A 60948-nucleotide genomic window follows, 5' to 3' on the forward strand; every position below is an offset into this window, starting at 1 on the left:
CTTCGGGAGGCCCCAAGGCAGGCAGATCACCTGAGATCAGGAGTTTGAGACCAGCCTGGCCAACAGGTGAAACCCCGTCTCTACTAAAAATACAAAAATTAGCCAGGTGTGGTGGCACGTGCTGTAGTCCCAGCTACTCAGGAGGCTGAAGCAGGAGAATTGCTTGAACCTGGGAAGCAGAGGTTGCAGTGAGCCGAGATTATGCCACTGCACTGCAGCGTGGGAGGCAGAGGTAGACTGTCTCAAAAAAAGAAAGTCACTTTCTCTGCCAGTCATATGTTCTCCAACCCTGAGGAGCCACGCAGGACGACTCCTTTAACCTCTGAATCAATTGGTCTGTATCAGGGCCTGGCAGAGGGAGGGGAAGTTGGCCCCTCTGATTTAATGGATGAATCAAGAAAATGTGTGACTGAGCCATGGATTCACGGGGATGGGGTCCTGGAGCAGAGGCTTGCTGTGCACCTACTAGGCGCTGTGTACCTCCCAAGCCACTGGGGACATCAGACCACCAGAATAAGGCCACTTTCCCCAAGGAAAGTGGTCAAATGTGGGAGCCAGGTGTGCAAATCCCCACCCCAGGGTGATAACAGCCCCAATAAAGGCACATGCAAGGGGGAACTTCGGAGCCGATGACACTGTACAGGCATCTAAGAGGCTGGTGACAGGGTCACCAAGCAAAGGTCTAGAGCAGGGCTGAGTGGGGTAGGGGGGGTTCTTCCAGGCAAAAGGCAAAAACTCTCTTGGTACCGTGTAGGTCTTCCACAGCACATGCCACATTAAAAGAAACATTTGCCTGGCGAGTGGCTGAAGTCCATAATTCCAGCACTTTGGGAGGCTGAGGCAGGTGGATCGCTTGAGCCAAAGAGTTTGAGATCAGCCTGGGCAACATGGCAAAACCCCGTCTCTACGAAGAATACAAAAATTAGCCAGGTGTGGTAACCCATGCCTGTGGTCCCAGCTACTCGGGAGGCTGAGGTGGGAGGACTGCTTAAGCCTAGGAGGTCAAGGCTGCAATAAGCCATGATTGTGCCACCACACTCCAGCCTCAGTGACAGTGAGACCCCTGTCTCAAAAAAAAAAAAAAAAAAAAGAGAGAGAGGGAAAGGAAAAATTTTATTTTCCATTTATGTATTGGGGGCAGGGACCATGCCTGCTGGGCTGCTCACCACTGCTGAGCAGGATTCCTGGTGTGGCATCCCAACACAATAAATATTTACTGAATGTGTACTCAGGAAGCTGCAAAGGGTTCAGGGCTGGCCTGAGAGTAAAGTGAAAGAAGGAAGTGGTACAAGAGCCCAGAGGTCTGTGGCCCCAGAACCTGGAGGGCACCTGTGGCCTGGGTCTTTCTCCTGCAGGCACTGGGGAAAAGTCGGAGGGTTTAATTAACTTATTTATTAATCAATTAATTTATTTTTTGAGATGGAGTCTCACTCTGTCACCCAAGCTGGAGTGCAGTGATGCCATCTCGGCTCACTGCAACCCTTTGCCCACTGGGTTCAAGCAATTCTCCTGCCTCCCGAGTAGCTGGGATTACAGGCATTCGCCACCACGCCCGACTAATTTTTGTATTTTTAGTAGAGACGGTGTTTCACCAGGTTGGCCAAGCTGGTCTCGAACTCCTGACCTCAAGTGATCCGCCTGCCTTGGCCTCCCAAAGTCCTGGGATTACAGGTGTGAGCCACCGCGCCAGGCCGGTAGGAGGGTTTAAACAGGAAAGAGACAAGCGGTCAGATTCATAGTTTAGAAAATCCTCAGGTTCTGGTGTTCGGGTGGATGCCTGGGGTGGGCATCTGGAAATCAGGGGCAGGGGTTAGTAATAACCCAGGCGAGGAGACTTGAGTCTAGAGGCAGCCAAGCGGGGCCCTATGGAGGAGTTCACGTGCTGCAGGTGTGCGCCGCTGAGGCGGAGCCAGGCTCTGGAGCTGCCGGGGGCTCAGAAGCCTCCCTCTCAGATCTCTCCCCTTTTGGCCACAGATGGGAAGGAGAGAGGCACTCACCCGACCCAGCGTGGCTGTACAGTAGTGTCCAACCTGTCACTGTTGGGCGTGTACCTGTAGTCCCAGCTACTGAGGAGGCTGAGATGGCAGCAGCACTTGAGCCCAGGAGTTGGAGGCTGCAGTGAGCTGACAGCGCCACCGAACTCTAGCCTGAGTGACAGAGCGAGACCCTGTCTCTAAAAAAAGAAAAAACAAATTACAGGTCGGGCGCAGTGGCTCACGCCTGTAATCCCAGCACTTTGGGAGGCCGAGGAGGGTGTATCACGAGGTCAGGAGTTCGAGACCAGCCTGGCCAATATGGCGAAACCCCGTCTCTACTAAAAATACAAAAATCAGCCAGGCGTGGTGGTGTGCGCCTGTAGTCCAGCTACTTGGGAGGCTGAGGCAGGAGAAGAGCTTGAACCCGGGAGGCGGAGGTTGCAGTGAGCCGAGATCACGCCACTGCACTCCAGCCTGGCAAGAGAGCGAGACTCCGTCTCAAAAAAAAAAAAAAAAGAAAAGAAAAAAGAAAGAAGGAAGAATTACATAACAGTAAGCAACCTAGCTAGATTTGAACCAGGCCCTGCAGCTCTAAAACACTGGCTTTTGCGGAGCGGCACTCACTCCGCATCGTGGCATAGGTAGATTTCTTTTCTAAAGGTGAGTTCAGTGCTGGGCACTTAGCAGGCGCCCGGTGGGCTGCGCCGTCCTGGAGGAAGGCTGATTCCTCCCACCCCGACTCCTGGCTCGTGGGTGGGTAATCCAGCACATTCTCCTCACCCCGGCAACCAAACTTTGTGGCCGAACAAGCCCTCCCCGGCTTGTTCCGCTGGTCCCAGGCTCCTGCGCATCCTGACGCGATGAGGAGCAGGTGCGCGGGGCCGGGGTGTGTTCGAGGGGGTCGTGCGCGCCTGGGCTGCCTCCCCGCGGAAGGCGGACTGGGCCTAGGCGGCACTTCCTGAGGCGCTGAGGGGCGTGGCTTTGGAGAGGTGCCCCTGGCGGGCTGGCGGGCTGGCGGGCTGGCTGCGGTGAAAGGCTGGCGGACGCAGGTGACGACAACCGCTCCGTAAAGGGCGAGGCGGCGCGACGCTCGCCTTATATGGGCAGGCTCGGCGCGGGAGGGGCGGGGCAGGCTCGGCGCGGGAGGGGCGGGGCAGGCTCGGCGCGGGAGGGGCGGGGCAGGCTCGGCGCGGGAGGGGCGGGGCAGGCTCGGCGCGGGAGGGGCGGGGCAGGCTCGGCGCGGGAGGGGCGGGGCAGGCTCGGCGCGGGAGGGGCGGGGCAGGCTCGGCGCGGGAGGGGCGGGGCAGGCTCGGCGCGGGAGGGGCGGGGCAGGCTCGGCGCGGGAGGGGCGGGGCGTTCCGCCCAGCTGGCTCTGCACCGTGGCCCGGCCGAACCCCCGCGGGGGGAAACTTCTCTGCGAGGGTGGAGCCTCCCCAGCGGCGTCCCCAGGTCCCAAGAGGGGGTCCCTACCCAGGCTAAGACCCACGACGGGCTCCACCCTGCAGAGGCTCAACTTGCAGAAACCCTGGAGCCTGCCTTCCCCAGGGGTCTGCCTTCCTCAGGCCCTGCTAGGGCACTGACTCGGCTTGTGCTGTGGGGCGTTTTTTCCTTCATCCCACCTGGGCCGCAGGTCCTCGCTAGGTAGCTGAGGGAGGGTCCTTTAAGTGAGCTCACCTTGAAGCCCCTATATAACCAAGCCTGCGCCTGCCGGCTACATGGCAAGGCTTCCCCAATCCAGTCAGCCCCAAGCAGGTGCCTTTCTCTAACTGGCACAAAGGAAGTCTCCTAGCCAGGCTGAGCCCAAGCCTCGGTAAACATGAGCCTTGGATCCATTGGAAGTGTTTGGCTAACTGGGCCCTTCTTGGCCAGACAAGACTTTAACCCTAAGAGGAAGCTGCCAGCATGACGCAGCCCACCATATTCTCCTTTCAAGCTCTCTTCGTAGCCCGGGTCCTTAAAAACCCAAATCTGTCCAATTGCTACTTGCCGTCCACTCGTTGACAGTTACTCCACTTCACAGCCTCCCCATCACCTGAGTGTCCTCCCTGGGCTCAGTGCACAGGGCTCTGTGAGCTTACAGTTCCCTGGTTGCCGTTCCGTGCCTCCCAGCCCTGCACCTGCTGCTCCCTTCTGGAAAGCCCTTTCCTTGCACACTCCCAGACACGTGCTCATCCTTCAAAGAGATACTTCTTAGTGTTTTCTTCCTGACATTTGTAGTGATTACTTAACCTTTCTGAGCATCAATTTTTTCATCTGCAAGATGGGGGTAAAATAATCCCCACCTCACTGTGTTATTGTGAGGATCGAATGAGTTAATGTTTGTAAAATGTCTGGCATATAGTAGCTGCTCATGAAAAACTCGTTGTTGACCAAATTCCTCTTCCTGTGCTCTAATTGCTCATGTATGTGTTGTGAGTGCCATGAGGACTGGCCTCTTCCTTTTTCAGCTATGCATACCCAGTTCCTGGCACATATATAGATCTTGAACCAGTGTTTGTTGGCGAATGAATGAATTTCAGGCAGTAAGGGTTGGGGAGAGAAGAGACCCCTAACTGCGATGGTCATCAACCCTCACATCTGCCGGGATGTAGGGCATTTTAACTGTCCTCCTCAGTTGCCCAGAGCTTCATGGCAACCAGGAGGGACACAGGATGGATATGGACCCCGTTTTCCAGATAAACCTATGAGTGATTAGAGGTGAAGTAACTTCCCCATGGTTATGCAATGAGTGGAAGAGTCGGCATCAGGGTGACCAACGTGTACTTTTTTTTTTTTGAGCCGGAGATTTGCACTTGTTGCCCAGGTTGGAGTGCAATGGTGCGATCTCGGCTCACTGCAACCTCGACCTCCCAGGTTCAAGCAATTCTCCTGCCTCAGCCTCCCAAGTAGCTGGGATTACAGGTGCCCACACGCCCGGCTAATTTTGTAGTTTTAATAGAGATGGGGTTTCTTCATGTTGGTCAGGCTGGACTCAAACTCCCAACCTCGGGTGATCTGCCCACCTCGGCCTCCCAAAGTGCTGGGATTACAGGCGTGAGCCACTGTGCCTGGCCCAATGTGTATTTTTTTTTTTTTTTTTTTTTAGCACTGAGAGTTCCACGTCCCAGGAATCTCTTTAGTCTCAGGCAGCCAGGATGGTTGGTCACCCAAGATCAAGTTCCAAAGGTTAGTCTCTGAGGACCACCACCTTCCAACCCACCCTGCACCCATCCCATTATTCCCAAGTATTTTACTGAGTTCCTGAAAGGGACACAGTGCTCTCCAGCCCAGAAGGTCCAACAGATTTTAAAAAGTCACACTCTGATTCCCCAAAAAGTTAGACTCACAGCACAGTAGGGATGGGGGACAAGGACATTAGAAGGGCATTGAGGCCAGGTGTGGTGGCTCACGCCTGTAATCCCAGCACTTTGGGAGGCTGAGGCAGGTGGATCACTTGAGGTCAGGAGTTCGAGACCAGCCTGGCCAACATGGTGAAACCCCATCTCTACTAAAAATACAAAAATAAGCCAGGTGTGGTGGCGTGCACCTGTAGTCCCAGCTACTCGGGAGGCTGAGGCAGATGTTGCAGTGAGCTGAGATCGTGCCACTGCACTCCAGCCTGGGTGACAGAGGGAGACTCTGTCTCAAAAAAGAAAAAAAAGAAGGCCCAGGTAGGAGTTTGCTTCACTTCGACAGGGACTCATGGGCCACTCCTGCACCAGGCCCTGGGCCTGGGACCAGGAGCTGAGAGAAGGCTGGCCCCCACCTCTGGGACTCTAGCCAGGTGGGGGAGACAGATGTGTAGACACAATGCCAACAGTTTGGTTCCTCGACGGCTGGAGAAGGGAGTGATCGACCAGGGTTTCTGAAGAACTCCCTCCTGACGTGGCCACTCACCAGCTGACCTCAGGCCTGTCCCCTCCTTTGGCTGGGCCTGGACCTTCTCTGTCAACTCAGGCAGTTGGAGCCGGTCCCTGAGGGCCTTCCCACCCTGAAGTTCGTGACTTGGGGGGAGCCGAGTTCTGGGAAATGCATCCTCTGAAGAGGAGGCACCAGAGGCCGCACATGCCTGAGTGAGTGTGGGGGCGCGCCCTGGCCTCACTAGCCAAACACCAACTTCATCTTCCCAGGCTACCCTGGCCTGAGCAGCTCCGGCTCCTTCCCTGCTTGCCTCATCCTCCCAGGCCACTGTCCAGGAAGCTGGCCTCTCTGCCTGCTCCCCACAGCCCCTGGGGGTGGGGCCAGAGTAGGGCAAAAAGGGCCTGGGCCTGGCCCAGCAGAGCCCCTGCCTCTCCTTCAGGGGCTCCTGTTCTTGTGGGCTGAGAGCTGCAGCCCTGCAGCCACCCTGGCTGTGGCTCAGTGGTCAGGGCCAAGTGCAGAGCAAACACTGTGCCCACTGGGCAGCCATTTCATGGTCATTCCCAGGCTGCAGGGGTCCCCAGTCAGGCAACTAAGTGCAGATGTGAAACAACGAGCTTTCCAAGATCCAGGGATTTGACCTTTGGGAAAGAGACTCCCTAAGGGAACTGGTTCCTGTCACTCCCCAACCACCACTTTGAGAAATAATTTTCTCTCCCTCAACCTCACTGCCAGCCTCAGTCAACAGCAATCCGAGGACTGGTAGTGGGAGTTCAGGGCCACCTTGGGATTCTCTGCTCTCACTGCTGGCTGAGCCCAGGCAAGGCCCCTGCCCTCTCTGGGCTTCCATTTCCCTCTCCTGCTCCAAACTTGCTAGCTTCCTTCCCTATCTCAACATCATAGGGACCCTTCGAGATGGGAACTACTAATAGGGGAAATCATATGGGAAACCAGGCCGGGCGCAGTGGCTCACACCTATAATCCCAGCACTTTGGGAGGCCGAGGCGGGAGGATCACCTGAGGTCGGGAGTTCCAGACCAGCCTGACCAACATGGAGAAACCCCGTCTCTACTAAAAATACAAAATTAGCCAGGCGTGGTGGCGCATGCCTGTAATCCCAGCTACTCGGGAGGCTGAGGCAGGAGAATCACTTGAACCCGGCAGGTGGAGGTTGTGGTGAGCCGAGATCGCACCATTGTACTCCAGCCTGGGCAACAAGAGCGAAACTCCGTCTCAAAAAATAAATAAATAAAAATAAATAAAAATAAAAATAAATTATGGGAAAGCATTAATATGTCTATTTCACAGGGGACAGAGGACACAGTGGCTCAGACACAAAGAGGTGCCCAAGGTCACACAGGAAGTGGCAGTGGTGCTGGGGTCCATTCGGGCCTCCCTGGGGAGAAGAGAGGCAGAGGGTCTGACACAGAACAAGTCCTTGGTAAGGTTACACACGTCATTCATTCATCTTGCAGAATTCTGGGCTCCTCCTTTTTTTTTTTTTTTAATTTTTGAAGTAGGGTCTTGCTCTGTCGCCCAGGCTGGGGTGCAGTGGTGCAATCATGACTCACTGCAGCCTTGACCTCCTGGGCTCAAGCAATCCTCCCGCCTTGGTCTCCAAAGTGCTGGGATTACAGGTGTGAGTCCATGCCTCGCCTGTGCTCCTCCTTTGTGGCTGGCCCCATGGGAAGGGTAAGGGCATGGAAGGGTGCTCAGGGAAGAGGTACACTAGGAATGGGCTTGGAGAGGGCTGTTGTCTTAGGATCCGAGTCTTCCTAAAATGTGGTCTAGGATCCCTGGGGCTTTTAAAATGCACATTCTCAGCTCCCACTCCAGACCCAGAACCATAACCAGATCCTTGGCCGGGCATGGTGGCTCACACCTGTAATCCCAGCATTTTGGGAGGCCGAGGCAGATGGATCACCTGAGGTCAGGAGTTCAAGACCAACATGACCAACATGGTGAAACCCTGTGTCTACTAAAAATACAAAAATTAGCCGGTCGTGGTGGCAGGTGACTGTAATCCCAGCTACTGAGGAGGCTGAGAGGTAGGGGAATCACATGAACCTGGGAGGTGGAGTGCCACTGCACTCCAGCCTGGGTAACAAGAGTGAGGCTCCATCTCAAAAATAAAATTAAAAAATGACCATATCCTTATAGGAACCATTATTTTGAACTCAGAATCTCAGAAAAACCAGGATTTGGGGCCTGGAACTTTCTTTGTCTTATTTTGTTTTGTTTTGGGTTTTTTTGGGAGACGGAGTCTTGCTCTGTCACCCAGGCTGGAGTACAGTGGTGCGATCTAGGCTCACTGCAAGCCCCACCTGCCGGGTTCACGCCATTCTCCTGCCTCAGCCTCCTGCCACCACGCCCGGCTAATTTTTTGTATTTTTAGTAGAGACGGGGTTTCACCGTGTTAGCCAGGAAGGTCTCAATCTCCCAACCTCGTGATCTGCCCACCTCGGCCTCCCAAAGTGCTGGGATTACAGGAGTGAGCCACCGCGCCTGGCTGGGGCCTGGAACTTTCTAAGGCAGAGGCGGCAGAGACAAAGAGGTGGCTGGAGGTGGGGCAGCCTCCCCTCCCCTCCCACAAAGTAAACCGGCAGGTGGGCAGTGCAGGTGGGGCCCAGCTCGGGTTTCACTCCTTCCCCGCTCCTGGGGACAATAAAATGCTCCCTTTGCCCTGGAAATCCCACTTGTATAAAATCCAAAAGAAATAAGCTCATGTTCAAACAGGTTTGTTCCAATCTCATTTATAATGGAAAAAAATTAACTGAAAAATTCCTTAGTATCTGACAATGGGGGAGAAGTTAACAGTTTGACCGGAGCTGAGTGACATGCAAAAGGGTGTTTGTGGAGTGCAGGGAGCTCCTGCTGTGTGTGTGGGAGGGTGGAGAGGGCATGGGGAGAGGAGCAGGGACCCCAAAGTCAGACCATCTAGTTTAAGTCCTGTCTGCTCCTTCCTAGCTGTGTGACCTTGGGTCATAACCCAAAGCCCTCTGTACCTCCATGTCCCCCTCCATAAACTGGCACTAGGCTGGACATGGCGGTTCACGCCTGTAATCTCAGCATTTTGGGAGGCCAAGGCAGGTGGATCACCTGAGGTCAGGAGTTCGAGACCAGCCTGGCCAACATGGTGAAACCCCGTCTCTACTAAAAATACAAAAATTAGCCAGGTGTAGTGGCAGGTGCCTGTAGTCCCAGCTACTCAGGAGGCTGAGGCAGGAGAATCACTTGAACCCAGGAGGCAGAGGTTGCAGTAGGCTGAGACTGTGCCACTGCACTCCAGCCTGGGCAATAGGTGACAGAGTGAGACTCCATCTCAAAACGAAACAAAAAAAGGAGAGACTTGGGGGATGTGTGTGCCCAGAGGAAAATCCATGTGAGGACCCAGCAAGAAGGTGGCCACCCGCAAGCCAAGCAGAGAGGCTTCAGGAGAAACTAACCCTGCCAGCACCTTGATTTTGGACTTCCAGCCCCAGAACTGTGAAAAAATAAACATCTGTTGTTTAAACCACCCAGTCTGTGATATTTTGTGATGGCTGGCCTAGCAAACTAATACACATTACTAACACACAATAAGAGAAGCGTTTAATAGGGCACTTACCACGTAATTGCATCGTGTTCTGACATTACATTTATGATCTCATAACCATGAGGAGGGTCCTGTCCTCCCATTTCAGAGATGAAGGAAATTGAGGCTTGGCTAGTGATGGAGAGGGCTGTGATTGCAGCCAGGACTGTGTGACTCCAAGGTCCCCACCAAAGCCTCCTCCTGGGATGGACCATCGACTTTCCTGCCTCTGTGCCGTGCATACGCTCTCCCCTCTGCCTGGAATACCCTTCCCAGCGCCTGCCTCTCAGGACGAGTCCCATTCGATTCTTCAAAACTCTTCTTGGCCCGGCAAGGTTGCTCACACCTGTAATCCCAGCACTTTGGGAGGCCAAGGCGGGTAGATCACTTGAGGTTAGGAGTTTGAGACCAGCCTGGCCAACATGGTGAAACCCTGTCTCTACTACAAATACAAAAATTAGCTGGGCCTTGTGGCAGGTGCCAGCAATCCCAGCTATTCAGGAGGCTGAGGCAGGAGAATTGCTTGAACCTGGGAGGTGGAGGTTGCTGTGAGCCGAGATCACACCACCTCACTCTAGCCTGGGCAACAGATTTAGACTATCTCAAAACAAAAACAAAAAACAACCCTTCTCAAGCATCACCTCCTTCCCATGCTTTACCTGACAGCCTCCTTTTGCAGACGTGCTGCTTTTCGGGGCTTGTGGCCAGTCTGTACTCTATCACCATGGTGGTAAATGTCATCTTTCCTGTAGCATTTAGACTTTAGATTGTGTCCATGTGTTTGCTGTGAACTCCTGGAAGGCAGGGGCTGTGTCTTGCTCTAGTTCCTATCACCCAGCAGGCCCAGAGGGGCCCCGCACAGACGCTTGCTGGCTGAGGTTGCCAGTTTGGCCTGGAGGGAGTATTCCTGCCTTAGGAGTGGATCATGAGGAAATGGAATCTCCTGCCTCCTTGTGGGGTGGGGGTTGGGGGAGATGGATAAAAGAGAGAGGCCCCACCCAGCGCGGTGGCTTGTGCCCGTAATCCCAGCACTTTGGGAGGCCGAGGTGGGCGGATCACCTGAGGTCAGGAGTTCGAGACCAGCCTGGCCAACATGGTGAAACCCCATCTCTACTAAAAATACAAAAATTAGCTAGGCGTGGTGGCAGGCGCCTGTAATCCCAGCTACTCGGGAGGCTAAGGCTGGAGAATTGCTTGAATCCAGGAGGCGGAGCTTGCAGTGAGCTAAGATTGTGCCACTGCACTCCAGCCTGGGGGAAAAGAGCAAAATTCCATCTTAAAAAAAAAAAAAAGTGGATCAAGGTCCCTACTCTGGGCATGAGAGGAGGGATCCTTTGACCCTCCTGGGAGCAGCAGTGTGGCAGAGGAGGAGGAGCAGGGCATAGGGTCAGCCACCCTCAGCCCATTTCCCAGGGTGTGGCCTTAGGCACGGTCACTACCTCCCTGGGCCTCTGTCTCCACATGTATGAAATGGAATCAGTCCCTTCTTCCACAGGTGTTAGGTCGAAGAAGGCATGGAAGGAGCCTCTGGTGGTGTGGGCACAGAGGCTGGACACTGGATGGCTTCTTTGCTGGGACGCTGAGGTAGCAGGCAGACCAGAGACAGACAGCTACTTGCCTAAGCTTGCCCAGCAAGCTGGCTGAAGGTGGAGAACTGGCTTGTCCTCCAGTTGGTAATTAACAGCTGTGTAGCAGGGGTGTTCTTGCTCCCAGGAGACGCTCCGTTGGCCGCCACAGAGGTATGTGTGAGAGTGCGCTCAGAAGTGGCTGGGAGGCATGGAGAACGGAGGAGCAGGTTCAGGGTGAATTCCAGTGGGCATTCTCCAAGGGTGAGGTCACTGCCTCCAACTCCCTAGGGCTGCCTGAGACACAGGCACCACCAAGCCAGCTCCAGAGCAGGAGGAGGTGGTGGCAGGGACCAGGGCCAGGGCACATGGCTGAATGTAAGGCCCTTAGCCTGGTACAGCGACGGGCCCCTCCCATGGTGCTGGGGTCCTTATCTTGGGAAGCCTGGTGTTTCCTGTTTAAGATGTGGCTGGGGGTAGGGGAAAGGAGAAAGCCACACAGCTAACACTTCTGGAGCTTCCAATGGGTGCCAGCGTGCTTCCATCTGCTGAGCCGTGACCTCATTTGCAGGGACTGTCATGAGCCCCAACTTGGAGATGGTGCAACTGGGGCTCAAAATGGTGAAAAACCTTGTCCCAAAAGGAAAGCAGTATAGCTAATGAGCAAGAACAAAGAGAATTTGAAATTAAAGACACTGGGGTTCATCCTTTTCCCCTTTTTTAAAATTTATTTTTGGGCTGGGCACAGTGGCTCACGCCTGTAATCCCAGCACTTTGAGACGCTGAGGCGGGCGGATCATTTGAGGTCAGGAGTTTGAGACCAGCCTGGCCAACATGGTGAAACCCCGTTTCTACTAAAAATACAAAAATTAGCCAGGCATGGTGTCAAATGCCTGTAATCCCAGCTACTCGGGAGGCTGAGGCAGGAGAGTTGCTTGAACCCAGGAGGTGAAGGAGGTTGCAGTGGGCAGAGATCATGCCATTCCACTCCAGCCTGGGCAACAGAGCAAGATTCCATCTCAAAAACAATAAAATAAATCAATACATAAATTTTTTATTTTTTAGAACAAGATCTCACTCTGTCACCCAGGCTGGAGTGCAGTGGTGAGATCACAGCTCACTGTAGCCTCCAACTCCTGGGCTCAAGCAGTCCTCCCACCTCACCCTCCCAAGTAGCTGGGACTACAGGCACACACCACCATGACAGGCTATTTTTTTAAAAAATTTTTTGTAAAGACAGGGTCTTGCTGTGTTGCCCAGCTTGGTCCCGAACTCCTAGGCTCAAGCGATCCTCCTGCCTTGGCCTCCCAAAGTGCTGGGATTACAGGCGTGAGCCATCGTGTCCGGCCACATTGGAGTTCAAATCTGAGCTGTGAACTCCATTCATGCCAAGTTACTTAAGCCCTCCAAGCCTCAGTTTCCTTGTCTGTAAAATGGCGGTAACAATGGTCCCTGTCTTTGGGGTTGCGGTGGAGACTCAGTGAGAGGATTCATGTAGCATGCACTCGGTAAGTGCCAGCTGTCACTGCCAGCCTACTTCACCGTCTTGAACACAGAGCCTCAGAACGGAGAAGCAGCCTGCCCAAGGTCGCACAACTTGCAGGTGGCACAGGCAGGATCTGAATCCAGATCAGATTCTTCCCGCCCTACTTCTATCACCGTGGAAGGGCTGGTGGGGGCCCTGCTGCCAGGAGGTGGCTGGAAAGGGAGGTTCCTTGGAACAACCAGCGGCCCAGGCTTCCTGCAGAGCCGGGGACCCCAGCCCTGGCCAGGGTAAGGGTCACGCCTGCAGCTGGTGTTCCAGGCATCAGAGAGGAACTGCGGCTGCAGGCCTGGCAGCCTTACTGTCGCCAGCATCCTGCCCTCCATGGACACGGCCCCAACATTGTTTTCTGGGCTCTTCCCTGCCCAGAGCCCACACATTCGGGATTTCCGCAGCTTGGCCAGAACTACCTTCGCTTCCTGGAGCAGCTTTCCCCAGGCGGCTGGGGTGGGGGTTGAGCTGGCCCTGGCCCCTGGCAGGGGCAGGCACTGCTCAGAAGGCAGTGGCAGCAGCGCCGTCAACATCCGCTTGACCTGACAGGTCCATACCCAAGTTCTCCCTCCTCAGAAACACAGCGGCCCTCCTCACTCCCCTCTCCTGAGGCCAGGGTAGAAAAGGCCCTACCTCATTTCCACTTTAGGGTAGGCTGGAGTCAGAGCCCGGGTTAAAATCCTAGCCCTACTACAAAGGCGCTGTGACCTGGGCAAGCCTCCCCTTCCCTCTGCCTCACAAGAGATGCTGGGTAGCCTGAGGTGCCTTACGCTGCCCTGACATCAGCTCAGGGATGACCGGAGCCCCGTGCTCTGAGGTCTCTGGGCATAAGCTCCTTGATGACAGGGTCAGTTTCCCTCCCGTGTTCTGCAAGTTTATTTATTATTATTATTATTATTATTATTATTATTACTATTATTTTTGAGATGGAGTCTCGCTCTGTTGCCCAGACTAGAGTGCAATGGTGTGTTCTTGGCTCACCGCAACCTCTGCCTCCCGGGTTCAAGCGATTCTCCTGCCTCAGCCTCCCGAATAGCTGCGATTACAGGCGTGCACTGCCATGCCTGGCAAATTTTTGTATTTTTAGTAGAAACGGGGTTTCGCCATGTTGGCCAGGCTGGTCTCGAACTCCTGACCTCAGGTGATCCACCCGCCTCGGCCTCCCAAAGTCCTGGGATTACAGGCATGAGCCACCGCGCCCGGCTCCATGTTCTGTGTATTTAGAAGGAACCTGTGTGAGTGGCCACCAAACGCTCACTCTGAGCCATGCTGGCGCTGCCCGCAGGTGAGCGTGCCTGCCCAGAGTGCTGTCTCAGTTGTCTCACTGTCCACCCTGGCGCTCCGTCTCCTCTGTGGGCTGGCGCCTGCTCCCTGGTAGGGCAGAGCTGAGGGGCACAAGGGAGCTCAGAAGTCAAGCAGCCAGCCCAGCAAACTCGAGCTTCCATCCTTGCCGCCTCTCTGTAGGCAACCACGCGCACTCGGTGTCAAGAAAAAATATACAGGGGCCATATCCTGGGTTGTCTTCAGGCTCAGGAAGCCTGCAACTTTGTCCCCTTTCCCCAGCTTCCCAACCTGGTGGCTAAAGGCTTCCAGCAGGTGTCTGCCAACCCCGTCCACAGTCATGGGGCCCAACGTGGCACCCAGAGAATGACCGTGGGCTGACAGCCCAGAGCCAGCGGCATCCCCGGTGAGGTCAGTGTCCTGGAATTGGTCAAACAGGATCACCTGGAGGATTCTGTGAGCACAACCAGCATGACTCATGGGCATAATCAGTCTCACGGGCAGAGGCTGCCAACCTGGGATGGCCACAGCCACCAGCTCACCTTGCAAGGCAACGCACCTTTTAAGGAGAGGGAGCTGAAGCAGCGCCCGGGTCCTGCCTCTGGCCAAGGCCTCTGCCACCCTTCTCCATGCCCACAAGGGCAGAGAGGCCAGACCCCCACTGGGTTCAAATTTGGCATCATCACTTTTCAGACATGACCTTGGGCAAGTCGATTTCTCTGAACTGTTTTTTTCACTTACGATATGGAAATAATACTTGCCTCACAAGAGTGGAATTCGATGAGGTAATGTGTGTAGAAAGTGCGTGGCAAACGGTGCCTTTTAAGGAGTGGCAGTGGGGTCCGGTGGAAAGGGCCAGGGCTCGGGAGTCAAGGCGCCCCAGTATTGTGCTCTGGCCCCACCCTGGGCTCACTGGGTGTCTTTGAAAGAGTTACTCAACCTCCGATCTCTTCCGCTCCCGTGTCAGATGAGCTGACACCACCTGCCTTGTTGCCTGTTGCGAGATGATCACACACACGCCACCTTCTATCAGATGACAGGAGGCAGCGAGGGTGGTTCCTGCGGGTGGGTGTGGAAGGCTGCCTGGCCTTGAATCCCAGCTCAGCCACTCAGGGGCTTTGTGACCTGGGGAAGGCTCCTCAACCTCTCGGGGCAGGTCTCAGGTGGAACCTGAAGGGAACACCTTCCCGTGGGGCTGTGGTGAGCTGAGACCCTCGGAACAGTGCCAGGTACCTGGGAGGTGCCTCCTGAGCCTGGGCAGGTCCTGCTCATCTTATCCAGGGCTTTTGGCCTTTGCAGGATGTTCGCTCCACAAGCTTCCGTCTCCACTGACGCCAGTTGCTGGTTTTGTCCCCTCCATGTGCCTGTGACAGCCCCCAGGGTCTGGGGCCCCTCTCCTCCCTCGGTCTCGGCAGCCTTCCCAAGGCAGTCCTTGGGTGGGCCCCTGGAGAACACAGGCAGTTCTAATAGGAACAGGGTGAGCCTCTGAGAACAGAGCAATACCAGCCCCATGGCATCCCTGGGGCCACGGAGTAGGGTGTCAGGATCCCCCTGCCGCCAAACACCCGATTCACAGGAAGCTGGGGCCTCATCCAGGCAACCGAGCCCTAATGACAGTTTGGCCCTAGGAGCAAGGCAGACGGAAGGAAGGCTTTCTTGACTGGCAAGCCTGGCTCCCCTGGCACACTCCTCTACGGCCAAGGGGAGCTGGGGGCCAAGAGGGGTTGTCTGGTCCCAAGGCCCAGAAGTTCCTGCAGGCACCCATGGGAAGGATAGCCTGATTCCCACAGGGCCAGGCACCTGCTGGGGCAGCCAGGAGCCTGTCAGTTGGGGAGGCCTCAGAAGGGTCAAGGGGATCAGCTGTGGGACCCCAAGTTTCAGAGGCAACTATGTCTGGATAGAAACCCCAGCTCTGCATCCCATGAGCCACAGTATCTTCATCAGGGTAATGGGGACAACAGCCTCTTGCCTTAGGAGGGCACGAGGACCGGCACGTGGCATCCTTAGAATAGCAGCCACTGCTGACAAGCATGTTAGTGAACAGGAAGGGCTGGTTGGAGAGAGTGTTGTGGAGTTAGGGGAGGATGCAGGGACAGTGGACAAGCCCCCTGGGAAAGGGTGACAAGCGCTCTGAGCCCACACAGATGCGACATTGCAGATGGTGCAGACCCTTGCTTTATTTGTCTGACTTGTTCACAGTTCAGCCCCCTGCTCAGAAAACCAACGGGCCAGCTAAGGAGCGAAGGAGGCACCTCGAGACTTCCGGAGTCGAGGTTCTCCAGGGATCCCCAGCCCATCAATCATTTCCTGCCCCCCTCTGCCTGGGAGGCGAAGTGGGAGGTGGCTCCCTGGGGGGTGGGGATGGGCGACTAGAGGGGATTTCAGTGTGGGACCCAGGGTCTGCTCTTCACAGTAGGAGGTGGAAGGGATGACTAAGTTCTTTATCACAGACCTACAAAAAATGAGATAATTAGATATTACTCTCACTAGTTTGGGCTTCTTTTTCTTTTTACAAAACAGCAGCAGGAAAGAGAAATGTAGGTGGCAGACGAGCCAGGCACGAGGCTTCAGATCAGAAGGGACCAGAGATGAGGACCAAGGTGTGGCTGCCTGACTAGGAACGCTGTGGGCTGGCCTGGGCTCTCGCCACGCATCCTGGGAGAACTGCCATAGGCCCTAGAGGGAGGGATGAAAGGCGTGTGGGAGGGAAGACAGCGGTCCCCGGATCAGCAGCAGCACCATCCTCTGATGGCCCCTGGGCAGTCCGCAAGCTCGGAAGCACTCAGGGCTGGAGCCTGGGCTCTAAGCATGGGCCCCAGGAGCCAGACAGGAGGGAGGCGGCAGGAAGGGCTGGTGTGGAAGGGCTGAGTTCTATTGGGGTCCCACGTGGGCAAGGGAACCAGGACTCATCCCTGCTTGTCAGCCAATCAGCTTCTTCAGGAAGGCCTCCAACTGATCCTCATCCTTGATGCCTACAAACTTGTCCACCACGTCCCCATTCTTCATGGCCAGCACAGTGGGCACCGCTGACACCTGGGTGGAGAGGACAAGGGGGTCCAAGTGAACTGGGAGTGAACACTTCTCAACTGCTACTCCTGAGCCTTTGTGGGGAAGGCTGGTGGCTTATCCAGGGCACTGACTTCCCAAAGCCATGGGCAGGCCTAGAGGAACGTGGCTCTTCTCTCAGTGCAGGGGTACTGCAGGGCCTGGGGGCCACCCGCTGAAGAAACTTCTTCCATTGTGGGCTCCCAACAGTACCCTTCCTCCCTTAACCACAAGACTGACTCACTGGCCTAGTGGTTTTGCTGGAATGACAGGAGAGATGAAAATAACCCTTGTAGCTGCAGGCCAGGGCTGGGGGCAGGGAGGAGCTCAGGGGAAGCCTGGCCCGGGAGGAGACAGAAGCTGGGGGACAGTTCAAGTCCTGGCTTTGCACTCACTAGCAAGCGGGCCTTGGCCGGGTCACAGCACCTTTCTGAGCCTCAGTGTCCTTTTCCATAAAATGGGGGTAATGTCCACCTTTAGGGTTTGGGATGAAGATTAAAGATTCAAGTATAGGCTGGGCACAGTGGCTTACATCTATAATCCCTGCCCTCTGGGAGACTGAGGCTGGAGGATTGCTTGAGTTCAAGAGTTCCAGACCAGCTTGGGCAATATAGTGAGACCCTTTGTTTACTAACCCCCCCCAAAATATTAGCCAGACATGGTGGTACATGCCTGTACTCCCATACTCAGGAGGCTGAGGCAGGAGGATCGCTTGAGCCTGGGAGACTGAGGCTGCAGTGAGCTGTGATTGTGCCACTGCACTCCAGCCTGGGTGACAGAGTGAGACCCTGCCTCAAAAAAAAAAAAAAAAAAAAAAAGAAAGATTTGAGTATAAAGCAGAACTCAGGCTGGGCACGGTGGCTCACACCTGTAATCCTAGCATTTTGGGAGGCCGAGGTGGGCAGATCATTTGAGGTCAGGAGTTCGAGACCAGCCTGGCCAACATTGTGAAACCCTGTCTCTACTAAAAATACAAAAATTAGTCGGGCGTGGTGGCGGGTGCCTGTAATCCCACCTACTTGGGAGGCTGAGGTGAGAGAATTGCTTAAACCTGGGAGGTGGAGGCTGGAGTCAGTGAAGATTGCACCGCTGCACTCCAGCCTGGGTGACAGAGTGAGACTCCGTCTCAAAAATAAATAAATAAAGCAGAGCTCAGGTTCTGGCTGATGCAATCCGGCTCCTACCAGCCAGGTGAGCTGGGGCATGCCCCTCAGTCACTAAGCCTCACTGTTCTCAGATGCAGAATGGAGATACTAAAGGCACTTCCATTAGAGGGCATGAAAGCTGAATGAAATAATGCAAGTAAAGGCTCAGCACAGTGCCCGGCAAATAAGCTTAGGAACCTGGCATTGTGCCTGGCATACAGTGGGCATTCAAAAAACAGTGGCTACAGAGGGCACAAAGAAAAGTCCAACACAGGCCCCACGAGAGCACGTTAGCTTGCTGCCGTGATGAGTGACAGGGTCCAGAAACTCAGGGACTTCTACTGGACAGCATGAGAGGAAAGGCTTGGCCATACACAACCTGACGCTTATTAGCGGGTTGCAGGCAGATGGCAAGGACAACATTCTTGGTCTGTGAAGCATTTACTCAGTTCCCTCAGGGACCTGCATAGGTTATGTGGAACGTGGATGAGGCTGTGGCCCACCAGACTGGCATCGTGAGGTCTCTGCTGCCTGGGATCCCTGCCTGGCATTTGTGGGCATTTGAGAAAACCATTTAAACAGAACAAGATAGGCCGGTCGCTGTGGCTCACACCTGTAATCCTAGCACTTTGGGAAGCCAAAGCAGGCAGATCACTTGAGGTCAGGAGTTCGAGACCAGCCTGACCAACATGGTGAAACCCCGTCTCTACTAAAAACACAAAAATTAGCCGGGCGTGGTGGCGCATGCCTATAGTCCCAGCTACTCGGGAGGCTGAGGCAGGAGAATCGCTTGAACCCAGGAGGCGGAGGTTGCACCGAGCTGAGATTGTGCCATTGCATTCCAGCCTGGGCGACAGAGCAAGACTCCGTTCCCCCCCTCAAAATACATAAATAAAAATAAACAGAACAAGATAAACACAGACTTTTCTTACATACAAATTAAACTACAAAGTAAGAGCAGAGATTCACACAAACATACCAGGTCTTCACATACCCCAGCGCTGCCCTGCCACGGCCCATCTTGGAAGCCAGTAAGATTTAGAACGTTCAGAAACCGTGCACATGGTAGTTAGGAAAGGCACGCAGGCCAGACCATCCCGCCATCACCCACTAACTTTACGTGGCAGGCCCTGCACCCCACTCCTCACGGACACTTTGGGGACAAACACAGCAGGTCAGAGGACACAGTCCTTGTCCTTGTTAGTGCCTCAGGCCCCTTCAAAGGCTGTCCCTGGGCTGATGTGGGTGGCAAATCCTGTCTCCAGGCAGAGCAGGGCCCGAGTTTGCTCCACGAAGTGCCTGAAGCCACCAGGGCCTTCCCAGGCATTCTTTGGTGCCCTCTAGTGGTCTGCAAAGGCAGCTGGAGCACCTCAAAGCCGGAGCCTCTTGGCAGAAGCACAGAGCTCAGCCACCGGCTCCCACCTGCACACTGTCCTATTCCTTTAATTAAAATAAATGCTTTATGCCACTGTATAAGAAGTGGCCTAACTTTTTTCACGGCAAGACTCTAAGTTCACTGAAGAGGCTCAGAGAGTGGACTTAGCGTTACTTAACAACTCCAGATAGGGACAAGCACAGTGGCTCACACCTGTAATCCCAAGCACTTTGGGAGGCCAAGGCAGGAGGACTGCTTGAGGTCAGGAATTCATGACCAGCCTGGGCAACATAGCAAGACCTCGTCTCCATAAAAATATTAAAAAAAAAAAAAATAATAAAGAACTCCAGATGAAGGCCATAATGATCTCACTCATGTAAACCTCCACACATGCTTGAACACGCACAGACCCTGCTGGTGTCAGGTAGACAGCAGATGTGCTGTGAATGGAGGTCTGGTCATTACCGATCAAGGGGATATTTTGAAGTTGAGCTTAAACACACACACATACACACATACATACACACACACACACACACACACACACACACACACACACACTCCCCCACCCCCACACACACCTCCCCCCCACACTAGGGGCTCAAAGGAAACCTGAGCTGGAATGGGACTTCCCTCGACCCTGAGGAGGTGGCTGAAGCTCTGCTGCTCCCGTGTTTGGCTCACACATCAGGAGGTGCCAGTGCCTGTGAACACTGCCTTACATGGAATTGCACAGGGCCTTGGCACATTCTTCTGGAATGTTTTGAGTGTGAAAGAGGCAGTGACTGAGCCAACTGAGGGGCTGAGGAAAAGATACGCTACGACATGTTGCCTGTCCCGTTCTGTGAAGCCACTTGGAACCTCCTATCCTTGGATAAAGACCCTCTGAACTTGGCAGGAGTGGGGGAGTGTGTACGTGTGCGCAGTCTCTTTCTGCTAACCCACAGCTCGCCTGCACTGCCACTGAGCTCCGTGTCCTGGTATGTCTTCTCCTGTCTCACTCCGATGGCATCAATCTGTTAATTCAGCCAAGGGTCTACCAAGGGAAAGGCACAGTGCTGGGTGCTGCGCGATGTTGCAACCTCCTCCTCGGCTCGTTGCAGAGTTAAAAGGAAAAGATCACTGTCACGTGCTGGGTGCTTTTTCATGTCAGGAATGATATAAACACCTGTATACACTATCTCACACTCTCCTGGCTGTGGGTAGGATCATTTTAATGACGAGAATACTGAGGCTCAAAGGGTGAGCAACTGTTCCAAAATGATGTGTAGGCCAGGCGCGGCAGCTCCTGCCTGTAATCCCAGCACTTTGGGAGGCCGAGGAAGGCAGATCATCTGAGGTCAGGCATTCGAGACAAGGCCGGCCAACGTGGTGAAACCTCGTCTCTACCAAAAATACAAAAATTAGGCTGGGCGTGGTGGCTCACGCCTGTAATTCCAGCACTTTGGGAGGCCGAGGCGGGCGGATCACGAGGTTAGATCGAGACCATCCTGGCTAACATGGTGAAACCCCATCTCTAATAAAAATACAAAAAATTAGCCGGGCGTGGGTGGCGGGTGCCTGTAGTCCCAGCTACTCGGGAGGCTGAGGCAGGAGAATGTCTTGAACCCAGGAGGCGGAGGTTGCAATGAGCTGAGATCTCGCCATTGCACTCCAGGCTGGGTAGCACAGTGAGACTCTGTCTCAAAACAAACAAGGCTGGGCGTGATGGCTCATGCCTGTAATCCTAGCACTTTGGGAGGCCGAGGCGGGTGGATCACCTGAGATTAGGAGTTTGGGACCAGCCTGGCGAACATGGTGAAACTTCGCTTCTACTAAAAATACAAAAATTAGCTGGATGTGGTGGCACACGCCTGTAATCCTAGCACTTTGGGAGGCTGAGGCAGGAGAATTGCTTGAACGCGGGAGGCGGAGGTTGCAGTGAGCCGAGATTGCGCCACTTCACTCCAGCCTGGGTGAAAGAGCGAGACTCCCTCTAAAAAAAAAAAAACAAAAAAAACCAAAAAAACTGGGATCTGAAACAAGATCTGTTTGACTTTGCAGTGCAGGGGATCAAACTCTGTTGTGCTTCTGCCCAGCAGCAAACAGAGAGACATCTACTGAGTCCCAGCAGGGGGAAGAACATGTGGGGACGCATTAAAGGATTTCATGCTTCAAATGCAAAATGCCAAATGCTTTGTAAAAGCTTTTAGATATGAGAGGGTTCTTGAAAAAACGATTATTGAAAAAATCAATGACATGACATTCTGGCAAAATTAGGGAGACAGTGAAAAGATCAAGAGCTGCCAGGGCTGGAGGGAGGAGGAAGGAGAGATGAACAGGCAGAGCAGAGAGGACATGGAGGCAGTGAAATGACTCTGGATGATGCTAGAATGGTGGACACCGGCTATGACACATTTGTCCAAACCCACAGAAGGCACAACACCAAGAGTGATCCCCGATGTAAACTTTTGGCTTTGGGGGATAATGATGTCCGTGTAGGTTGGTAAGTTGTAACAAATGGACCACCCTGGTATGGGCTGTTGATAGTGTGGGAGGCTGGGCATGTGGGAGGACAGGGGACTCATGGGAAGTCTCTGTACCTTCCCCTTCCTCTCAATTTTGCCATGAACCTAAAACTGCCCTAAAAACATAAAATCCTCAAAAAGAACAACAACAAAAAATGAGATCAGTGACTGCTGGGGGGTTAAGGCGGTGAGGGGCAGAAAGGAGGGGTGAGGGGCGGGAAGGAGAGGTGAACTGCTGGCAAACAGGGGAACCGAGGGCGGTGGAACGGTTCTGTATGGCGCTGGAACGGTGGACACATGCCATTATACATTTGTCCATGAACTTTCTCATTGGCAAGCAGTCTGTGCTGAGAGTGGCAGCTGAGACACAGCCTTCCAAAGAGCAGTTCCTCCCCACAGAAAGTCAGTCTGGGGCCTTCAGAACCAGAAAGTCAGTCCGGGGCCTTCAGAACCAGAAAGTCAGTCCGGGGCCTTCAGAACCAGAAAGTCAGTCCGGGGCCTTCAGAACCAGAAAGTCAGTCCGGGGCCTTCAGAACCAGAAAGTCAGTCCGGGGCCTTCAGAACATTGGCTTCTCTCCATGTTGGCTCAGGACACCCAGCCTTGGCATCACCTGGGAGCTTGTTAGAAATGCAGTCTTGCTGGCCGGGCGCGGTGGCTCATGCCTGTAACCCCAGCACTTTGGGAGGCTGAGGCGGGCGGATCACGAGGTCAGGGGTTCGAGACCAGCCTGGCCAACATGAGGAAACCCCCATCTCTTACTAAAAACAAAAAAATTAGCCGGGGGTGGTGGCGGGTGCCTGTGGTCCCAGCTACTCAGGAGGCTGAAGCAAGAGAATCGCTTGAACCCAGAAGGCAGATGTTGCAGTGAGCCGAGATTGCGTCACTGCACTCCAGCCTGGGCAACAGAGCAAGACTTCGCCTCAAAAAAAAGAAAAAAAAATGCAGTCTTGGTGGCTGGGCACAGTGGCTCACATGTGTAATGCTAGCAGTTTGGGAGGCCGAGGTGGAAAAACTGCTTGAGGCCAGGAGTTCAAGACCAGCCTCGACAACAGGGGGACCCCATCTTTTCTAAAATTTTTTTTTTTTTAAAAAGAAAAGGAAACAAACAAACAAAAAGAAATGCAGGGCTGGGCGCAGTGGCTCACATGCCTATAATCCCAGCACTTTGAAAGGCGGAGGCGGGTGGATCAACTGAGACCGGGAGTTCGAGACCAGTCTGACCAACACGGAGAAACCCCATCTCTACTAAAAATACAAAATTAGCTGGGCGTGGTGGCGCATGACTATAATCCCAGCTACTCGGGAGGCTGAGGCAGGAGAATCGCTTGAACCTGGGAGGTGGAGGTTGCGGAGAGCTGAGATTGCGCCATTGCACTCCAGCTGGGCAACAAGAGCAAAACTCCGTCTCCAAAAAAAAAAAAAAAGGCACTCACATCACTCACATCTTCTAAAAGGTGAGAAAATAAAAGGATAACACCTCTAAGTGTGAGGTGAGAAGCAGAAGGCCCAGAGGAAAGCACAAAGGCTGAGGGTCCGCACCTGGCCCATTCTCTCCCTGCCTTCCCCAGGAGCTGGCAAGGTGGGGGATAGTCAGGACAGAGGCAGGGAGAGTGGAGACTTCCGCATCCTGCTAAGCCAGGGCAGTGCCGAGTCTGAGGAAGAGGGGCTGGGGCATTGAACCCCAAGGCCCTGAGGGACTTTCCCTTCGCTCTCCTTTGGCAGACAGTGAAGTTCTAGGGTGGGCAGTTAGAGCATAAAGTGGTTCAGGGGGAGAAATTTGTGTGAGGAAGGAGACGTACCTGAGGGTATGTGTGGGGGGCTGGGAGGGTGTCAGGAGAGCTCGGGGAGAAGCGCATAATTCCCTGAATATAATTTATTTAAAGTAGTTTTTCTTCTTTTTTCGAGATGGAGTCTCACTCTGTCACCCAGGCTGGAGTGCAGTGGCGCGATCTCAGCTCACTGCCACTTCCACCTCCCGGGTTTAAGTGATTCTCCTGCCTCAGCCTCCTGAGTAGCTGGGAATACAGGAGCCAGCCACCATGCAGCACTAATTTTTGTATTTTTAGTAGAGACAGGGTTTCACTATGTTGGCCAGGCTTGTCTCGAACTCCTGACCTCAGGTGATCCATCCGCCTTCATCTCCCAAAGTGCTGGGATTACAGGCGTGAGCCACTGCACCTGGCCTAAAGCTGTTTTTCCAACAAGGTCAACCAACATTTGAAAAAGGACTTGAAGGCCAGGCATGTTGGCTCACGCCTGTAATGCCAGCACTCTGGGAGGCCGAGGTGGGTGAATCACTTGAGGTCAGGAGTTTAAGACCAACCTGGTCAACATGGTGAAACCCCATCTCTACTAAAAATACAAAAATTAGGCCAGGCGTGGTGGCTCACGCCCGCAATCCTAGCACTTGGGAGGCTGAGGCGGGCTGATCACCTGATGTCAGGAGTTCGAGACCAGCCTGGCAAACATGGTAAAACCTTGTCTCTATTAAAACTACAAAAACTAGCCGGGCGTGGTCGCAGGCACCTATAATCCCAGCTACTCGGGAGGCTGAGGCAGGAGAATCACTTGAACCTGAGAAGCGGAGGTTGCAGTGAACTGAGATCGTGCCATTGCACTCCAGCCTGGGCGACAGAGCGAGACTCTATCTCAAAAAAGAAAAAGGACTTTAGGCCTTAAAGAAAGCCGTCATGGGGGGCACTGTAGTTCTCTCAGAGGAAACTTCTTCCTCAGGCTCTCTTCAGAAAGAAAAGAGGAAGGAAGGAAAGAAGGAAGGGAGAGAGGGAGGGGGTCAGGAAGAACTCCGGTTGGAGCTTCCTAAACCCTGCAATGATGTCTGACCAGGGTTTGGCTAAACAACATGGCTGAGACCAAGTGATGTGGGCCCAGCAGCCTTGAGGCCTTTCTGTGTGACAGCGCAGTCCCCAGGCAGTGGACGGGGCGGGAGCAGTGGGGAAGGGGAGAGATTGAGAGGATTCCACAGGAGGCATCTCCCTCTCACTTCCCAGGCTTCACCGCAGGCCTTCAGTGCCCACTCCCACAACAGCCTCCCGGGGACGGTCCTCGGCATTCCCGCCACCCCACGAGACACTGGGGCAGGGCCTGTGGGCTTCTTTGCATCTGCAGTAGTTACCATAGTCCCTGCACATGGCTGGCCCTCAGGGGGTGTCTGCGGAAGAGTTATGAATACATTGGCTGAGGCTGAAGCTGTAGTGTCTGGCAGAGCTAGGAGGCCTGAGACATCTGAAGCCTACGCATGACCTGTGGGAGGCCCTAGGAGCCCCAGCCCGGGCTCTCACCCAAGGCATAGCCAGGCAGGGAAAGCCAGGGGCGTCCAAATGGGCAGACAGATGCCTCCCTCACTGAGCGATCAGTGGCCAAACTGTAAACAGCCCTCAGTTCCTAACTCCCAAGGCAGGCCTGCTCCAGCGGCCACCTGCAGTGGCCACTGCGTTTGTCTGCCTGGTCTCCATCTCCCCTGCTTCTGGTCATCGCAGACTGATATTCCTTTGGGTAATCACTCCCCACTCCCTGCCTAGCTCAAGGGGCAGTCGGCCTTTTCTCACCCCGCTCCCAACCACCCATTTCCTGCCACAGGGGACTGCTTCAGGGATGGGTGCCTCTATTTGAGCTGTTCTAGTAAGAGTGAAACCTAGACTTGTATACTCTGAGGAATAAAGCGGCCTCTTTCATTCACTTGTTACCTGGAGGAGGAAGGAGGGAGGGGTGAACGCTCACTCCGGCCAGGTTAAGGTATTTCAAGAAAATCAGAAATCCAGATTTTCATATGAAATCTGAGTTTCAAATATCAGCATCTGGTTCCTATTACTTTAAAATACTTCGAGTGCTAGACTAAAAGTGTCTGTGAGCCAGGTTGGGCCCAGAGGCTGCCAGGAGCACCCTAGGCTCTGTAACAGCGCTACCTTCAGCATGGCTATCCAGAGACCCTCCCAATCCGGCTGCAGTCTGCTTTCCCCAGCTCCGTACTCAGCCCTTCACTCTGGCCACCCAGACAAAGTGGGCCTCTCCCCTTTCTCCAGTGCAGTGGTCTCCAATGCCCAGAGGAAGCCCCCACCCCAGACACCTCCAGGCACCTGGCCCCTGCTGGTCTGTAAGCAACCCAGGCTCATCAGACCGCAGGGCTTTTGCTTTGCCTGAATGGTTCTTCCAAAGACCCACATGCTTCAGTCACTCCCTTCCTGTTTTTGCTCAAAGATCAGCTTCTCAGGGAGATCTACCCTAGCCCACCCTTTAAAAAAGAAACCCGCCGGGCGCGGTGGCTCACGCCTGTAATCCCAGCACTTTGGGAGGCCAAGGCAGGCGGGTCACCTGAGGTCAGGAGATCAAGACCAGCCTGGCTAACATGGTGAAACCTCATTTCTACTAAAAATACAAAAAATTAGCCGGGCGTGGTGACGCATGCCTGTAATCCCAGCTACTCCGGAGGCTGGGACAGGAGAACTGCTTGAACCTGGGAGGCAGAGATTGCAGTGAGCCGAGATTGTGCCATTGCACTCCAGCTTGGGCAACAAGAGCGAAACTCCGTCTCGAAAAAACAGAAACCCTGCCTCATACACAGTACTCCCATCCTCTCTTCCTGATGTATTTTTCTCCATTGAACTTATTATCTAAAACAGGGGTCAGCAAACTATAGTTCACAGGCCCAATACAGCCTACTGCTTGTTTTTGTAAATAAAGTTTTATTGTAGCACAGCCATGCCCATTTGTTTATATAGTGTCTATGGCTGCTTTCAGCTACCAGCACAGCTGAATGGTTGTAGCAGCGACCACTGCCCTGCAAGGCCTCAAATACCAATTGGTCCTTTAGAGAAAAAGTTTGCTGACACTTGATTTAAAATACTAGAATGTAGACTCCATGGAGGCAGAGATTTTGTCAGTTTTGTTTACTGCCTTATCCTCAACAGCAAGTAACAGTACCTGGCACTCGAGGGACTCTCAAATATCTGCTGAATAAACGGGCAAACCAACCAACCAAGTGAGACGGTTCCATGTCTTTGTGCACGCTGCTTCCTCAGCCCTTCCTCCTTCTCTGCGCATCCTTCACAGCTCAGCTCAGAGGTTCTCTCTAACGTGAAGCATTTCCTGTCCCCTCCAGCTCCCCCACAAGCAAACAGTTCCTTCTCCCTTTATGCGCCTCTTCTTTTAGCACTTCTATATTGAGATGATCTTTCTACCTGCTGTTCTCTCTGCTAGACTAGGAGCTGCTTGGAGACAAGATCTCATCTTGTGTCAGAATCACAAATGCACATCGAGCTCCCAAATGACTGCTCATTGAACATGTGGGTAGATGAATAAAGGAATGTACCGATGTCCGAGACTAAGTGAATGACCTGGTGTTTTTGGGTCATACGATCTACTTCCTAAAGGTAGTGAAGAGAGACAGGTGGCTCAGAGGATCAAGAGCCACCTCTGCAAAGTGCTCTGAGCTCTTAAAAGCTCTGGAAAAACCGGCTGGGCACAGTGGCTCATGCCTGTAATCCCAGCACTTTGGGAGGCCAAGGTCGGTGGATCATAAGGTCAGGAGTTCAAGACCAGTCTGGCCAACATGGTGATACCCTGTCTCTACTAAAAATACAAAAAATTAGCCGGGCGTGGTGGTGTGCGCCTGTAGTCCCAGCTACTTAGGAGGCTGAGGCAGGAGAATCGTGTGAACCCGGGAGGCAGAGGTTGCAATGAGCTGAGATCATGCCATTGCACTCTAGCCCAGGTGACAGTGAGAGACTCCGTCTCAAAAAAAAAAAAAGCTCTGGAAAAACCAAGACACCTTGCTTACTGGCTATCTGTGCTCCCCAAGATATCTCCTACACCAGGTACCCCCGGGCCCGACACCTCCTATACTGGCTGCCCTGTGGCAACTCCCTGTCAATCCATACCTCATACTCAATGGCGAGGTCTGTGTGGTCATCAATATCCACCTTGGCCATCACCACCTTCCCGTGCTGCTTCGCCACCATCTTCTCTAACCTCGGCCCCAGGATCTTGCAGGGTCCACACCACCTCAAAAGGTGAGAAAGGAAGCATCCAGTCAGTGAAAAGAGCGCTCAGCATCCCCTACTGGCTTCCCAGACCTGCATGTTTCCAAGGAATCTGTTGCCTTTATTATCTGTTTACCATGTTTAAAAATTAACACACCAAATGGTAATGCCAGGAGATTCTGCACATGGGAAATCTTCACAGATCCCAGACTTCTAAAACACAGGCCTCATCAGAAGACTCTTATAATAAAAGTGACTCATTTCAGTATATCTCAGATAAACATACTGTCGTATAAAAGGATATGGGATTGGAAGTTAAAAGGTTCAAACAGAGGCTCCTCACCAACCAGCCGATTATTCTGGGGCCCTAGTTTCTTTTTTTTGTTGTTTTTTTGAGACGGAGTCTCGCTCTGTCCCCCAGGCTGGAGTGCAGTGGTGCGATCTCGGCTCACTGCAAGCTCTGCCTCCCGGGTTCATGCCATTCTCCTGCCTCAGCCTCCCGAGTAGCTGGGACTACAGGCGCCTGCCAACACACCCGGCTAATTTTTCGTATTTTTTAGTAGACGGGGTTTCACTGTGTTAGCCAGGATGGTCTTGATCTCCTGACCTCGTGATCCGCCTGTCTCGGCCTCCCACAGTGCTGGGATTACAGGCGTGAGCCACCGCGCCCGGCCTGGGCCCTAGTTTCTTCATCTGAAAAAGAGAGATTATGGCTCTCAAAGCTATTAGGAGAGATCAATTAAGGCAATGTGGGTAAACATGCATTGGAAGCTGTGGGGATATTTCAAACACCATGTGGACTCAGAACTAAAAGGAGGGGAACCAATGGCCAGGAGCGTCTACAACGCACCAGTCCCTGGCTCACTTTCTCTGCTTTTACCAAACACACCCCTCAACTCTGCAAAGAGAACACACCTTCCAAAGAAACTGAAGCCCATACGAGTTAAGAAACCTGTGGAAGATTAGAGAAGCACAGCTGGGATCGATTACAACCCAAAGCTGTGTTGAAAGTGTTTTCTTTGGCCGGGTGTGGTGACCCACACCTATAATTCTAGCACTTTGGGAGGCCGAGGCAGGTGGATCACCTGAGGTTAGGAGTTCAAGATCAGCCTGGCCAACATGGTGAAACCTCGTCTCTACTAAAAATACAAAAATTAGCCAGGAGTGGTGGTGTGCACCTGTAATCCCAGCTACTAAGAAGGCTGAGGCAGGAGAATCACTTTAACCTGGGAGGCGGAGGTTGAAGTGAGCTGAGATTGTGCCACTGCACTCCAGCCTGGGCAACAGAGACTCTGTCTCAAAAAAAAAAAAAAAAAAAAAAGAAAGTGTTTTATTTCACCCACAGGCCACTCTGATCCCACAGCCCCTGAGCTGACCACTATCACTGCCCTGATCATAAGTATTCCCCTCTCGCTGGGGAAGATCATCCAGGACAGGCCTGGTGCTGTCATCTCTATGTATGTGGCACCAAGGAAAGTGCCAGCACTGAAAGAACAATTCACACCACCCCACTTCCTTACTGAACAAAATGAGGCACTATCCCATTTATCGTTCATTTCGGAAGCCCTCTCTGGAATGCTCACTACACCCAGGAGGCCAAGACAGTTCCACCTTTCACAAACCCCTGGCTGACAACTCCTATTTTATTCTCAGCACTTACTTATTTTTGAGATGGAGTCTCACTCTGTTGCCCAGGCTGGAGTGCAATGGCGCGATCTCAGCCCACTGCAACTTCCGCCTCCTGGGTTCAAGCAATTCTCCTGCCTCACCCTCCCGAGTAGCAGGTGTGGTGGTGCACACCGCACCCAGCCAGGCCGGAGGGTTTTAAATGCTGAAAATAGGCCGGACGTAATGGCTCACACCTGTAATCCTAGCACTTTGGGAGGCCAAGGCGGGAGAGAATCACCTGCGGTCAGGAGTTCGAGAGACCAGCCTGGCCAATATGGCAAAACCCCATGTCCACTAAAAATACAAAAACAATTATCTGGGTGGTAGTCCCAACTACTTGGGAGGCTGAGGCAGGAAAATTGTTTTAACTCGGGAGGTGGAGGTTGCAGTGAGCTGATCGAGCCACTGCAGTCCAGCCTGGGTGACAGAATGAGACTCCGTCTCAAAAACAAAAAAGGAAAAAACCCCTTAGGCCTGGCGCAGTGGTTCATGCCTGTAATCCCAGCACTTTGGGAGGCCAAGGTGGGAGGACTGCTTGAGATCAGGAGGTAGAGACTGCAGTGAGCCGTGATCACACCACTGCACTCTACATTCTAGCCTGGGTGACAGAGTGAGACCTTGTCTCTAAAAGAAGAAAAACAAAAACAACTCATAACACCGAAAAACCCAGTGTGCAAGACCTTATCTCCTATTACAAGTGAAGAAAGGGAGCACAAAGATATCAAGTGGTCTGCCCAAGGCCACAGGGTGAGTCAGAGAAACAACTGGAAAGCCGGCAAAACAATCTGTCAGAGACCTGACCAGAAGGCCCTTCAATTTCTTTTTCTTTCTTTTTTTTTTTTTTTTGAGATGGAGTTTCCCTCTGTCATCCAAGCTGGAGTGCAATGGCATGATCTCAGCTCACTGCAACCTCCACCTCCCAGGTTCAAGTGATTCTCCTGCCTCAGCCTCTTGGGTAGCTGGGATTACAGGTGCCTGCCACCATACCTGATTAATTTTTGTATTTTTGGTAGAGACGGGGCTTCACTATGTTGGCTGGGCAGGTCTCAAACTCCTGACCTCAGGTAATCCACCTGCCTTGGCCTCCGAAAGTGCTGGGATTACAGGTGTGCGCCACTGCGTCCGACCTGAAGGCCCCTGAATTTTTAACTTATGCTACACTGGTTTCTCCCAGGATGCCTCATTCAGAGGGCTTTGTCCAGCTTTTGTGTAGTTGGGTGTCTAGCCAGGCCCCAAAAGTCTAGAAATGAAAAAGGCCATTCTAAAAATCAGAAGGCCAGAGGGACTTAAATATCTCTAAAGCAAACTCAGCACTGAAAGGAAACTCCTTCCTGTGCCCTGTATGCTTGGGCACCACGGTAGTGACACTGATAACTTTTTTTTTTTTTTGAGACGGAATTTCACTCTTTTTGCCCAGGCTGGAGTGCAATGGCGTGATCTCAGCTCACTACAACCACCGCCTCTTAGGTTCAAGTGATTCTCCTGCCTCAGCCTCCCGAGTAGCTGGGATTACAGGCACGCACCACCACGCCCAGCTAATTTTGTATTTTTAATAGAGACAGGGTATCACCATGTTGGCCAGGCTGGTCTCGAACTCCTGACCTCAGGTGATCTGCCCGCCTCGGCCTCCCAAAGTGCTGGGATTACAGACATGAGCCACCGCACCCGGCCGACACTGATAACTTTTTGCCAGCCCTTCTTGCAGTTTTCATGGCAAGATATTAACATTAGCTTATCTGCAGGGCCAGGAACTGGTATACACCAAAAGCAAGGTGACAGTCATATTTTTCCAATCCTGGTCCATGCTGAAGATGACGCTGAGCTTTCTGGGGATTGAGAAACAGAACATGTGTTTCCCAGCACTAACTGCAGTCAGCTTTGCAGACTGTTTACTTGTCTGTCTTCCACCAGACTGCATTCCCCTTGAGGGCAGGGACTGGGCCTGACCAGTCTGTATATTGAGTCTACATATGAGCAGCATAGAACATGGCCGTGGGACATAGGAGGCATTCAATAAATACTTGAACAAGTAGGACCCTAGTCTTCTGTGGGCCCCCAATACTCACTGTGCATGGAAATCCACAACCACTGGCGTCTCACTGTTGACCACTCGGTCTTGAAAGTCAGGTCCATCCTGGATATTAAAGGTCGACAAGGAGATCCTCGTGCTGTATATTGTCCGGGCTGGGCTGGGTGTTACAGTCAGGCCACCAGGACTGCATTGTGGGGTCTGCAGGGCTCTGGAAGTGAGGGGTGGCCACTGACCCTGAGAGGGCTTCCTGGAGATGACAGAGGCCAGGAACCTCCTCAGGAGAAGTCGCTGAGCCATCTGTGAGGGAAAGAGGCAGAAGAATTGGGGCACACAAAAGGAAGTCGACACACTAGAAAAAGAAAGAGATTTGGGGAGTACTCAGGGCTAAGGAAGAGGCAGAGTTGGAAGCAAAATGCAAGGAAATAATATGTAAGATTTGTAGCGTGGAAGTGAGGAAGCAATGAGAATCAAAGGGAAGGAATAGCTACGCAAACCAGAAGGACAGGAAAACTGGCTTCACAAACAAAAAGAAGTCGGGATTTAGATTATAGCAGAAGAATGGGAGGAAGAAACCAACAGATTTAATAATGTATGTAAGGACCAAGTACCTTACACACATTATTGGTCTTCCTACAGCAACTTTGAGGAAGTTGCTATTGTACTGCCCACACTGCAAATAAGGGAAGGAATCCGAGGCTCAAGTAAGTTAAGTGACATGCCCAAAGTAACCCCGCTATTAAATGACAGCCAACACTGGAACCCAGGGTCGTCTGAAAAGATGAAACGCAACAATTCAAGGAGGAACTAAGCGTGTGAGAGGAACCAAAAACGAAGAGACATGTACTGGAGGGAACCAATAAAGAAGGGACACGTGTGGAGGGAACTGGGAAAAATCGGACGCCACCAGGGACCCCGGCTCTCCGGCGAGCTAGGTCCCCCGCCCGCCCGGCCACCAGCCTGCGCAGGAACGCGCTCGCAGCATGCCTCAGCCGCGACACCACCTCGAGCCACCCCCACAGGGGTCCTACCTCCCTACAACGCGAGCGGAGGAACGCACAGCCTAGCCCTCCCTGCCTGTCAAGGGCACTCCTGTCGTCACTTCCTCAGGGGGGCGGACATAACGTCACTTCCGGGGACAGACAGGCGGAAGACCGTCCCTCTCCAGTTTTTTTTTTTTTTTTGAGCCAGAGTCTCGCTCTGTTGCCAGGCTGGGGTGCAGTAGCGCGATCTCGGTTCACTGCAACCTCCGCCTCCCGGGTTCAAGCGATTCTCCTGCCTCAGCCTCCTGAGTAGCCGGGACTAGAGGCGCGCGCCACCACGCCCAGCTAATTTTTTTATTTTTAGTAGAGACGGGGTTTCACCATGTTGGCCAGGACGGTCTCGATCTCTTGACCTCGTGATCCGCCCACCTCGGCTTCCCAGAGTGTTGGGATTACGGGCGCCCAACCTGTCCTTCTCCAATTTGAGGGGCGTTTGGGATTTTCCGCCAATGGGAATGGCGGGTGGAGACACCGCTGAAGGGGCGGGGCCTCAGCTAGGGACCGGAAGCAATGGGCAGGCCGTCGAGGGAGGGATTGGAAGAGGCGGGCAGGCCCTGGTCTGGGCGAAGGCGGGGGCGGGGCGGAACCGGAAGGGGTGGGCGGGCCCTAGAGGAGGGACCGGAAGAGGAGGTGATGGAGCAGGGCTAGCAATGGAGGGTACTTAAGGGAGAAAAGGCAGTTGAGAGGTCCCCGTGGTTTTGGATTTTGCCAACTCCTGTTGATTTATTTTATTTACATAGATTTATTTATTAATGACAGAGTCTCGCTCTGTCTCCCAGGCTAGAGTGTAGTGGCGCGATCTCTGCTCACTGCAACATCCAACTCCCGGGTTCAAGCGATTTTCCTGCCTCAGCCTCCCAGGTAGCTGGGATTACAGGCGCGCGCCACCACGCCCGGCTGATTTTTGTATTTTTAGTAGAGAGGGGGTTTCACCATGTTGGCCAGGCTGGTCTGGAACTCCTGAGCTCAAGTGATCGCCCGCTTCAGCCTCCCAAAGTGCTGGGATTACAGGGGTGAGCCACCTTGCCTGGCCTCCTGTTTATAACTGGCGCCGTCCACTTCCTACAGATGTTGACAGGTTGTTTCTCCATTTAATATGTAAAGCTAAGCTCCTCAAAGGCATGATGCCCTTTATATGTAAAAGAACTCACCCAGGAGTTTAGGGGCCATCCTTTAAGTGGCCCTTGTCTGTGTCCACCTAAAGGAAAACAAATGAAAACTGAGGCGAGCTTAATTTAAGCAGGGAGTTTTTTTGGGTCAAGTTCGAAGACTGCAACTCGGAGCAGAGATTCAAGTTGTCCTGAATATACACTCGGATTAGCAGCAGCTGAAAGAGCGTTTTTAAAAGAACAGGCAGCTTCCAAACTGTTAATCAATTTTTTTTTTTTTTTTTTTTGAGACAGAGTCTCGCTCTTGTTGCCCAGGCTGGAGTGCAATGGCGCGATCTTGGCTCACTGCAACCTCTGCCTCCTGGGTTCAAGGGATTCTTCTCCCTCCGCCTCCGGAGTAGCTGGGACTACAGGTGTGCCTCACCACGCCCAGCTAATTTTTATATTTTTAGTAGAGACGGAGTTTCACCATGTTGGCTAGGATGGTCTCGATCTGTTGGCCTCGTGATCTGCCCACCTGGGCCTCCCAAAGTGCTGGAATTACAGGCGTGAGCCACTGCACCCAGCCTCTTTTCGTTTCTTTTTTTTTTTTTTTGAGACGGAGTCTTGCTCTGTAGCCAGGCTGGAGTGCAGTGGCATGATCTTGGCTCACCGCAACCTCCACCTCCAGGGTTCAAGCGATTCTCCTGCCTCAGCCCCCCAAGTACTTGGGATTACAGGCAAGCACCACCACACTCAGCTAATTTTTTATATTTTTGGTACAGACTGGGTTTCACCATGTTAGTCAGGCTGGTCTCGAACTCCTGACCTTAAGTTATCGCTCACCTCGGCTTCCCAAAGTGCTGGGATAACAGGCGTGAGCCACCGCACCTGGCCGCCCTGCCTATTTTTGTATCGGTTTTCTGTGTCTCTAGCACTTTCTTTTCCACAGCCACCTGTCAATCCTATTCAGCACTTCCACAGTATTTTCTAGAGAGCCAATTTTCCTGCCTAATTCACATTCTAAATTTCAAAGGAGGACCAGTCCTGTCTGTCCTTATCCCATAGTCACTTCACCCTGATCGGCCTCAGGCTTCTCATCTGAGCAATGGGAAGAATGCCTTTCTTATAGTTGGGCTGAGGGTTGCAGTAAAGACAGAATCCACATCATTGCTGCCTGATGACTCCTGCAGGGAAAGCCTGAGAGACACATAGAGAAGGCTGAGCTCTCGGCGCGCTACAAAAGGGCTCTCAGCTACATGGTGGCTCCTCTGTCCAGCTAGAGCTGAGCTGGCCTGGGTCTGGCTTAGTCACAAGCAGGCTCAGGGCACAGCTGAGAGGCAAAGGGAAGGAAGCCAGGACTGGCAGCCTGGGCTAAGGGTAAAACTTCTCCTACCTCTTACCAATATTTATTGCAGTGTTTTTGAAACTGCAGGATATGGACATCAGTGGGTTTGCAAAATGAATTTAGTGGGTAGTGATCAGCTTTTTAAAAAAACAAACATGGGGCCAGGCGTGGTGGCTCACACCTGTAATCCCAGCACTTTGGGAGGCCAAGGCGGGCAGTTCACTTGAGGTCAGGAGTTCGAGACCAGCCTGGCCAACATTGTGAAACCCCATCTCTACTAAAAATACAAAAATTAGCCGAGCATGGTGGTACATGCCTGTAGCCCCAGCTACTCGGGAGGCTGAGGCAGGAGAATGGCGTGAACCCGGGAGGCAGAGCTTGCAGTGAGCCGAGATAGTGCCACTGCACTCTGGCCTGGGCAAAAGAGCAAGACTCCGTCTCAAAAAAAAAAAAAAAAAAAAAAAAAAAGCTCTAAGGTCTTGCGCTAATCGGTATGACCTGCCTGGTGTCTTTACAGGCAGTATTGGAGTGTTACAGGGAGACATACAGGGTTTAAGACGTCCATCACGGAGAAGACCTTCAATTATCAATGATAGGTTTTAAATTCACCCCGGCTTTGAAAGGAATAGGATACATTGCTTTCTCTTTACTACTTCCCCAGGGGTTTGTAATTTAACATGAAACTTGAGGAATCTGTAACTTTCCTTGATTCTCGTCTTTTGACCATACCTTGGGATGAATGAGTTCTTTGTCTGCGGTGGGGAGCAAGTTTAGGGAGGGGAGGAATTTTCCCTGATTAATACAGAGGCCTAAGCCAAATTTTAGCATTAATAGGTTTGTTCCTGCCTCTGGAATAAACAGAAATTTAATATTAGCTGATTTGCTTTTATATGTGACTTTTGTTCTTTTTCCCATTTGGGACATTTTCTTTTGAAGTGACCTATTTTTAATTTGAAACATTTATTTTGTCCTCTTTCTCTCCCTTTGCCTCTCCCTCTCTGCCTCTTTTTCTCTCTCACTCTCTCTCTCTTTGCCTTTCTCTCTGCCTCTCTCTTCCTCTTTGACTCTCTCTCCCTTTGCCTTTCTCTCTGCCTCTCTCTTTCCCTTTTTGCCTCTGTCTCTCTCTCTGCCTCTGTCTCTTTCTCTCTCTCTGACTCCCTCTGTTCTGTCAGTCTTTCTCCTCTAAGTTTTTTTTTCTCTACCTTTGAGTTTCCTGGCTTTACTCTTTCGTACCCTATATATTGCCTGGAGAGTGGGGGTCTAGGTTCTTTTTTTTTTTTGAGATGGAGTCTCGCTCTGTCGCCCAAGCTGGAGTGTAGTGGCGCGATCTTGGCTCACTGCAACCTCCGCCTCCTGGGTTCACGCCATTTTCCTGCCTCAGCCTCCCGAGTAGCTGGGACTACAGGTGCCCGCCACCATGCCCGGCTACTTTTTTTTAGTAGAGACGGGGTTTCACCATGTTAGCCAGGATGGTCTTGGTCTCCTGACCTCGTGATCCGCCCGCCTTGGCCTCCCAAAGTGCTGGGATTACAGGTGTTAGCCGCCGCGCCCGGCCCTCAGTCTAGGTTCTTTAAAGGTTCTGGCCCCCTGGGTACTTTGTTGTATGGTGGACAGCGAAATTTTTGCCTTCTACTTTTGTTTTTCTTCATCTTTTCTTATATATACTTTTTGGGCTTTTCTTAGAAGCTCTTCTATAGGTTTATCTTTCTAGTTCTCTATCTTTTGTAATTTCTTGTTCTCTATCTTTTGTAATTTCTTGTTAATATCTGGCCAACTGTTAGTGACAAAATGAAGTTTTAACATTCCCTGCCCAAGAGGATTCTTGAGACCTAGACCAGTGTATTTTCTCATTTGTTCCTTTAATCTATCTAAAAATTCTATAGGCCCTTCATCTTTCCCTTGCTGTATATCAAATATTCGGGTAAGATACTGAGTTCGGGGTACCAATTTTTTTTTTTTTTTTGAGACAGAGCCTTGCTCTGTCGCCCAGGCTAGAGTGCTGGAATGCAGTGGCGTGATCTCGGCTCACTGCAAGCTCCGCCTTCTGGGTTCACGCCATTCTCCTGCCTCAGCCTCCTGAGTAGCTGGGACTACAGGTGCCTGCCACTATGCCCAGCTAATTTTTTTGTATTTTTTGGTAGAGACGGGGTTTCACTGTGTTGGCCAGGATGGTCTTGATCTCCTGACCTCATGATCTGCCCTCCTCGGCCTCCCAAAGTGCTGGGATTACAGGCGTGAGCCACTGCGCCCAGCCTCGGGGTACTGATGCTTTAATCCCCTTTATTATCAATTCCTTAAGGTCCTGCATATTTTCTCGGTGGGCTGCGTTGTTATTGTCCCACTGGGGGTCTTGGGTGGTAGTTTTTTGATCTCCTGTAGGAACGTTTTGGCCAGGAGGGTGTTCGTGTTCCTAGGCTCCCATAGCAGCTCTATGGATCATGCCTCTTTCTTCCCCCGAGAAGAGGGGAAAGGGAAGTTCTGAATATCTTTTTTACATTGCTCTATCTCACGTTGAAGTCCTTTAAGGGAAGCGTACTTAGGTTGGTAGTGAGTGGGCTCTGGGGACGATTCTCAAGAGGCAGGGTTGTAAGAAAGGGGACATCAGGGATAGGAGAAGGGTCTGGGACAGCAGCTGCTTTTGTTTTTGGTCCTTTCATTATCCTTCTAACATTTTAACATTAGGCCTAGGGGATTATTAGGGGGAATATTACTGTTGCTAGCTTTCTCCTTTTTATCTCTTACCTTACTTGGGGCATTTCCCATCTTGGGTCCTGGTTAAGCTCAATCTCCCCTATTGGAGATGTCTTGCCTATCCTTTAGCCCCACCTGCTGGAGGCTCCTTGCATTCACGCACGCTTTCAACCCCCAGAATATCCTGACCACCAAGGAAATACTTTGTTGCCCCTGTGATGTTTCTTAGCTTGGTCTCTGCAGAGTTACTTGGTCGCTGTGGTACATGAGGATCCTTTCCCCCAGGTCGCCAGCCCGTTTCTTTCCGCCTTGCTGAGAGTATAGGTTTATTCGTCACACTGGTGGGTCTCGATTCCTTACCCCTGCGGCCACTGCAACAAGGCAGTGGGACGTGCCTCCTCATGGGAGAGGTCTAGACCCTCCTCAGAGGAGAATGGGAATCCCGAATGAGACCCCAAATTTGTTAGAAATAAATTTTCAGTGCCACAAAAGAAATAGCACTCAAACATACATTTTCTCAGCAAGGCAATTTTACTTCTATACAAGGGTGCGTCTTGTGGATGGTGCAATGGCGAGAGCACACTTGAACAAGGGAGGGGGATGGGTTCTTATCCCTGATGCAGGTACCCCCTACTGCTGTGTTGTTCCCCTATTGGCTAGGGTTGGACCACACAATCTAAGCTAATTCCGACTGGCTATTTTAAAGAGAGCAGGGGTATAAGCCAGAGTGGTGGGGTGAGCAGTTTCGACAGGAAAGACGGTTTCGGACCAGGTGACTAAAGGTGACTCAGGTCAAAGCAGGTGACAGAGGCTAGGAGGGGATTGTTTACTGAAACTAGGGGCAAGGAGACAAAGAATGAGGAGGTTAAAATTTAAAATGAAGAACAAATAACGGGAGCTGAACATACTGATACATTGGTTCTTTGGAGAGGATCTCAGAACTCATTGTACTTAACAAATTACAGGCTAAAACCTTTGAAGAATTTATGATATCCTACATTATCATAGGGTAAACAATTCATCCCTGACAGAATAAGGCTACTGGAGTCCTCTTCTTGTAACTCTGGGAAGGACTGGAGGGAACTGTGTCTGCAGTGGGGCCAGGTAGTTAAAAAGTCTGGACTGGGCTGGGCGCAGTGGCTCATGCCTCTAATCCCAACACTTTAGGAGGCCAAGACAGGCGGATCACCTGAGGTCAGGAGTTCGAGACCAGCCTGGCCAACGTGGTGAAACCCTGTCTCTACTAAAAATACAAAAATTAGCTGGGCGTGGTGGCAGGTGCTTGTAATCCCAACTACTCGGGAGGTTGAGGCAGGAGAATTGTTTAGACCCGGGAGGCAGAAGTTGCAGTGAGCCGACATCATGCCATTGCACTCCAGCCTGGGTGACAAAAGCGAAATCCATTGCAAAAAAAAAAAAAAAAAAGAAAAAGAAAAAGTCTGGACCTAGCCAAGAGGGGAAGAGCACATCCCCATGAAAGAGCTTTGGATCCAGAAAGCCCGGGTTCTTGGAATTCTTTTTCTCTTTTCACTTTTATTGTAGCATACTTTGTTCTTTTTTCTTTTTTCTTTTTTTGAGATGGGGTGTGGGGGCTTCACTGCGGGCCTTGCTTTGTCACCTAGGCTGGAGTACAGTGGCTCGGTCTCTGCTCACTGCAACCTCCACCTCCCAGGTTCAAGCAATTCTCCTGCCTCAGTTTCTCAAGTAGCTGGGATGACAGGCATGCTCCACCATGCCCAGCTAATTTTTTTACTTTTAGTAGAGACAAGGTTTTGCTATGTTGGCCAGGCTGGTCTCGAATTCCTGAGCTCAGGTGATCGGCCCTCTTTGGCCTCCCAAAGTGCTGGGATTACAGGTGTGAGCAACTGTACCCAGCGCATGCTTTACTTTAATTTAATTTAATTAATTTATTTTTTGAGATGGAGTTTCCCTCTTGTTACCCAGGCTGGAGTGCAATGGCGCAATCTCGGCTCACCGCAACCTCTGCTTCCCGGGTTTAAGTGATTCTCCTGCCTCAGCCTCTCCAGTAGCTGGGATTATAGACATGTGCTACCATGCCTGGCTAATTTTGTATTTTTAGTAGAGATGGGGTTTCTTCATGTTGGTCAGACTGGTCTCAAACCTCTGACCTCAGGTGATCCACCTGCCTGGGCCTCCCAGAGTGCTGGGATTGTCCTTGGAATTCTGAGTGGATACATGAAGAGTTAGTAAGAACCAGTGAAAAAGCAATCCCCTATGATCCTGGGCTTTGAAAAATCACTGTGATTATCTTATACACTTATAAATGAGACTAAGACGCCTGATGGGAGAGTGCAGACTGCTGGTGAGGAAGGACAACGAAGAAGAGACTAGGAACCAAATTCATCATCATTATCACACAAAGGCATTAGGAAATGTCACCTTACACATGGTGAGCACATATGGGTGCCCGCCCCAGAGACAGCAGGATAAGTTTCACAAAACTTGACCAGGCAGGTTAGAAGCAAGGCATGGTTCAGGATGGCAGAGGGCAGGGAGACAGAAGGGAGTAGGATGGGAGAGAAGAGCCAGCTGGAAGATGAGTCAGGGGGTGCAACTGGGGAGAGTAGCTCTGAATCCTGCTGCTCAGGGAGAAAGTTGCTGAGATAAGATGGCTTTGCAGGGAGCTGTCCTATCGCTGCTCGAGATCAGCCTGCTGGGCCTATGATGATAAGCAGGGCTGACCCTCTTGGGCTCCCGTAGTTAAGTCCAAACCCTGCTGAAAATGGGGCGGGGAGGTTGAGGCAGTGTGTGGCAAGTGACACAGACGGGGACTCCCAGCTGGGGGTCCCTGGAATTACTTGACATCCCTCAGCCGGTGTCTTCAGTAGTCATCTGGGGCAACAATCCCACCTGCCCGTTGTGGTTGTTGAGGATATCAGAGCTTTTGTTTTAAAGCGCTTGCCACAAACCCTTAAGATGCGGATGGGTTTCCCCTGTGAAGCGCTCCACAGGCATGATGCAGGCCCATCTGAGGAAGGGCTTGGAAGGAAAAGGAACACTTGAGAGGGGGCAGAACTGGGCTGGCCTGGGGCTCAGTGACAGCTCCATTGCAGACAAGCTGGGCTGGGGAAGGCAGCTCCCACCTGGCAGAGGATGCCCTTCTTCTGCCCCCTGACAGGAGGGAGGAGACCACCGCATCCCCGACTTTCAGCCCTCACGTGCCGTCTGGTGGCTTTGCTGCAGTCACTGCCATGATCTGAGTGGTCTTTGGCAATCACGCATTGGCGGGAGTGTGAGGTTGCGGGGAAAGAGGGACTGACCACGGGCCTAGGTGGGGAGGCCTGGCCACTGTGCCCACAGCCTAGGAAGGGACAGTCAGAGCTCCTCTTTGTTGCTATCGAGGGACTGAGCCAGAGGCCCTGGAACCAGGGGGGAACCTAGTGGCTCTTGGTCGCCAGGCTGCTGGCTGCTGTCCTCCAGGCGCCTGCCTGTGAGGGCATAGTCCCGCAGGAGCCTGCTCTCCACTCTGTGCTGCCGAAGGCTCTCGGTACTCACGAGTCCCTGCATCCTCAGGTACCCCTGCTGGCAAAAGGGCGGCAGCTTCTGGCGCGTGAGGGCGAACAGGAAGCAGGACTCTACACAAAAGCAAAACGAGGAGAATGAGCCAGGCTGGGACGTGTGGGGAGGGGTGCAGAAAGGGGAGCTGCCAATGCCAGGTGTGGGGGCTTCACTGCAGGCCTTGCCTGGTATCTTCCATCCCTTGAAACTGGGAGCTGACCTTTCTGGGCGTCTCACATCCAACCTGAGTAGGTCATGAATCATGACCCTCCAGGAGGCTCCAGGGCAGGGGGCTGCCTTGACACTCTGGAAGAACAAGGCTCCAAAATAAAAGCAAACCACAGCAATGCCTCAGCTCCCAGAGATCAGGGCTGAGCACCGGGCTCTGCAGGCGACCACACTGGGGGCGGGGCTCCAGCCTTCATGAGCAGACCCTCGGCCTGGTGCGGCTGGGAACTCAGTGGTCAGTCTGTGAGCTCAGATCTGCCTGCAAAGACGCAGTCCCTCAACGACATTTGAGTTGCAAATACCACGTGCAAAGTTCTGATCTAAACAGTGTGGGGGATAAAGAAAAACGGGTATATCCTCATCTGTCCCACAACAGAAAGCTGGTGCATGAATCAAATTTGGTCAATCACAAGATAGCTGTGGATACTTATCATGTAGAAATATGAAGAAACGGCAGGGCGTGGTGGCTTACGCCTTAATCCCACAACTTTGGGAGGCCGAGGCAGGTGGATCACCTGAGGTTAGGACTTCGAGACCAGCCTGGCCAACATCATGAAAAAGAAACCCCGTCTCTAGTAAAAATACAAAAATTAGCCAGGTGTGGTGACGAACACCTGTAATCCCAGCTACTCGGGAGGCTGGGGCAGGAGAATCACTCGAATCCAGGAGGTGGAGGTTGCAGTGAGCCAAGATCATGCCACTGCACTCCAGCCTGGGTGACAGAGACTCTGTCTCGAAAAAAAAAAGAAAGAAAAAGAAATATGAAGAAACAACCAAAAGAAGCCATGCAAAGAGAGAAGCTACTGAAAGGAACAACCACTAGGGCTGGGAGTTCCTTGTGGGAATGAGAATGAAGGTAGGGAAGGTGGGTGACATAGTTTGGGTCTGTGTCCCTGCCCAAATCTCATGTTGAAATGCAATCTCTAATGCTGGAGGTGGGGCTGCTGGGAGGTGACTGCATCACGGGAGCAGTTTCTTTTTCTTTTTTTTTCTTGAGGCAGAGTCTCCCTCTGTTGCCCAGGCAGGCTGGAGTGCAGTGGCACGATCTCAGCTAACTGGAACCTCTGCCTTCTGGGTTCAAGTGACTCTCCTGCCTCAGCCTCCCCAGTAGCTAAGACTACAGGTGCCCACCACCACGCCCAGCTAATTTTTATGTTTTTTAAGTAGGGACAGGGTTTCACCATGTTGGCCTGGCTTGTCTTGAACTCCTGACCTCAAGTTATCTGCCTGTCTCGGCCTCCCAAAGTGCTGGGATTACAGGAGTGATCCAGCATCCAGAAATAGATGCTGCCATGCGAACATACAGCCTGCAGAACTATGAGCCAATTAAACCTGTTTCTTTATAAATTACACAGTCTCAGGTATTTGTAGCAATGTGAGAACAGACTAATACAGTGAGAAAAAGTCGTTTAGCCAAGTACTTATAAGACTTTAAACAAACAGAAGAGCTGACACAGATATGGGCTCAGCCTTCTGAGGGAGTTAGAGACAAGGGCAGACGAAGTGTCAGGAATGGGCTGGAGTCCTTCTGTAACTCTGAGCAAGCCTTCTTGCCTCCCTGAGCCCCTCTATCTCCAGTGAAAAATGGGCACAGTACAAAGGATGTCGTGAGGCTTCCATGGGTGACCAGGCTGAAAGGTGCTCCAGAAATATGACTTCCTGTTTATTTCTGACTCTTAGCATGGAGGCCCCTGGGAGGCCAGGCCATGGCAATCCTCTCCAAGCGGGTAAGAGAGCAGATGCGCCAGAGGACAGATGCGCGAGTGGGAAGACTGGGAGGGCAGCAAGGTGGCTGTTTGGCAGGCACCACCTTCTGACGACATCATCCCCTCTGCAGGGGGCTCAGATGCCCGGCAGAATCTGGGGCCAGCACTAGCAGCTGCACATCAGCTACAGTAACGGAGGGACGGCTGCCACTATGCCAGCTGGCCTTCTGCTGGGGGGATTCTCTCCAGTCCAAGGCAGCAGCACACAGTGGCCTGTACAGTCAAACAGTGTCTAGAAAGTCGGAGACAGGAGGCTAAAGGGCCTGGGATGATGCATTGGTGGGACCCACAACTCAGGGTGGGAATTCACTCCCTTACACACCTTGGCATTTTTGTTGTTGGTGGTTTTGAGACGGAGTCTCGCTCTGTTGCCCAGGCTGGAGTGCAGTGGCATGATCTCGGCTCACTGCAACATCCGCCTTCCGGGTTCAAACGATTCTCCTGCCTCAGCCTCCCGAGTAGGTAGCTGGGATTACAGGCGCCCACCACCATCCCCAGCTAATTTTTGTACTTTTAGTAGAAATGGGGTTTCACCATGTTGGCCAGGGCTGGTCTCCAACTCCTGACCTCAGGTGATCCGCCTACCTCGGCCTCCCAAAGTGCTGAGATTACAGGCGTGAGCCACTGCACCTGGCCTAAAAGTGTATTTTTTGAGAAGGTGTGCATTTGCTTCTGTGATTTCTACAGCTCAATGATCTCATGAAGTCTGGCCCCAGATTTACACAAGTGGGGCCTACTGGTTGAATATTTTCAGAGATTTTTCTCTCCCACTTTATCTAGGGCAAAAACCATGCATGTCATCTATCTCCTCCTTTGGAGGATTTTGGCTCCCAGCTTCCCTGCTGAGATCCAAGCTTTATTTGAGTGTCTCTAAACAGGCCTCCCATCCTGCTCCAGCTCTGTCTTCCCACTCACACCTGGCCCTGGCACCTTCCCATGGCACCTGGCTCTGCTAATCCTTTTGAAAAGACATATTATCGGCTGGGTGCGGTGGCTCACACTTGTAATCCCAACACTTCGGGAGGCTGAGGCAGGCAGATCACGAGGTCAGGAGTTCGAGACCAGCCTGGCCAATATGGTGAAACCCCATCTCTACTAAAAAATAAAAAAATTAGTTGGGCATGGTGGCATGCGCCTGTAGTCCCAGCTTCTTGGGAGGCTGAGGCAGGAGAATCGCTTGAACCCGGGAGGCGGAGGTTGTAGTGAGCTGAGATTGTGCCACTACACTCCAGCCTGGGCAAGAGTGAGACTCCATCTCAAAAAAAAAAAAAAAAAAAAAGAGAAGACATATTATCCATTATTTTTAGGTGTGTTGTAATTTAGCCCACGGCATTGTCGGGAACAGTAGTCTGGGGTTTGGATTTCCAGATATGGGTCCTGAAACTCCACGGGGCTTGGGTCTCTGCGACCTTTCTTCAACCTGGAGCTCAGACCCTTTGTCCTTCTGGGAGCTTAAGTTACCTGCATAGAAGCTTCGCAAATCGGTGTCCAAACAGTTCTCTAGGAAGCGCCTCAGAGGTAGGATGTGCCCGATCGGGGCGGTCCAGTCTGTTAAGAAGTCTTCCACGATGTGATGGATGGCCGTGGGCCGAGGCAGGGGCCAGTGTGCAGGGCGGAACCTCACCTCCTGTTCTGTGGGGAGGAAAGAGGGGGCCATGTCAGAGCTGCGAGGCTGGGCTTCCCCTCCTTGGGCCAACACAGCACAGATCCCGCACAGCCCAAACACTTCCCTCATTCGCTCGTGTTTGGCTTTCCCGACAGCCTCCCATGCTGGGCTGTGGTCAGCCTGTTCAAGAGCCACCTGCAGGTATTTGAAAGGCTGCCATGAGGAAGAGGAACTAGGCTTTTCCCTTGTGGTTTCGGAAGGCAGTGCTGAAACTAATAACTTGAGGCTGGCATTTCTCTAAGACTCACATGGACTGAGATCTCTGTGGCTGCTTTCTTTTTATTTTTTATTATTATTTGTTTGAGACAGTCTCACTCTATTGCGCAGGCTGTCATGCAGTGGCACAATTTAGGCTCACCGCAACCTCCACCTCCTGGGTTCAAGCGATTCTTGTGCCTCTGCCTCCAGAGTAGCTGGGATTACAGGTGCCCGCCACCACACCCAGCTCATATTTTACATTTTTAGTAGAGACGGGGTTTCTAGTCTCCACCGTGTTGGCCAGGCTGGTCTCAAACTCCTGACCTCAGGTGACCCACCCGCCTCAGCCTCCCAAAGTGCTGGGATTACAGGCATGAGCCACTGCGCCTGGCTGTGGCTGCTTTCAAACTGCCCTTTCTATGAGAAGACTCAGATAGAGGCGAGGGGTCTTAGCACTCATCTAGTTCAGCTTCTCCCTGGTATGGGCTCCCTTCTGTGGTGTCCCAGTCAGATGGCCATCGAGTCATGACTCGGCCATCGCTATACTGGGAAACCTGAATTTGGAGGTGACCAATTCAGCCACTGAACAGCTTTAACTCTTAGTGCCTCCTTTTTCTTTTTTTTTGAGACAGAGTCTCGCTCTGTCGCCCAGGCTAGAGGGCAGTGGCACAATCTTGGCTCACTGCAGCCTCTGCCTCCTGGGTTCAAGCGATTCTCCTGCCTCAGCCTCCCCAGTAGCTGGGACTACAGGCGTGCGCCACCACGCCCGGCTAATTTTTGTATTTTTATTAGAGACGGGGTTTCACTATGTTGGCCAGGATAGTCTCGACCTCCTGACCTCATGATCTGCCCACCTCAGCCTCCCAAAGTGCTGGGATTACAGGCGTGAGCCACCACACCCGGCCTTTTTTTTTTTTGGGACAGAGTCTTGCTCTGTAGCCCAGGCTGGAGTGCAGTGGTGCAATCTCGGCTCACTGCAACCTCTGCCTCCCGGATCCTGGTTCAAGCAATTCTCCTGCCTCAGCCTCCTGAATAGCTGGGATTACAGGCACGTGCCACCATGCCCAGCTAATTTTTGCATTTTTTTCATGTTTTTTTAGAGATGGGGTTTCACCATTTTGGCCAGGCTGGTCTTGAACTCCTGACCTTATAATCTGCTTGCCTTGGTCTCTCAAAGTGCTGGGATTACAGTCGTGAGCCACTGTGCCCAGCCTCTTAGTGCCTCCTTATACCGACCACAGACCTGCACCCATCACTGCTACCTGCTGACACGACTTCTGCCTTCGGGAACAACCCCTGTTTAAACCACCCTCTTCCACCTGACTGCCCTTCAAGCTCTGAAGCAGGGGGTGCGTTCCCGAGGTTGTTCATTTATCGGTAGCTACTCTGTGCCTGCACTGGGCTGGCATTCTGTGTATGCTGTCAGGTTTAACCTCATGGAACCCTACAAGAAAGGTACTGTTGTAATCCCCATTTTACAGAGGGGAGGTTGAGGCTCAGAGAGGTTAAGTAATGGTCCAAGGTCACACAGTGACAAAATGACAGGCCTGGGGATTTTGCCCAGTTTCTCTGTACCGTGTTAACCAGCTCTGGTTCCCTCTACTCTTCAGACCCCTCATGCCCCACCATAGTCAGCCTCCTCTGGAGACCTGCAGCGGGGCCGTGTCCCTCTTACTACACAGTGCCTGGCGGAAAGCATGACACTCCCCGCATGGCCTGTGCCAGTCACGGTATGTGTCAGAATCTGGAAGCATCATTCATCGTTCTCGGACCTTCTGCCCAAGTGGTCTCTAGGCAGAGTCCCGCAGCCATCTCACCTGTCAGCTGAGCATGTGTGTGAAGGTTTCGGGGTGGGTGACAACCTTGCAGACGGTGAGGTCTGAGGAGCCCACAGGTTGGGGAAGGGCAGAGACCTGCTCACCGGTGGGGAGATGTCTGTAGTAGTAGATGACGGGATGGAGAAAGTTAGACTGCCAGGCGTCTTCCGTGTGCCCCACAGACCGGTCATCAAAGAAGACGTCCTTGTCGGGGCCAGAGAAATTTCTGCCATATTCCATGTTGATGACGAAGAGCCCGTGCTTTGCCTTCCTCCCTGTGAGTGTCTCCAGCTGGGCCAGCATCTGTATGGGGAACTCCTCCAGGTACTCAAAGGCCGTGGAATTCCTGGGAGAACGGCAACGCGGGGGAGGCCCTCAGTACTGTGGCAGAGGTGAGGGGTGCGGCCCAGGGGTGAGCATGCGTGTGTGCATGTGTATCTCCCCCTCTAAGGAGCGTCAATCAAGCAGTGCACCCCTCACTTAAAATTACTGTTTCAGCTCAGCTCTCACGCACATGTGGGATAGAGTCCAGAAAATTCCATGTAACCTGAATGGGATATCTGGGGAAAGGGTGTCCCAGGCAGAGAGAACAGTCAGGAAAAAGCCCTGAGGAGTATGTGAGCACTTTGTGTTCAAGGAACAGAAGAGGCCGACGTGGCTGAGGAGAGTGAACAGGGGGCAGAGGGCAGGAGAGGGGGCCGGAGGCCTGAGATGTCAGGTCAAGGAGGGCTGCGCCTCCCACAATGAGACGTGAGGGGTCGTCTGGCCTGAGAGGTGACACTGCTGGTTGCTGGGGAGGACTGAGCAGAGCTGGGATCAGCGTGCCTCAGGTTTCTAAGGACCACTTTGGTTACTGTGCTGAGAACAGACCCCAGGCCAAGTGGGGCGGCTGTTGTATGGGTGTAGGTGACACAGCCTGGTGATCGGGACCGAGATGGTGGTGGTAGAGCAGGTGAGAGCTGGTTGGGCTCCAGACATCATCTGAAGGGAGAGGTGACAAGACTTGCCCATGGTTTGCATGCGGGGTGTTGAGACAGGGGTGCCAGGCGTGCTGACTCACACCTGTAATCTCAGCACTTTAGGAGACCAAGGCGGGTGGATCACCTGAGGTCAGGAGTTTGAGACCAGCCTAGCCAACATGGTGAAACCCAGTCTCTACTAAAAATACAAAATTAGCCAGGTGTGGTGGCGTGGGCCTGTAATCCCAGCTACTCGGGAGGCTGAGACACGAGAATCGCTTGAACCTCGGAGGTGGGCTGCAGTGAGCCAAGATCGCACCACTGCACTCCAGCCCGGGCAAGACATAGCGAGACTCTGAGTCAAAAAAAAAATTAGCCAGGCATGGTGGCGGGTGCCTGTAATCCCAGCTACTTAGGAGGCTGAGGCAGGAGAAGTGCTTGAGCCCAGGAGGCAGATGTTGCAGTGAGCAGAGATCGCACCACTGCACTCCAGCCTGGGTGACAGAGTGAGACTGTCTCAAGAGAAAAAAAAAGAGGGGCAGGGGTGTGGAGGGTGATGCGAGGGTTTTGTGCAGAGAGCAGCTGCGCTACCTGCAAGTCCCTGAACTTGGTGTGCTATAGCATGCCCTGCCTTTGGATTGGGCTGTTCCCTCCGACTGAAGGTTGCTCCCCTGCTTCTCCCTGCCACCTGTCTCCCCCTGCCCCTCACCCCTCTGTGCTCTGCACCGTTTCCTTCTCAGGAACTGTCCATCCTCTGGGATCTGCTGCTTATCACTAAATTGACTCTGACGATGGTGGCTGGCGAGGCTCTGGCCTGAGGGAGCTCTGAGATCCATGTGGCTGCCTCTGACTACTGCTCATCCACGTGATGCCAAACACTTTCCACAAGTGACCTTTACTTCTTCCTTTATTGCTGCAAGGTAGGCACAATTATCCCCATTTTGCAGATGAGGAAGAAGGGCTCAGAGAGGCTCACTAATGTGCCCGTGGCCACTCATAGGACTGTCTGTAGAGTTGATGTCATTGTTTTTCCCCAGAACAGACATGCTCCCCACAGCAGCCTTCATCTTAGGAAAGAACTGGGCACCCCACACCTGGAATAGGAAGAGAAGCGCTATGCGGCATGTGGGGGGAAGCTGGGCCGAGGGGAGTAGGGTGGGGACGGGCTACTCACTCCTTCAACAGGATGACATCGGCCAGCACACCGAACATCTGGTAGAGCCCAGAAGCCTCATTCACGCGCCGCACGATGGAGCTGGTCAGCTGTGTGATGGGGAGCTTGGTAGCGGGCCAGGTGATGCTGTGGTGGCGGTGCTCCAGGAGCCGGTGAACAGCACGCACTGGAACAGCCAGAGGGAGGAACGGCACACTGCACTTACCATTTTATCTCTGGTCACCGGGAAGGATGCCCAGGCCTCACCAACCCCTGAGAACGCCATACACACTGGTCTCCATGGCCCAGAGCAAATGTGTAGGTGGTGAACCCATGATGGGAGGAGAGGGCAGCTGCCTTTAGAGCAGGGCCAGCAGGTATTTTCTGGAAAGGGCCAGACAATCCATATTCTCTGCTTTGTGGGTCATACACGACTCAGTGATGCTGCTCAATTCTGCTCCTAGCGTAAAAGCGGCCAAGACAACAGGCAAAGGAGTGAGCACGGCTGGAGTTGGTCTCCAGGCCAGAGTCCATCTGCCCCTGCTTCAGGCCATCCACACGTGGGAGTCCCACCGGCCCCACCTCACATGAGGAACGTCAAGTCCGACACCGAGCCTTCCCCAGAAAACTTCCCCCTTCACAGCTCTGTTTCCATCATAGACGCGCTTACGGAAATCTTTGATTTCGCCCTCTCTTTCACAGCCTAAATCCATCTGTCTCTAAGTTCTTTTATAAAATATTTTTTATTTTATTTTTTTGAGACAGGGTCTTGCTCTGTTGCCCAGGCTGGAGTGCAGTGGCGCGATCTCGGCTCACTGCGACCTCCGCCTCCCAAGTTCCAGGAGGAACCGACTCCCAGAATTGAGTCCAATCCTTTGCCCGTACTGTAAGACCCCTCTGCAGTGGTCCCTACACTTATTGTTGTAGTCCTCTAACCTGGAATAAAGTCCACCTTACCGTCTTCATTCTTATTATTTTTGAGACAGAGTCTCACTCTGATACCCAGGCTGGAGCACAGTGGTGCGATCTTCGCTCACTGCAACCTCCGCTTCCTGGATTGAAGTGATGCTCCTGCCTCAGCCTCCCAAGTAGTAGGGATTACAAGCCTGGCTAATTTTTGTATTTTAAGTAGAGATGGGGTTTCACCATGTTGGTCAGGCTGGTCTCGAACTTCTGACCTAAGCTGATCTGCCGGCCTTGGCCTCCCAAAATGCTGGGATTATAGGCGTGAGCCACCAAGCCCAGCCTGCCTTACTGTCTTTAAAAAGAAAAAAGAAATATAAATATTGAATGTCTTTGAGTGGCAGAATATAAAGATTACTCCCCGTAGTTCCCTATATTTTCACATTTTTGATGCTCAGGCTAGGCATGGTGGCTCATGCCTGTAATCCCAACACTTTGGGAAGCTGAGGTGGGTGGATCGCTTGAGCTTGGGAGTTTGAGACCAGCCTGGGCAACATGGCGAAACCTTGTCCCTACCACACAAAAATAAAAACAACAAAATTAGCTGGGTGTGGTGATGCACGCCTGAAGTCCCAGCCACACAGAAGGCTGAGGTGGGAAGATGGCTTGAGTCTGCGAAATCGAGGCTGCAGTGAGCTGAGACGGCGCCACTGTACTGCAGCCTGGGAAACAGGACGAGACACTGTCTCAAAAAATAATAATATTACTAACTTTTTAAAGCTCAGCTATAAGATTATGACTCCATTCTTTCAAATGGACTCATCTAACTGAATATTGTATGCCTCACTGAGTGAATTTCAACCAACACTCTGTCCTTCTCAGAAGGTTAACCACAGGAAAAGGAACATCTAATTTTTATTTATGTATTTATTTTTGAGACAGAGTTTCACTCTTTTTGCCCAGGCTGGAGTGCAATGGCATGGACTTGGCTCACTGCAATCTCCACCTCCAAGGTTCAAGTGATTCTCCTGCCTCAGCCTCCTGAGTAGTTGGGATTACAGGCGCCCGCCACCATGCCCGGCTAATTTTGTATTTTAAGTAGAGATGGGATTTCACCATACTGGCCAGGCTGGTCTCGAACTCCTGCCCTCAAGTGATCCACCCACCTCAGTCTACCAAAGTGCTGGGATGACAGGCGTGACCCACCCACCTGGCCACATCTAACATTTTAGACTCCTCTCCACAGAGAGGGCACTGATTTGCTTTCTATGAAAGAAGAGAAGACCTTTGTAGAAAGTGTCTTTCAGGAAAGCTCCTGGGCCTTGGAGTTTAATTCCCATAACAGTGAGAAAATCACCAAAACTCTGAGCCTCAGAGTTTTACACTCTTGAGGAAAATGGAGATTTCACACCCACCTTTCGGGGTGTTGGCGGCCCTGCCAGGGTCACGTGTTCAGTGCTCAGCCCACTGAAGTCACCCAACATGCGTGAATTCATCTCTCTCACTTCCTTTTTATTTCTCATTTACTCCTAAAATCACAAGTATCAATTTTTGGTTGGGGATTATTTTAGTGCAATAAATAGAATTATGTTTTTAAAAGATATTTTAGTATTTTCTTTGTAAACATTCTCAAGTTAGCAGAAAATTTATACCCTTGGTACTGAGAGTTTTGAAAAAGAACTGATATAATCCAATTGCATTTTTCTTTTTTTGAGATGGAGTTTCGCTCTTGTTGCCCAAGCTGGAGTGCAATGGTGCAATCTCAGCTCACCGCAACCTCCACCTCCTGGGTTCAAGCGATTCTCCTGCCTCAGCCTCCTGAGTAGCTGGGATACAGGCATGTGCCACCACACCTGGCTAATTTTGTATTTTTAGTACAGACAGAGTTTCTCCATGTTGGTCAGGCTGGTCTCGAACGCCCAACCTCAGGTGATCTGTCTGCCTTGGCTTCCCAAAGTGCTGGGATTACAGGCGTGAGCCACTGTGTCTGGCCCCAATTGCAATCTTTATTGAAATGTGTCAGTACCCAAAGAGTCTATATGGGCCTGGCGCATCATAGGTGCTTGGTGGCCAGGTATTGCCTTATTTAGCTCTCACAATGGACCCATGATGGTGGAGAGTTCACTTCATTTCCATCTGTGACGTTAGGATGTCCATCAGGGGTTTGGAAGCTTCACCTCTAAGACCACCCAGCTGGGGAGGAACCCAGGTTCACATTCTTCAAACTCAGCGTTCCTGCCAACACATGATACTTAACCTGTCCGGGGCTTATGCACGTAACATACCACTTCCAGATGTATCTACTTTTATGCTTGATTTTAATTCTTTTTGAGACAGGGTCTCACTCCGTCGCCCAGACTGGTGTGCATTGGTGTGATCTTGGCTCACTGCAACCTCCACCTCCCGAGTTCAAGCAATTCTCATGCCCCAGCCTCCCGAGTAGCTGGGACTACAGGCATGCATCACCACACCTGGCTAATTTTTGTATTTTTAGTAGAGACAGGGTTTCGCCGTGTTGCCCAGGCTGGGTCTTGAACTCCTGGCCTGAAGCAATCCACCTGCCTTGGCCTCCCAAAGTGCTAGGATGACAGGCGTGAGCCACTGCACCTGGCCTACACTTAATTTTATTTTATTTTTGAGATCAAGTCTTGCTCTGTCACCCAGGCTGGAGTGCAGTGGCATCATCATGGCTCACTGCTCCTTGACTTCCTGGACTCAAGGGATCCTCCTGCCTCAGCCTCCCAAGTAGCTAGGACCACAGGTGTGGACTTTTACACTTTATCTGATACTTTCCTAAACATGTCGTCAGACCACAAAAACCTGTTGTCACTTCCCCAAGACAATTTATGAAAATGAGCTACTGACAAGCAATCCCCTAATGCTTCTGGACATAGGAGTAGATTTATAAGACCTGGAATGCTGAGAGTGGTTCCGTCTGGGGACAGTTCTGCCTTCTCAGCTGGGCTCACCTGTGTATCGGAATCCGTGGATGAAGCCCCCAGCAGATTTCCGGTAGTCCACCGAGTGGCTGGCGGTACCCAGGATAAACAGACCCCGGCTTCCTTTGGATTCGTAGCTAGCTCGAATCAGCGGGTACTTCTTGCCGAATGCATTTCCCGAGTTAAGTCTGAGGGACCTGTCAGTGGAAAGGGCTGTTCATGAAAATAGATGCTATGTAGGAGGCACTTATTTATTTAGTTAGTTTTGAGATGGAGTTTCGCTCTTGTCGCCCAGGCTGGAGTACAATGGCGTGATCTTGGCTCACTGCAACCTCTGCCTCCTGGGTTCAAACTATTATCCTGCCTCAGCCTCCCGAGTAGCTGGGATTATAGGCTCCTGCCACCATGCCCAGCTAATTTTTGTATTTTTAGTAGAGACAAGGTTTCACCACGTTAGCCAGGCTGGTCTCGATGTCCTGACCTTAGGTGATCTATCTGCCTTGGCCTCCCAAAGTGCTGGTATTACAGGCGTGAGCCACTGCACCCAGCCAGGAGGCACTTATTACAGTGGCACTTATTACTGGCACTGGGTGCCTTACATTTCTCGTCTCATTTAAACCTCACCATGACCCTAGGAGGTAGGTATTATCATCTCCATTTAAGAGATGAAGTTGGCTGGGCGAGGTGGCTCACGCCTGTAATCCCAGCACTTTGGGAGGCCGAGGCGGGCGGATCACAAGGTCAGGAGTTCAAGACCAGCCTGGACAACTTGGTGAAACCCCGTTTCTACGAATAAATACAAAAAGAGTTAGCTGGGGGTGGTGGTGCAATGGCTGTAATCCCAGCTACCTTGGAGACTGAGGCAGGAGAATCGCTTGAACCTGGGAGGCAGAGGTTGCAGTGAGCCAAGATTATGCCATTGCACTCCAGCCTGGGAAACAGAGTGAGGCTCTGTCTCAAAAAAAAAAATGAAATCAGGCCAGGCGCAGTGGCTCACGCCTATAATCCTAGCACTTTGGGAGGCCGATGGAAAGGAGGGTCTGGACAGGCACACCAGCTTCTCCTTTGTCTTTCTGCACCCTGGTCAGAAGGCAAGTGAAAGTCTGGATGCTGCTTTGATACCAAACCTCCCCAGGTAGTCGGCAGCAATGTTTAAAGTCTAGGCTTCATAAAACAGCCCTTCAAAATACAATGATAAATAACTTTAGCAACTAACATTTTATTGAGTACATGATATATGCCAGGTACTTTCTTTATTTTAAGAGATAGGGTTTTATTATGTTGCCCAGGTTGAAGTGTAGCAGCTATTCACAGGCATGATCATAGCACACTGCAGCCTTGACCTCCTGGGCTCCAGTGATCCTCCTGCCTCAGCCTCCCGAGTAGCTAGATACTCATCACTGCACCTAGCTCCCAGCACTTTCTTTCCTTTCTTTCTCTCTCCCCTCTCTCTTCTTCTTTCTCTCCTCTCTTTTTTTTGTTTTTGAGACAGAGATCTCGCACTGTCGCCTGGGCTGGAGTCTACAATGGCACAGTCTCAGCTCACTGCAACCTCCGCCTCCCAGGTTCAGGCAATTCTCCTGCCTCAGCCTCCTGAGTAGCTGGGATTACAGGCACGTGCCACCATGCCCGGCTAATTTTTTGTATTTTTGGTAGAGACGGTGTTTCACTACATTGGTCAGGCTGGTCTTGAACTCCTAACCCTGTGATCCGCCCACCTCAGCCTTCCAAAGTGCTGGGATTACAGGCATGAGCCACTGTGACCAGCCATCTCTTTTTTTTTTTGAGACAGGGTCTCACTCTGTTGCCCAGGCTGGAATGCAGAGGCATGCTCTTAGCTCACCACAGCCTCGACCTCCTGGGCTCAAGCAGTCCTCCCACCTCAGTTTCCTGAGTAGCTGGGACCACAGCCATATGCCAACACACCTGGCTAATTTTTGTATTTTTTGTAGAGATGGGGTTTCACCATGTTGCCCAGGCTAGTCTTGAACTCCTGAGCTGAAGTAATATGCCCGTCTTGGCCTCCCAAAGTGCTGGGATTATAGGTGTGAGACCATGAGCCACCACGCCTGGCCTCTGCACACATTCTTCTTTCTTCTTCTTCTTTTTTTTTTTTTTGAGATAAGAGTCTCGCTCTGTCACCCAGGCTGGAGTGCAGTGGCGTGATCTCGGCTCACTGCAACTTCCGCTTCCCAGGTTCCAGCAATTCTCCCACCTCAGCCTCCCGAGTAGCTGGGATTACAGGCACCCACCACCACACTTGGTTAAATTTTTGTATTTTTAGTAGAGATGGGGTTTCACCATGTTGGCCAGGGTGGTCTCAAACTCCTAACAAGTGATCTGCCTGTCTCGGCCTCCCCAAGTGCTGGGATTACAGGTGTGAGCCACCGCACCCAGCCTCCAAGCATATTCTTATGTCAATCCTCGCAATAACCATATGAGAAACAAACTTTGAATCCCATTTTAGACATGAGGATACTGGGCCACAGCGTGGTTAAATAACTTTCGCCGAGGTCACAGATTTGGCAAGCAGAGAATCTCAGGACAATCCCCGCACCTGTGCTCTCAGCCACTACGCTACATTGCCTTCCAGCAAATTCCCCTCTGTATTCTCTCTGAGCCGGCCTTTCCATCTCACAGGTGGAGGCTCCCAATGCTGATGAAGATCTGCTGGTGCTACTCCAGGACCAAGGGCCTCGGGGCCACTTGGGACCCTCAATGGTCAGAGAGCTCATGTCCTGGAGGGAAATCAGGCAGCACTCACATCCATTCTTTGGGTGCTGTCCTGAGAGCTCTGTCGCCAGCCTACTGAACAGCCACCCTGTTCCCTTAGGGAGGGGTCAGGAGGGTTTGCTAGGAGAGCTCACCTCCTTCCGCATGGAACTCACTTATTGAAAATGGAGAAGTCAAAGTTCCAGCCCAGGCAGCGGATGACCCGGTCATAGGGCACGCGCATGGCAAAGTTGTCATTGTCGTCCTGGGGGAGGGTGATGGAGTCGGCACTCTGGTTGGTGCTGGCTTCTTCCAGGAAGAATTTCAGGGTAACATGGAACTTGCCTTTGCTGTCCTTCAGGATGGCCAGATCCGTCAGGTCAGACTCGAGCAGCCCGTCCAGGGACTTCAGCTGGTAGGTATCCAGCAGGCCATTGTTGATGGCCCTGGGCCCACACAGAGAATGCAGGGAGAGAGACTCAGAGGAAAGCTGGGCAGTGCAGCTGGGGTCAGGAAGGGCAGGGGAGGGTTGGGAAGGCTCTTTCCACACTCTGGGCTCCCAGCACAGAACACACATGTGGGGATTTGGCCTACCTGAGGTCTCCAACGTAGTGGGTGGCCCAGGACAGACGGACCCGGGAGCGGCTGAGCATGTGGATAAAGTTTGTGACACCCAAAATGTTCTCTGCCGTCTCAAAGGCCGAGTTCCCACGGCCCAGGATCAGCACATTCTGGCCTATAAAGTCCTCAGGGTTCACCGACACGGACTCGTAACCCTCTGCGTATTCAGAGCCAGGGAAGTCAACCTGGTTGGGGACTGATAAACCAGTGGCTACAAGGAGGACGCTGCAGGTGGGGACAGAGGAAAGATGGCTTAGTCTCTTAGCTATAAGACCACTGAGTGAAAACCACTCCCTGGACCCACCCACCCACCTGCCTCGCTCCAACTGCTGGCCCATAAAAGAAAATAGGACATTCATTCATTCATTTTTCATTCATTCATCTGTTTACACCCTCATCCCAGTGCACTTGAGAGGCTCTGCCCTTGCCTTTCCCTGAGCTCACAGTATTTTCCCTGGCACTGTACTGGGGGTTAATTTTGCCCTGTGAGAGAGGAGAAGATGACAGTATGAGAAATGGAGAATTCACCTAACTTTGCACATAGCAGTCAGATCAGGTATGACTGTTGGTGATGAAATGAAACCTGACATTCTACTTTCCCCTTTCTGAGTCCTCTGACAGATACATCTATCTACTGAGCAGTAATTCTGTACCAGGCCCTGTACTAAGTGTATCTGTGCACCATCTTTCTGACTCCTCCAAGCAACCTGGAAGTGGTACGTGACCTGCTTTACAGGTGAGGAGGAACAGGCCCTGCAGGCCCATGGCTTGAAAGCTCCTAAAGGCAGCAGAGCCAGAGTCTAAACACAGATAGGCTTGATTCCAAAGTCCTGTTCCTTCCATTGGTGAGGATCACCATCCAGGGGAGGGCAGCTGGGGACTTGGATCCTACCAGCTTGCAGAAGAATGCTTTGATCACAGGGAGGTTTCAAAAATAGAATCGAAGGCTGGGTGCGATGGCTCATACCTGTAATCCCAGCATTTGGGGAGGCTGAGGCGGGTGGATCTCCTGAGGTCAGGAGTTTGAGACCAGCCTGGCCAACGTCGTGAAACCTCATCTCCACCAAAAATATAAAAAAATTAGCCGGGTGTGGTGGTGCGTGCCTGTAATCCCAGCTACTGGGGAGGCTGAGACAGGAGAATCGCTTGAACTAGAGAGGCGGAGGTTGCAGTGAGCCGAGCTCGTGCCATTGCACTCCAGCCTGGGTGACAGAGTGAGACTCTGTCTTAAAAAAAAAAAAAAGCGAAATACCCTTTTTCGTCCATTCCTCCCACACCTACTGGCCAACCAAGGTGTGTGGTTCGTGTGGGGAAGGTCCCAGCTTCCGCAGGTGAGCTCTGGAACCGGCCTTACCTGCACTGATGCACCTGGCCCTTCTGGTCGGTTAGGATGAAGTAGTGGCCATTCCAGGCCTGTCGGTCCTTGTCCAGAGTGACGTGGGCGATGGTGGTGTTGTACTGGACACGGAGCCCCAGTGTGTCCGCGAAGTCGCCCAGGTAGCGCACCATGTCGCGGGCGTCGGGGAAGTAGGCACGCGAGTAGTGTCTGAAGAGCAGCCGGGGGTCGTGGCTGAGCAGAGAGTTCCAGTCGTGGCGGAGGTTGAACTCCGCGTTAGCCTTGCCTGTGTACCGCTTGTTGATGCTGATGAGCTTGCGGTGCCGCGGGTAGCGTGTGAAGAAGCTGCCGGGCCGTGGGGCCCGCTCGAACACTGCGTAGTCGCGTCCGGCGCGCTGCAGGAAGTAGGCCATCTGCAGGCCCGCGGGCCCAGCGCCCAGCACGCAGTAGTCCCGGCGCGGGGGCACCGACAGCGCTGGGTGCAGGGCGATGGCCAGAAGCAGCCCCGGGGGACCCCACAACGGGGTCGCAGCGGAGAGGCCCATCCTGCAGCAGATCAGAGGGGTAAGGCCTCGCACCCGGCCGGGCGGCTGGGAGACACGAGGCCCAGAAAGAGGCAGGGCCTGCGGGAACTCTCACTGCAATCTGGGTCACGGCCAGGCCCAGAAGCCGTCCTCAGAGCTCATTTGCCCGGACTCCACCGTTTCAAGCTGGGACCTGGGGCTCCCCGGAATCCCGAGCCCCCCATCTTATCTCCTTCAGGGTCTCGTTCCTCAGGGGCACCGGCTCCCTGCTTATGATTGTAGTAACCTCCACCCTGGGGAAGGAGAGAGTACTCCCCAATTTTCCCCTAATTTGAGGGTGCCCAACACCCCTTTGAACCACCCTCCAGGTTGGACCTTCCAGAAGCCTTGGCCCCTCTCCAGCGCCCGGGTGGGAGCCTGAAGGGGGTGTGGCCTGCGTGCGCCCCGCCCCCTGCCAGGGTCCGCGCGCCCAGGCTCTTCGGCCACGTGACAGGGATGCCCCGCACACCTGCCGCCCGCCCGCGTGCGCTTCAGGAGCCGCCAGGTCCCTACGCCCGCAGCTCCGGCCTCCCCGCCTCCGACCTACCCCTGAGAAGCGCGCGAACCTCCCAGCCGCTCCGGCTGCAACCCGTGGTCTAATGAGGCCGCGCTTGGCTCGCTCGCTCCGCGGCGGCCCCGCCCCTCGCGCCCGGACCAATGGCAGGGGGCGGGGTCACGTGTGCGGCGCGCGGCACGCCGGGACCAGCTGGCCGGCTGCCGGCTCCGGCCCCGCGCGGGAGAGGCGGGCACGTGCTGCGTGCGCTGCTCCGGGGGCTAGCAGAGGGGCCTGGGGCTAGCGCGTACCCGCGAAGGTGGAAGGTCTGGAGATCGGGATGGGGAACTGGGTCCTTCGTTTTAAAATGTGCCTCTCTACACGGAGGGAGGGGAGCACGTGATTTTTGGAGCTAATCCTAGCTCTCATATTCCATGAATGTAGCCAAACACTAAAACTAGTTGGCCTACCACAGTTTTGTGGGACTGGAAACCAGCGTGGTGGAGCCGGGACGGATAAGCCAATTAACAAGCGTTTGCTACAGTGACTCAGTGTACTGCTTACCAAGTAACATACACGACTGTCCTGATCTTCCGCCAAACAGGAGAGGCGGGCAAGGCATTGTTTCCGACATTTGGTAGCTGACTGGTCAAATGGAGACATAGGGATGAAGGGATATGTTTACAATCACAGGAAGTGGAGCCTGGAATTAAAACACAGTGGAGGCAAGATAAGTGGCAGGAGGGAGATAACGTGAACTGGATGATCAAGGTTGGCTTCCCAGGGGTGGCATGTGGCACCTGCATGAGATTTACATGGGAAGAAATACGAGGTCAGTGTAGGAACCTTCAAAGTCCAGTGAAATGGGGCTGAGTGTTCTTGTGGGAAGGGCAGGTGGAAAGAACTGCAAGCCTGCAGCTTTGCATGGCTGGAGATTCTTTTAATTAAAAATCGTAGCTGGGGACTCCTTAGAAAAACTTCCCTGACCTCTCAGGCCTACAAGTACCTACCAAAGAATGTCATTTACTTTTTTTTTTTTTTTTTGAGACTGAGTCTCGCTCTGTCGCCCAGGCTGGAGTGCAGTGGCGCCATCTCGGCTCACTGCAAGCTCCGCCTCCCGGGTTCACGCCATTTTTCTGCCCCAGCCTCCTGAGTAGCTGGGACTACAGGCTCCCGCCACCACGCCCGGCTAATTTTTTGTATTTTTAGTAGAGACGGGGTTTCACTGTGTTAGCCAGGATGGTCTCGATCTCCTGACCTCGTGATCTGCCCGCCTTGGCCTCCCAAAGTGCTGGGATTACAGGCGTGAGCCACCACGCCTGGCCGAATGTCATTTACTTTCTTCAGCTTGTGTCAACATCAGAGAAAAGCTCCGTCAGAGCAGAAATTGTCCAGTATCTGACATACGGAAGTTTAAGCATTTGTTGAATAAGCATTGGAACCAGAGAGGTCAGGCAAAATACTTTGCCAAAAATAAAGTAGGGATGTCTTATTTCTTCTTTTTGAGACAGAGTCTTACTGTCACCCAGGCTGGAGTACAGTGACACAATCATGGCTCACTGCAGCCCTGACTATCCAGGCTCAAGGGATCCTGCTTCAGCCTCCCAAAGTGCTAGGGATTACAAGTGCGCGCCATGGCCCCTGGCCAATTTTTCAAAAAAATTTTTGGGGGCACATGTGTATGTATTTATGGGGCATATGAGATGTTTTGATAGTCATGCGATTTGGGGATGTCTGTTTCTTAGTGGTTGTGAAGATTATGACAATGGGTGCTGGCAAACAAGTTCCTAAAATAATTGCTGGTCTTATGTGGTGAATACAGTAGTGGGAAATTAAACAGAATTCGTGAAGTATGGTAGGGCCCTACGAGTAGGCTGAACCTAGATTGTAGGCAACAACAAGATGTTACTGGGAGTTTCTGAATGTAGGATTACTGCAGCAGTCAACTTGGTAGCCCCAAGCAGGACAGATAAAAGCAGTGGACAGCTACTTGGGAGGCTGAGGCAGGAGAATGGCGTGAACCCGGGAGGCGGAGCTTGCAGTGCCTGAAATTGCGCCATTGCACTCCAGCCTGGGCAACAGAGCAAGACTCCGTCTCAAAAAAAAAAAAAAAAAAAAGGCGGTGGAAACTGATGCAAAGTATTTTCAGGGAACGAGCTTGAGTCACTTCCACTTGCTTCTGTTAATCCTGTTGGATAAGGCCATGGTTTGCAAGAGGCAATTTGGTGAATACTGGTCCAACCTGGAAACCCCCTGCACTAGTCACACCGTTTTAATCTGTTTTTTAACACTCTGTATTCACATTGAAAACTCCCCAAGTACACTTTTTCTCTCCACTGCTTCTAACACAGTTCAAGAAACCTTTTGCTTGC

The 60948-nt window shown here is 52.5% G+C and overlaps 2 protein-coding genes across 5 annotated transcripts; both read right to left on the reverse strand.

The window, feature by feature from the left end:
• Nucleotides 1–15924: 15924 nt before the first annotated feature.
• TXN2 (thioredoxin 2) lies at nt 15925–33142 on the reverse strand. 2 transcript variants are annotated; one of them, XM_024239852.3, is made up of 4 exons: nt 32565–33142; nt 31571–31833; nt 27735–27858; nt 15925–16800 (listed from the first exon to the last, which is right to left on the reverse strand). In XM_024239852.3, exons 2-4 carry the CDS (start codon nt 31831–31833, stop codon nt 16687–16689), a joined length of 501 nt encoding a protein of 166 aa, XP_024095620.1. In that variant the 5' UTR covers nt 32565–33142; the 3' UTR covers nt 15925–16686. The 2 variants fall into 2 exon arrangements, with proteins under 2 accessions (XP_024095620.1, XP_054399727.1); XM_054543752.2 differs by having other exon boundaries at nt 32145–32572.
• Nucleotides 33143–38211: 5069 nt separating this feature from the next.
• FOXRED2 (FAD dependent oxidoreductase domain containing 2) lies at nt 38212–58741 on the reverse strand. 3 transcript variants are annotated; one of them, XM_024239853.3, is made up of 9 exons: nt 58631–58741; nt 57539–58066; nt 56158–56409; nt 55740–56009; nt 52882–53048; nt 49031–49196; nt 47002–47243; nt 44678–44848; nt 38212–41299 (listed from the first exon to the last, which is right to left on the reverse strand). In XM_024239853.3, the coding sequence occupies exons 2-9, from the start codon at nt 58063–58065 to the stop codon at nt 41040–41042; spliced, it is 2055 nt and encodes a 684-aa protein (XP_024095621.3). In that variant the 5' UTR covers nt 58066; nt 58631–58741; the 3' UTR covers nt 38212–41039. The 3 variants fall into 3 exon arrangements, with proteins under 3 accessions (XP_024095621.3, XP_063579113.1, XP_063579114.1); XM_063723043.1 differs by having other exon boundaries at nt 58650–58740; XM_063723044.1 differs by having other exon boundaries at nt 58553–58715.
• Nucleotides 58742–60948: the final 2207 nt, after the last annotated feature.

The sequence above is a fragment of the Pongo abelii genome, chromosome 23 (assembly GCF_028885655.2).
Source record: "Pongo abelii isolate AG06213 chromosome 23, NHGRI_mPonAbe1-v2.0_pri, whole genome shotgun sequence".
Classification (NCBI taxonomy): Eukaryota; Metazoa; Chordata; class Mammalia; order Primates; family Hominidae; genus Pongo; species Pongo abelii.

Bases quoted from the DNA above. Each gene is read 5' to 3' on its own strand.
- FOXRED2 (XM_024239853.3), bottom strand. From the start codon at position 58,065: ATGGGCCTCTCCGCTGCGACCCCGTTGTGGGGTCCCCCGGGGCTGCTT. The intron at 53,049-55,739 runs GTGAGTTCCATG...TTCCACTGACAG, and splicing joins GACTTCTCCATTTTCAATAA to GTCCCTCAGACTTAACTCGG. The intron at 44,849-47,001 runs GTGAGCAGGTCT...TCCTCCCCACAG, and splicing joins CTACAGACATCTCCCCACCG to AACAGGAGGTGAGGTTCCGC.
- TXN2 (XM_024239852.3), bottom strand. From the start codon at position 31,833: ATGGCTCAGCGACTTCTCCTGAGGAGGTTCCTGGCCTCTGTCATCTCC. The intron at 27,859-31,570 runs GTGAGTATTGGG...TCACCTTTTGAG, and splicing joins GTTGTGGATTTCCATGCACA to GTGGTGTGGACCCTGCAAGA. The intron at 16,801-27,734 runs GTATGGATTGAC...CTCTCCACCCAG, and splicing joins ACCTCGCCATTGAGTATGAG to GTGTCAGCGGTGCCCACTGT.